The 72,089-nt window shown below is 39.8% G+C and overlaps 3 protein-coding genes across 5 annotated transcripts; 2 read left to right on the forward strand and 1 right to left on the reverse strand.

The window, feature by feature from the left end:
• Positions 1 to 6,016: 6,016 nt before the first annotated feature.
• Positions 6,017 to 11,339, forward strand: LOC141605488 (rhomboid-like protein 14, mitochondrial). Its single transcript, XM_074424281.1, has 3 exons — positions 6,017 to 6,161; positions 6,602 to 6,893; positions 10,391 to 11,339. Exons 2-3 carry the CDS (start codon positions 6,684 to 6,686, stop codon positions 11,153 to 11,155), a joined length of 975 nt encoding a protein of 324 aa, XP_074280382.1. The 5' UTR covers positions 6,017 to 6,161; positions 6,602 to 6,683; the 3' UTR covers positions 11,156 to 11,339.
• Positions 11,340 to 31,631: 20,292 nt separating this feature from the next.
• On the forward strand, positions 31,632 to 41,159 carry LOC141605489 (uncharacterized). 3 transcript variants are annotated; one of them, XR_012526365.1, is made up of 7 exons: positions 31,673 to 31,930; positions 32,323 to 35,112; positions 35,224 to 35,446; positions 37,051 to 37,133; positions 38,076 to 38,154; positions 40,413 to 40,585; positions 40,811 to 41,159. XR_012526365.1 is itself a non-coding variant. In XM_074424284.1 (7 exons), exons 2-6 carry the CDS (start codon positions 32,371 to 32,373, stop codon positions 38,148 to 38,150), a joined length of 2,814 nt encoding a protein of 937 aa, XP_074280385.1. In that variant the 5' UTR covers positions 31,673 to 31,930; positions 32,323 to 32,370; the 3' UTR covers positions 38,151 to 38,154; positions 40,811 to 41,159. The 3 variants fall into 3 exon arrangements, 2 of the variants coding, with proteins under 2 accessions (XP_074280383.1, XP_074280385.1); XM_074424284.1 differs by lacking the exon at positions 40,413 to 40,585 and having other exon boundaries at positions 32,323 to 34,254; positions 34,564 to 35,112; XM_074424282.1 differs by lacking the exon at positions 40,413 to 40,585 and having other exon boundaries at positions 31,632 to 31,930.
• Positions 41,160 to 41,478: 319 nt separating this feature from the next.
• Positions 41,479 to 45,602, reverse strand: LOC141605490 (putative 12-oxophytodienoate reductase 11). Its single transcript, XM_074424285.1, has 4 exons — positions 45,428 to 45,602; positions 44,638 to 44,909; positions 43,341 to 43,517; positions 41,479 to 42,269 (listed from the first exon to the last, which is right to left on the reverse strand). Exons 1-4 carry the CDS (start codon positions 45,487 to 45,489, stop codon positions 41,677 to 41,679), a joined length of 1,104 nt encoding a protein of 367 aa, XP_074280386.1. The 5' UTR covers positions 45,490 to 45,602; the 3' UTR covers positions 41,479 to 41,676.
• Positions 45,603 to 72,089: the final 26,487 nt, after the last annotated feature.

Genomic DNA, 72,089 nt, shown 5'->3' on the forward strand with positions numbered 1-72,089 from the left:
ACCCGGAAATAACCCGCTTTTTTCAACCTGAAACCCAAAATGACTCGACTTGATAATAACTCACACATTTTGGGTTAAGACCCACCCAACCCGCGACCTTAGCCCGAAAATAGGTAAATTTGTTAAAAATTTGTATTTAAAGTTTAAAAAACTAATAATGATAAAATAATCAAAAGTTAAATTTTTTGAAATAAAAGATATTTATATTTATTTTAAACGTAGTTTTACATAATTAATTATTGAACTGATTATCATATAAAAGTAGTCACTATTTGTCACGTATGTGTAATAATTGATCGATCTAATACTTCGTACAATGTTGCGATATTGAATATATTAAGCAAAAAAAGTCTACTCTTACTAATGTATATATCATTTATAAAACTAGATAACTATAACAATTAAGAAAAAATATATGTTTATAATTAAAATTAAAGAAACTAAACATTTTTTAAAAAGGTGTTAATCGGACCCATTTCAGACTGGAACTTGGTCCAAAACCAGTATAAACCCGTATTTTATGAACCCGAAATAGACTCGACCCATATTTTATCCAAATCCGAAATGACTAAACCCGTAACCCAACCACCAGACTCGTAAGACAAGTCTACCCGAGTGTGATGTTACTTAGTTTCGGTAATTAGCTGATTGAAGTTTTGCTTTCAGTTTTAAATCTTGTAGTTTGGATATTTCCTATCATGATGTGTTTGGTCATGGTATTTTGAACAATGGTTTCTTTGTACTTGATTTGAATGACATTTACACAAACTCATCTTATGCTTGTGTTTCTTATTTTAATATTGATTCTAAAATTGTTAAATGACATGCTAGACTTGATCACATAGGGCGAGGAAGAATGAATAAACTAGCTAAAAATGGTCTTTGGAGTTTGGACGGACTTACTAAGGTTAAGTTGTCCATATGTGAACGAAGAATCCTGTTAGTAAAATTTCGAAACTTGCCCTCCTCTAGAGCTAGTCCATTCTAACATTTGTGGGCTTTCAAATGTAAAGGCAAATATAACACACTAACACCCCCATGAGGATATGGGATTAAGTTATCCCACATTGGGAAAGTAAAAATCTTATGATGTGTTTATAAGAGATTTTATATACCACTAAGTTAGAAGAATGATACGAAAATTACTCAAAAGAATGAGATTCTTTAGTGTCGCAGCGGAATTAATAAAACTCGATAGAGCTTAGAACTGTCTGATTGTCGGACTTAAGATGATTTGAACAGTTTAGAGAACTGTCTGATTCAAAGCTTGAACTTTGAAATTTTTATGTGTTTTATATTATAAACGAAACAAAGAAAATCAAGGATATTTGCTTAAGCTAGACCTATAACTCAAACAATGGTGAATTATAAGCAAGACCTATTGATTATAACTCGTGTTAATATTCGAAAACGCGTCAAACAATAACTGAATTTGGAACGAACTCGTCGCGCCGATGCTTACACAATTGTAATCGAAAACTTGAAAGTTTATTGATAATTCTTGATGATAAATAAGGATATAATGACTCCCTATTTATACTAAGCTAAAACGACTCCTAAAAAGAATGAGGAAACAAGCTTCGTTAGACCGACTTTCCTTAACCTGGCCTATACGTGTGAAACACGTTTTCTATGACAATTTTATTGCCTTATTATGCACTCCTTATAATCTTAGGAATAATTAAGTAAACGAAATAAGAACACAATAATTAAACTAGATCAGATTTAGGAAACTAGGAAACACTCCTAAAACCGAATAAGCTACTAATTAGGAAAACTGAATTTAGAAAAGATATGACAACCAATATTGTGCTTGTCCATGCACTTCCTCAAGCTCTACGGACTTTCCTTCTCCAGCTCCATGCACTTTCCTTGGCGTCCAAGAAAATTACCAAACCTGACGCCCAAGTAACTGAATGAAACCATTGCTGAACCCACAACCGAGTCTGGCTTCTAACTGAACAGTCGTGGAGTCTGTTCATTTTGTTCATTTCGTTGTTGAGCCGTATCATTTTTGCATCATCCTCTCCCCCTTGGAAAAGAATTATCCTCAATTCATGTAGCCTCATATCTCCGGGATCAAGTATGAATAACATAAACAAGAGAGCGAAAAAGAAGATGAATACAAGCACCAAACTTGATTTGAAACTCACGCCTCCTTCAACACCTATCTTCTTCTTATTCCTTAACTTCAAAATCCCCTTTTGCCATGGTTATTTGTGCTTTCCTCCCCTCCACCCTCCGTGCAATAATATAGAGACATTATCACGAACGTCATTGTCGAACAAGCACTTTAAACAAGATGAATCCTCCGTAGTTGTAGTATCCTTTTGCACCTGAAAATCATACAAATAACCACAAGACTCGATTGCACTTGTTCTTGGTTTAGCAAACAATTCGAGCTCATAGCCAAAATCCGATGAAACACACGGCTCTTTGACCTATGTAACAACTACTTTCTCATCTCCATAATTATCAAAAATAGGTGGATGATTAAAATCAATTTAACGGTCAATGTAGCTGCTGCATAGTTCATCCCTGCCAAGATCCTTCTCGAGTTGGCTTTCCATTCCTAATATAGTGAGACTCGAATTTTTCTTACAACCAGATCGAACGCATATCAATTGTAGCTTCGAATGACATAGGTTTTAGAACAATATTCTTCTCTTCATCTATCAACTCGTACTCATTGCTTCTTCCTCTATGCATCACGTCTCTATCTTATTGTCAAGGACGACCCAAGAGAATGTGACAAGCATCCATAAGAACCACGTCGCATACAACCTCGTCTTTATAAGAACCCATGGCGAAACAAACACGGACCTGTTTTGAAACTTTCACCTTCTTGTCATCTCCTAACCAATGTAAAGCATACGGATTTAGATGAACCATGGTTGGTAAAGCTAACTTAGACACCATCTCGCTTGAAGCTGCGTTTGTACAACTCCCACCATCAATAATCACACTACACCACTTATCTTTCACTTGGCACTTCAAATGAAATAATTGATCATGTTGCTCTAAATCAACTGGAGCAGAAGTAGCTTGTAATGAACGAATTAACAAAGTGTCATAAATAGGGGCAACATAAGTCCCGGCCTGCTCCTTCTCCTCGTCGACTTTATCAAGATTAAATATACCACCTCTAGTTTCGTCCTCCTCATCAAACAACTCATCACGAACAGCTACTGCTGCCCTCAAAGCTATGCTACATTTATTAGGACAAGCATTCTGATAATGCCCAAAACCTTGACACTTAAAGCAACGAACATTCATCACACTTTGCTCTTTTGGAGGGGATATGGCTTTAGCAACTGTAGGGGCTGCCACGGGTTTGATCACGGGAGGAGCAGTCGTGTTTGTACTTGTACTGGCATCTCCTGAATCTAACAAGTCGTTTTGTGACCAAGCCAACGATTTATGCAAATTATTAGAACCATACCTCGACCTTCCTTGCGCTTCAACTTTCAAACATACGCTAGAATATAGTTGCAACTCCACGGCATGAGCTATGTTTCGATTTAAACCATGCAAAAACCTTGCCATCATCTGCTCTTCGTGCTCTTCAACTTCTCCTATCAAAGCCAATTTCTCAAATTTATCTATGTACTCACTAACACTCATCCTACCTTACATTAAATCAGAAATTTTACGATACAAAGCAAGCTTATATGTTGGTGGTACATACCGTTTCTTTAACTTCCGTTTCAAAGATACCCAAGATGAAATCTTTACTTTTCCAGCACGCGCCCTTTGTGCTTTCAAACTCTCAAACCAAAGTGATGCACCTCGACTCAATTTAAGGATACCATACTTACATCGTTTTTCATCATCAAGATCCTTGAAATCGAACATCCTATCAATCTTATGCTCCCAATCCAAGTAATCTTCAGGATCGGATCCTCCAACAAATTTAGGAAGCTCGGTGATTTTGAATTCATCCTGCCGTGGTGGCTCTACATGCCTTGGTTGCCAACGTGGGTTAGCTTCGGGAAGGGTCCTCAACGCCTCACACAAACTATTGAGAAAATCTGGATTTGTAAATTCCATTGTTGATGCCTTGGATCTTCAAACCTGTCTCTGATGCCAAATGATACGAAAATTACTCGAAAGAATAAGATTCGTTAGTATTGCAGTGGAATTAATAAAACTGGACAGTGCTTAGAGCTGCCTGATTGTCGGACTTAAGATGATTTGAATAGTTTAGAAAACTGTCTGATTCAGAACTTGAACTTGGTAATTTTTATGTAATTTTATATTATAAACGAAACAAAGAAAATAAAGGATATTTGATTGAGATAGATCTATAACTCAAACAATGGTGAATTATAATCAAGACCTATTGATTATAACTCGTGTTAATGTTCGAACACGCGTCAAACAATAACTGAATTTGGAACGAACTCGTCGCACCGATGCTTACACAATTGTAAACGAAAATTTGAAAGTTTATTGATAATTCTTGATGATAAATAAGGATACAATGACTCCCTATTTATACTAAGCTAAAACGACTCCTAAAAAAAATGAGGAAACAAGCTTCCTTAGACCGACTTTCCTTAACCTAGCCTATATGTGTGAAACACGTTTTCTATGACAATTCTATTGCCTTATTATGCACTCCTTATAATCTTAGGAATAATTAAATAAAAGAAATAAGAACACAATAATTAAACTAGATCAGATTTAGGAAACTTCGCTAAAACCGAATAAGCTACTAATTAGGAAAACTGAATTTAGGAAAGATATGACAACCAATATTGTGCTTGTCTATGCACTTCCTCAAGCTCTACGGACTTTCCTTCTCCAGCTCCACGCACTTTCCTTGGTGTCCAAGCAAAGTACCATACTTGATGCCCAAGTAACTGAATGACACCATTGCTGAACCCGTAGCTGAGTCTGGCTTCTGACTGAACAGTTGTGGAGTCCGTTCATTTTGTTCGTTTCGTTGCTGAGCTGCATCATTTTTGCATCAAAGTTTTTGTACGAAGTACTTTTTGAGCTTAAGTGAGGACAAAAAAAACCCAAAAGCAGATATCTCATTTTATGAGTGGTGTGTAGACCTGTCAAATCCTGACCCAACCCGAAAATTCGACCCGACCCATTTTTCTTGGTTCAAGACCTGCAAATTTTGACCAGGCGGCCTGTTCGACTTGAACCCGAAATAACCCGTTATTTTAGGGTCGAGACCTGACTCGAACAGTCGATCCGTTGGGTCAAAGGTAAATCAAGAATTATATTAAAATATTAATTTTTTTATATTATATTTGAAATAATAATTAAAAAATATTACCTTTAGTACTTTAAACTACAAATACAATTAAAAAATCAATTTTGCATAAATTTTATACTTGTAGTATTTAATAATAAAATAATTATCAAAAAAACTTTATTTCATAATTATATCCATATAACTAATGTAAACCTGGAATATGATTAAAATATTAATTTTAAGTAGGTTTTATTTTAAAAAAATATTACTCCCTCCTAGTCTCTATTTTCTTCCCCTTGTTTGTGGGCACAATATTTAAGGAAAGAAATAAAATAAGAGTAAAGGGTTGAGTGGAGTTTGGTGATAGGAGAGAGGGATGAATAATTATGAGTTAAATAAGGAATTGTGGGGCCAAAATATTAAGGAAGGTAATAAAATATGAGTAAAAGAGTTGAGTAGGGTTTGATGATATGAGAGAAGAATAAATAAAATAAGATTAAAAGTTTCCAAAATAAGAAAGAGGAAGAAAACCTGAATAATCTGTTTTAGGAAATAAAGAAGAAAATAGTGAATAGGAGGGAGTATTTTATTAAAAAATTGTAGAAATTATGCGTTAGAGACTATTTTCCGGCTTGTATTTCGACCCTAATCCGACCATGATCCGTATGACCCGGTTCGTATTCTAACCCGGCATGTATGACCCGATCCGTCCGACCAGTTTGACAAGTCTAATGGTGTGGGTGTGTTACGACGGTGATGAGTCGGATTTGCTATAGTTATTTTCCAGTCAGGCCGATCCAAACACAATTGAAAGGATTCAAGAGTTAAGATTGAAGATTCTAGAGAAGATTGAATTTCTTTACAAACAAGTTTGGCATTTCGCCTTAACTCATACTCATTCTTCACCCGTCTCTCTCTTCATTCCTGACATGCTCCATTTTCCTCGCAGGTATTCACTATACATTTCTACTCCCTTTTCTTCATCATTAATTGAGTTAATCATTAATTAGGTTACGCTTCGAAATATTTCGCTCTTAATTTTTCGTAAACTGCGATAATGTGTCCATTATAATTTCCATTTTTTATCAAATTTGGTTAGAATCTAGATTCCTTGTGTGTATTATCAATTTTACCTAGTCGAAATATCAGTTTCATTCAATGTTACGGCCGCTGTTGGTCGATTTTATCTGAATGTAATTATTGACTCCGCCTTCGATACTCCCTCCGTCTAAGTCAATTGTTTAACTTTGCTTTTATTTGTAATGAAATGACCGAGACGGAGGAAGTATCGGTCTGTTTGAATTGGTCGGTTTGATCGAAATTCATGTTATGTAAAGCATTTTCGTTTTGCAACAGATTCCCTCATTAGATGTTTGATCTGTCATGTAGGCAATAAACTGGTTGGTGGTAAGAAAGGAATTAAAGGAGTGTTTTCGGTTTTAAGTTTGTCGTGAATAGAGCGGATACAAACATGGACATTGGGGGAAGGAGGGTGTCTCGCGGAATGCTACCGTTGTTGGCGTTGCATACAGTGACTGAGTATTACAGACTCGAGAGGAAACCTCCCGTGACAGCAGCTCTGTTGGCTACCAATACTCTTATCTACCTGAGACCTGCTTTTCTCAAGTCTATCCTTCCAACCATCGATGAAGTCTGGTTCAACGCACATTTGATCCTTAAGGCATGTTCTTTAATGGCATCCCTTTTTCCTGTTTCAATTTCCATTTGCTTCATCTCTTGTGTTATGCCGACAGTTTTTATATATTCAGTTTGTGCCTTGTGGTATTCAAAATTTATCTTGGGATCCCTGTTAGTTTAGTAAAGCATTAGTTGGCCTTGCCTGGGCACAAGGCTCTCTCAAGCAGTAGTCAAAACGCCTTGGGATGCTTCCGTATGTTTTCTTCTACGTAGGACTTTTCTTTGTCCCATCATTGCTTGCTTTTATTCATTTACTTGTTTTCCCTCCACTAAATCCAGATTCCAGATATGAGTCTTAACTTAAACAAAAGCACCTAAGCTAAAGGCTCATTGAGGCACTAGTGACTAGCCAAAATGCCTTGGTGTACCTTTAGTCAGGTTTATATACAAGGCGTTACTGCAATTTATTTACATGAGGCGCGCCTTCGCCTTGCTGCTTCCGGTCTTTGTCCGCGCCTCTCATCTTAATGTACCTCAGACTTTGAACCTAATCACTTAATTTTTTGTTTACTTCATAGATTTGTTTTGTGCAAGAACTGAACTGGCTATCACAGTTGGGTTTAGGAAATGTTAAGATATAGAATGGGTTTATGAGAATTTTTGTCATTGTTACAATTTGGGTTTGAAGATGCTTAACAGACAGTCACATTGATATTGCTTAGGTGCTTTATTTTCTAAGTCAAATCACAAGTTTGTTAACTATGCTTTTGGGTTTTAGTGATCAGAAGTATGACTTGCTTTTTGTGGATTCTCAAGCTAACGTCCTGTTCTGAACATATCAACAGATACAAATTGGAGTTCGATTATATTTTTTTGATAATATTGGAGTTTGGGTTTTTAACTTTATTATGGATGGTATGTTTGTGGAGGAGAAGTGAGATTATATTGATTAGATTAAGGGCCCTTCAATAGCTTTGCATGGAAGAATTTATAACTTGACGATGGAGAGAATGACCTTTGTCTACGAAGAACGGACATCCTCATTTTCTAAAGGAAGCATCATGAAACACTGAATTCACCTTCTAGGTTTTTTTTGTTTTTTTATTTTTAATTTTTAATTTAGAAGCCTTTTTTCTACAAAGAACGGACATCATCCTCATTTTCTAAAGGAAGCATCCTGCTACCTCGTGGACTAAATGAAACACTGAATTCACCTTCTAGGACCTTTTTTTTAAAAAAAATAATAATTTAGAAGCCTTTTTTTATGAGTAGTTGAGAACATCGATTATGCCAAGGGGGTGGCTTTAATGTTCAGAAAGACACTAAGAGGACGACAGCCGTATTTGGTGGGAAAGGGAGGAAGGAGGGGGCAGGGGACAATTTGGAGGGAAAGGGGCAATTTCCTTTATCTGGTTGGCAAAATGCCCTGCCCCCCCCCCCCCCCCCCCCCCCCCCCCCCACCCACACACACACACACACAGAGGCACACACAGGGAAAGATTTGGAGGGAAGCTGACTTGCTCCATTCCCCCTCTAATTTTCTATTTCTACAGGGCCTACTTGCCGTTGTGAAAAGAATATGTTAGATCGAGGTTCTTAACACACGTCTTGAAGGAGTGACAATTCTAATTTTGTTTGGAGTCTATGTGTACGAATGTAGATGGCATGTTAGTTAGGTGTTCAACAATTATCTACTCAAGGGATTCGGTTAAGGTAGCTAAGCCAGCTTTTGTAGTTAGAGGCTCGGGTTGCAAAACTGTTTTATTAAATGGTCTCGTCATCAATTAATGAACTTGGCCTATTAAAATCTACAGAACAGGAATGAACTTTATAGCTTAAATTAATCACAATGTAAAATCAACTGTGCCGGCCCTTCATCACCACTGTGACCTAAGCACCAACCTCCACGTCAGGAGAATTTTTTTCTGAAGATTACCGGTGATGTTCTGTATATTGCATTTAAAATGGACTATACATGTACCTGTAAACTGGCATTGTTGGACAAGAGGCAATGGATGGAAATATTTCGTCAGCCAAGGAATAGGGTGTTGGCCAGTTCCGAAAGGACAGAAGGAAGGCCGGCATTTGTAAGGATAGGACAAAGGTCGGCGTTTGGAAGGATAAAATGAAGAGTCGTAGGCAAAGGTGAATAAGGGAGGCCGCACAATATTGGCAGCAACAAGGACAGTGCCAAGGAGGTTAGTGGAGGGAGTTGTTGAGGGAAGGGAGTGGATGGGGGTTGGTGTTTGGAGGTAAGGTTAGGAGTTTCTGCTTTTAGTTATGGTGGTTTAAGTTGGGTTTAGTTGGGCCATAAATGTAAATATGCAGAAGTTTATAAGGATGATCTAGTCATTTTTTTCCTAAAATGCTTGCCAAAATGGAAAGAAAGGAAACGGGAGGAACAAAAATAGATGTCTGAAAATGGAATGTGGGAGGAACGTTGTGGATTAGAGAGAGTATTGATTGAGTTCAGTAGTTTCATAAAATTTTGGCAGGTGGTGTAGGTCACGATTTGCACATTCTACAGAGGGCAAGTACTAAAATGCATGAAATGTTCTACCCTTGCCATCATGAATACCGGAAGTTTTAGCGTATCCTTTGAATCTGCCCTAATCCTAGTAAACTTGCCATATCATTTACTTGATCTACTTTTTGCTATTTAGCCCCATTTGAGTATTTTCTCCTAGAAAAAGGTAATTTGGAAGTAATTGATTGAATTAGATCGATTATTATTTTCTTGGCATGCGTTTCATGAGTGTTTTTTCTTATAATCTTGCACTGCTTATTTAAGCAGTAATTGCCTTCTGGTTCACACCACAACCATGTTTTGGCAGTAGCCAAGCCAAATCTACTTTGGCCAATGTCTTAAGACCCACTGAACTGTTGCCATCGCTAGTAATGGCGCAGCTGTTGTTTCATTTATACTGAATTCTGTCCACAGATGTGTCTTTATTTATGGATACATCTATTGTACTCATTTTGTGCTTGAGTAGTGTGTACTCACACCGGAAGCATTATTTATAAAAATCACTATTATGTTTATGATTGGATAGGCTTAATGGCTTAGCGCTCGTTTCTCCAACTTTTACATGCTGAAGCTGATTATACAGTTCCCTGTAGTGGTTTTCTGCTATGTTGGAGGAGCATTGTTATCCATGCTCGACGTGGTATACTATAAAACTCAACAATGTCAGTCACGGTATTATAAGTGTCAATAATTAATTCTTTAGTTTCTTGTTTTATGTCAAGATTTCTCGTGTAAACTATGTGTGCCACCTACATGCATACGTAAGCTGGAGAATGTAATTGAAATCTGTGGAGTAGCATAGGTCTTAGCATCCATCTAATACAAATCCTGAAACGAGATGGTCTCAAGTATTTTTTTTTTTTCTTGATAGACCATTTTATTTAACCTCTGGCTACCCATTGGTATATTAAATTCAACCCTTATTAACTGTATCTCTCACAATTTTTTTATGTGAGACCCTCTTAAGTGAGACTAACGCTTCCTTTGTAACCTTCTTTTCATGGGCTTAACAGCATAGAGATTTGAAGCGTTTCTTCTTGTCACCCTTCTACCACATGGACGAATCTCACTTGGTTTACAATATGCTATCCTTGCTATGGAAGGGGATACAATTGGAGACTTCAATGGGAAGCGTTGAATACGCAACCATGATTGCCACATTACTTGCCATGTCTCAGGGAATCACCATGTTATTGGCCAAATCCCTTGTCATTTTTTTCAATTACGAGAGAGCATTTTACTCGGAATATGCAGTCGGATTTTCTGGGGTCCTTTTTGCTATGAAAGTCGTGCTCAACTCTCGATCTGAGGACTACACATTTGTGCACGGTGTCCTTGTACCTTCACGATATGCTGCATGGGCTGAGTTGATTCTCATCCAGATGTTCGTTCCAGGTGTCTCCTTCCTCGGTCATCTAGGTGGTATTTTGGCCGGGATTCTCTATCTACATTTGAAGAGGTCAAATACCGGTCCAAACCCGTTGCGTTCAATTATCAGAAGTGTTTCTGGTGTGTTCAGCTGGCCTTTGAGGGTTGTGCAGGGATTATTTCGACGTCGGAGATATTCGGGCAGAGGAGTAGTTGGTGGGAGCCAGAGAGGACGCGTCGTGACTCAAGTATGGAGATGTCCGGCTTGTACTTTTGACAATTCGGGTTTGTTGTCCATATGTGAGATGTGTGGGACTGGCAGGGATGGGAGGGACTTAGCAGCAAATTTGCAACAAGATTTGTCGCCAGATGAGGTGCGACGCAGAAGAATTGAAAGATTTAGCAGATAACTGAAAAAAGTCTAGTGTATCAGTGTATAAGTGAATGGCATGTAATTGCGTACAACCTGAACTTGTGCGTAATATTGAGAAATGGAAATGCAAGAAACGTAAAAAACGTCCTGCTGCGCTTCTTGTCTCAAAATATTGTGACTAATCAATAATTTCTGAAAAAAAAAGAAGGGTAATTCGATAACTTATATCTTGAATAAGTCACTTTTTCAAATTTTATATCTAAGATAATTTTTTACAAAATTTTATATCTAAAATAACATTTTCTTTCAAAATTGATACAAAATCTGAAAAAAAAGCCTTGAATTAACTATTTTACTCTTATTAATCTAGCGTAACCCTTCTCCTTTCTCCAAGCTTGGGACTAACAGTGAGTGCCCGAAAACACTCATAGACGGAGTTACGCTTCTATTTCATTTATTCAATATTTTTATATTCGTTCTTTCAGCATAAAGATAGATTAAGGAGACAAGGAGAAATTAACTGACAACTTTTATTGTTGTAGGATTAGTTGATTAAATGCAATCGGATGAAGCATTGTACAACCGTATTATATCTAACTAAAGTTATGCGTTTTTTCTAAATCTTTAAAATTTATAAGTTTCATTTTATTTTTTTACACCAAAAATCAAATATAACTGAGTTTATGGGTAATGTTTTTGAGTTATATTGCCTTTTTCTAGGTTTAATTTCTAGGGTTATTTCATAACAATAATCCATCCTATTGGTGGTATGCAGTAATCACTCCATCCTATCAATAATCTCAATTAAATCCAACCTAAGTAACATACCTTCTAATAACGAACCAACTGATATTTTTTTTATGTTTATGTGTATCAAATAAACCAAGTACTTGATTCTTCACTTGAAAATATTACACATAAACATCACATATACCAGCTAGGTTGTCCAAAACTATCAAATATTCCAACATAAACTTTAAAAAATATCAGCTAGTTTGCTATTAGAAGGTATGGTGCTTATGTTGGATTTAATTAAGATTATTGATAGAATGGAGTGATTATTGCAGACCACTAATATGATGGATTATTGTTATGAAATAACCCTAATTTTGAAGTAAGCGAATTCAGAAACTTTACTGTCAAGCTCAGAATTTTTAATTCAAAACTCAAAACTGTATTATAAAACTCAAAAACTGCACCACCAGTTGTTTGTAATACATCTATTGGTATGGTTTATGAGATCATTAATAACATTTACAAAATATAAGGATAAATAAATGGATAAGACACTTTGAATAAGAACAAATCAAACATAATCCACATGCCTATATTTTACGCTATTGCTAAATCCCGCACGTTAGTTTGCTTAAATCCAACACATTTTACCCTAATTTTCCATAATTGCCCTTTTTATAAAAATAAATAAATTAAAAAGACCTCTAAAAAATTAAAAAGACTTATATCTCTCTAAATTAAACCAATACCTTCATTGTTCGACTATAATGGATTATAATTACTAATTCGCACATATCAAGCTTGACATAGATGAATTATAGTTCAATTTACTGTAAAAACAGACGAATAAGGATCCTTTATACTGTGTTGATCGTAATGATAACATTCAGGATGCGAAACTCTTTCCAGTACTATAGAAAACGAATTATACAATTTATGTTTTAATTTATTGTAAAAATAAAACAAAAGAAGTTGAACATTAAAACACAATTTACAGGTAAAAAAATAGGATCGAAAGGAAGAATGGAGACATAACAGTACAATTTGCAGTAAAACGGATCTTACAAAAAAGAGCTCGTAAATAAGAGTACATGACCAGACAAGTAGTGTCACATGTGTAGGGTAATATCCGTATAAAACCCCTTAAAATTAAGGACTATAACGTAATTTTATCATGTGATTAATTGTCATAAACGAAAAACAAGAGAAAACGATAAAAGAATAAGAATCAACCTTGGGTCCTATGCAAATCGGCCTAAGAACAGAAATCAATGTAGATTTCCTCCTAATTGTTGCACCCAAGATCGTCTGAGACTATGCCCCTTGTGCTAGAAATTACTCTCTAATTGCCTTGCAATATTGAGAGAGCCTTTTGTGAGATTTCTGATGTGAGATCTAGAATTTCAGAGAGAAATGCTCCAAAACCCTAATTTTTGTGCAAATGATGATGATTAGGTCAAAAGGAGAGAGGGACTCTCCTTTTGTTCGGCCAAACCGTGATCTCAAGGGGGGAGTGGGCTTTCCACTTTCTCCTTATTTAATTCGTGGTCCGACTCGTTTCGCTAAAATGTATATGACGGGTTTTAATTATAAATCATCATTCTATATCGGATATTAAAATATCGACTAGTAACACTAATCAGTCGACATATTAATACTTGTCCGACCATGACAATATTGTATAATTAATTCAATATACATTAATTTAAATATAACCGTTTATATTCAATTTACGAATTAACCGCTTAATTCACTTTAGCCAGTATTATTTAATCCGTATTAAATAATTATCTCAACATCGCGTTTGACTAATTATTAGTCAATAACTCTGACTAACCGCTTAGTCATATTAGGCATCAACGTGACTGTATTTTCATACCGTCACATCTCTCAAACGTATCCTATAGGTGTGACTTTTATAGACCAGTTGATCACCGCCATCTGTATGACAATAACGTCAAACTTATCTAGCAAGCCAACCGTTATTGATAAACGTGGACCAACTGATAATAATACAAAAGTATACCCTTTAATCCTTTTAGAGATTTATATGTCATTGCACTAACTGTGGAGGACACCAGCCCCAACAAGCTCCCACTTGTCCGTACAAGTGTACGTGCAATAACGTTATCCGCACTAACTGGAGGACACCGGCTCCAACAAACTCCCACTTGTCCGTACAAGTGTATGTGCGATAACCGATTCTCATATCCATTTAAAATTTCTCCCACTCAATGTAAAACAATTTGCAGATCCGTATCCGCAAAGGTCGTATTTTACAATCGATCTGTATCAAGAGTGGTTTCCCCGACTAGAGAGTAACTTAACTGATAAAACGAATCCGTATTCGAGCATGGCCATGCATTTCAGTTACAGCTTCTCGAGTGGTCCTGAGAAGTATCGAGTACCTGATAAAGGCTGAATATTTCCTTCAACTTGACTCCTGCCGATCTAAGCACAGCATGAAATGACCCAGAAACAATCTACTTGGCCCCCTGTTACGGATGACCGTGAGAAAGAAACCAAAGTCACCCAAAATCTGCCTTAGTCTCAAGAGACAGTCGATAGTCAAAAGAATCGACTCTTAGGATCACCATGGAGGTCCTATCCACGACCTGGCACCGAATGTTATAAAACATTTAGGACTCCACGTCGTTGTCACAATTGTGTCCTACGAGATATCCGTATAACTCGCCTCTGTGATTGGTCAGTCAACCGTTTGACTTATGGCTCGTTGAACCCACCATCAACCAACGTCACAAAATAATTGCCAGAGTTATCAGCTCAAGTGGGCAATTAAGGACCAAAAATATAATGTTTGTTCAGTTCACTTTGTGGTGTTCAAGATAGTCGTACAACTCCACATGAAAAACAAAATATATAAATATCAAAACGATGATGTCGTATAGAGTACACGAGAAAAAGAATCTAATCCATAAAAGAGTACTACAACTCAGGAACACGTTTAATTCCCATGGAAATAACATGCCCTTCATGCTTATCTTGTCGTAATGGTTTTGTGAGAGTGATACGTGCATTTTATATAGTCTTTTTAGTCTATTCTTGCACGCATCTTTATGCTATTTTAGTAGTTATTTGCTACGAATATGCCCCGAATTGCATACTTTGGAAGTTCTTGTATTAATTGCAGGAATGAGCTTAGAGATGCGGAATCAAGCCTAAAACATGTCCCTACGCATGCATTTAGGAGATGAGTTGAGTCGGAGCTTGGAAAGTGCTATTTTGAGATGCGCATTGAAGTAAGGAAGTTAGGCGAGCCAAGAGAGTGCTTCAATTTGCTAGTTCCTGCTTGTAAGAGCCATATCTCGAGTTCTACAACATATTTTAAGGTGATTCCAGTTGGAGGTGAAAGCTTATCCTCTTAGCTTTCCAACGCCACCAACCACGCCCTATTTGTCCAAGTAACGAAGGAATGGTAGCCGTCTGAAGTTCAGTGCGCGAAGCAGGAATAACGCGCTGAGAAGTGCTCGATCGAGAACTATTTATATTCGATCGAGAGCCCATTTGCTCGATCGAGAGCTACCTCTTCTCGATCGAGTGATTAAAGGGAAAGAAATCTTCGATCGAGAGGGATTGTTCTCGATCGAGAGGAATGCTAAGGAATATCACTCGATCGAGAGCCTTTTGTGCTCGATCGAGCAACAATCCTTGACGGGCTGGGCTTTTAAGCTTTATTTTCCGCAATTAGGTTAATAAATCCTATTTTCTTATAAATAGGAAAGTTAGGACGACATTTTCTCCTCTCTTCGCTTCTCCCCCTCTTCACCTCTCTAATTACCTTTTCTTCGGACTGCTACTGTTACTTTTGTTCTTTCATTTCGGGATCATTTATTTCAGTAATCCTTTCTTCCCTTTTCTCTCTTTAATTTAATTTAATGTTTATTATTTGTTCTTTCTTTATTTCTTGTTCTCCCTTAACTATGCATAGCTAATTCCCCTAGTATGTTAGGATTAGGGAAGCCGTGGTAGCGATGTTTTAATTGACTTATATAGATTAGTCTTGCGATAGGAATTGTATTAGGCAATTTAATTGTTATCCGGTCGAATGAATGCATGCAGGAGACCATAAATTTAGTTAACCCCGACCTAGATCGAAAGATTGGAAGGGAAGGCTTGCTTAATTACAATAGGGTATTGCGGTGAGGGCGAAAGTTAAGTCATTTTACGCTCTAGGGCGGTTTAAGGACCGAAAGGTGACGACCATAGCTCTTCTTATCAATAGTCTAATCGCCTTAGTATTCCCGATAGTATAAGATCTGATAGCTGCCACGGTAGACCGACTCCTAGCATACTTCCTTTCTCTTATTGTTAATTTCTTGCATTCCTTTACCTCTTGCCTTAGCCTCATTAGTCTAGTCATCAATCAAACCCCCATTTCTGTGACACCCTGACAGACCGAATTAGATAGATAGATAGCAACTTAGCCTCCCTGTGGAGATCGACCCTACTTGCTGCTAGCTTCTGTTAGTAGTAACTTAGGTATTTTATTTTTGGTACGAAACGACAGTATCAAATTTTGGCGCCGTTGCCGGGGAGGCGACGCTTTTTATCTGTTTTATTTTGTTTGTCCTTTCGCCTCAAGGGAAGACTAAGTACCTTGAGGCTGTTCTTATCTTTTTCTTTAGTCTTTGTTTTGATAGGCCTACGGGTTTATTAGACAAAGCTGCGAGGGAGATTATCGAAGGGAAGCTTGAGTACCTTCGATCCCTCTTGCCAAGATGACATCTGTCTCCCGACTAATTGCTCAGTTTGAAGCCCAAGCTGAGAAACCTGCTAGTTGGGAAAGGAAGAAATCTTGGGGATGTGGTGCTGCTGAGCACAATGCAGCTGTAGTTGTGCCGCCACATCCACCCCATCAATGGCCACCGCAACAAGATCCTCTTGATATACAAAAAAAAGAAATCGCGGAGCTGAAATCCTTAATTCTAGAATATGATAGATATATGGGTGCTCAAGTCACTGAGCTGCAGTCTGAAATTGCTCGGTTAACAGCTGGGTTGGATGATCGGCAACCAGAAGAGGTGTACTTGACCAAGAGCGGTTTCTCCCATGAAGAACCCGCGTTGCCCAATGCTGAAAATGATTTCTATATTTCGGATTACGAATTTCTATCGTATTTCCAGAGTTTATGCGAGGATATCAGCGCTGTACAGGAAGAAAGTCCTCGATCGAGTAATATCTCTTCTCGATCGAGTGACATGCAGGAGGATAGTTCTCGATCGAGTGAGATGCGGGAGGAAAGTTCTCGATCGAGTGATTATTCTGCTCGATCGACTGAATTGGCCATTGGGAGCTTTAATTCGTCACTTGGGTTCATTTTGGATGACGATTTTGACGATGATGACGGTTACGGTGAACCTCCCTTATTCACAAACAGTAAGTCGGATACACTTGAAGCTGCGATTTACGGGATGGATTCCACTGAGGAGGTTGATGAAGAAGCAGCTGAGACGGTAATTGCTCCTAGCACGGATGAGGTAATGCATTCCTTTGTCAGTGATTCCGTCGTTGAGAGCGACCAACCCGAGGTAGTAAGCGATAATTTCATTATTGTTTGTTTTAACAGTATATTGCCTCGTTTAATTTGTGCTCTTTCTTTTAATGCTACACCCTCTCATATGTGGACGCATAATTTAACAAATTTTCACCGTCCTCGTCATTTCAAAACTGTTAATCTGAATCGGGACCCTAATGTATTGACAGTTGCTCCCGCGCTCCTTTATTATGTGGATAAATTTAGGAGCTCACATAGGAAATTTGTTAGACTCAAACGGTTGTTTAATTTCATTTCCTATTTCTTGATTCCACTTTGGTGCTACTTATGCTGTTGTGTAGCACATGCGCAGCTATTTGATAGGTTGCTGCGCGCTTTGAGCTGTTTTGATTGTGATTAATTATAGAGGCTCGAAGAAAAAGAAGAAGGTCGGCTGACTGATTGAAGCTAGCGCTACCCGGGAGGCAACCCGGCGATTTTATTTTGCTTTTTATTCAATTTCAGTTGTAATAAATGGTTCTTATACCATAGACGGTCTCAGTTAAGCTTGTTTTTGTTAGTTTGCGGGCTGTTTTTATGGCGTTTTGCAGGAATTACACCGAGGACCACTCGATCGAGTAGTTTTTCTACTCGATCGAGCACTTTTGCTGATGAATTCACTCGATCGAGTGGCAATTGTACTCGATCGACCACCTGCAGATTAGAGAACCACTCGATCGACCACTATTCCAGTCGATCGAGCAGTTTCTGCATGCCCATTCACTCGTTTGACTTGGATTAGCTTCTTGAGATGGTTTTCCGGGCCCTTAGCAACCTCCCATGTTCATGGTCGGTTTGGGGAGGTCCCTTTATTCGCGCATTCTGTAAGCATTTCCGAATTTACTCTCTTTCTCTTTCAAGTTTGCGTTTCCTTTCCATGTTTTGGTACAATGAGGGCATTGTACAGTTTGGTTTGGGGAGGTTATGCATCCATATCTGTGTCTGCATATTGTTTTTAATGCATTTCTGTTATCACGTTTTATTTATGTATGCATGGTTGTTTATTTTCATAAAAATTTAAAATCCCATAAAAATTAGAAAAATTCAAAAAAAATCACGTTTATTTTTAGCATATAGGTTGAGTCGGAACGGTGGATTTCAATGATGAAATTGCACTGCATCTGTCTTTTTGCTTGAGCCTTGCATTAAACTGTTATCTTTTAGCTTTGTCCTATTGCATATCTACGAGTTAATGTTTAATTTAGCTGAATGAATAGACTTGACCTGAAATTTTGGCAACCTACTTATAATTTCTAAGATTTAGAGCCTTATAAACTGGTGTCATTTGTGACCAGTTTCATGTAGGATTGTGAGTAGTTACTCCTTACATAGCATGTACATTAATTTGCACGTATATGACATTCAATTGCTTTTTGCCGTCATACATTCGGGTTAGTGGTTGGTGTCACATGTAGGGAGGTGCTTACAAATTTCCCTTTCTTTCATTTTTACCCATTTAACTCCACATTAGCCAAATTTGCCAGTTGACCCTTAGCTACATCCAAATTTAGCCTGCCTTGTCAAGCTAGTTTAGTGTATGTTTTGCGGTATATATTTCATTGCATCAAATTTTGGCGCATATTCTGTTGATTCGGAGTTGGTAATTTATGAAGAAAGGGAGGATGAGAAAAAAAAGAAATGAAAAAGAAAAATAAGACGTGAAATTGAAAAAAGTTGAAAAAAGTATCGAAAAAAAATGAAAAACGTGAAGTTGTAGAAAAAGAAAAAGAAAAAGATGTTTAATTATGAGTCGGTTTCTGCTCCTATGTTCTATCTTATATCATTTGAGGAGTATGTTTGGTTCGGTTTGGTGAGTTTTATGCCAAATGAAGGGCATGTGCTTTATTCTATAATTGAGTTGGAAATGGATATGTCTCATATGGTTCTGTTTAGGTACTAGCTTGATCACCTATACCTCCACATTCCCATAAATGTTTTGCCTTTTCTTACCCATTGCCTCACTTTACCATATTTTTGTAAGCCCTCGGCTGTGACAGGACCTTGTTTGGTTGGAATGTATGTTTGGTAGTTAGAATTGTCTATCATATTAGTTGCATGCATGTTTATGTGGGTCGTAGTCTAGGTGAGCGAGTATTTTTCTTTCTCTCTTACATATATATGTTCACCCTTTGCTTCATGAGAGAAGAGTGACCCGTGAGAGTCCGATTTTAAAGGTCTTGCAAGGTCGACGGTTCAGCTTTATTATAGACATCTTACAACTCGTTTGCATTTGACTATTTGCTATAGGTGTTAGTTTGCTGCATTAAATTGGTTTAAGTAGACAAGTTAAGCTAGCTCTGAGTTATTTTCCCGTTCCATTAGCGTATAGTTTTGAGTTTACTCGAGGACGAGTAAAGGTTTGGTTTGGGGAGATTTGATACGTGCATTTTATATAGTCTCTTTAGTCTATTCTTGCACGCATCTTTATGCTATTTTAGTAGTTATTTGCTACGAATATGCCCCGAATTGCATACTTTGGAAGTTCTTGTATTAATTGCAGGAATGAGCTTAGAGATGCGGAATCAAGCCTAAAACATGTCCCTACGCATGCATTTAGGAGATGAGTTGAGTCGGAGCTTGGAAAATGCTATTTTGAGATGCGCATTGGAGTAAGGAAGTTAGGCGAGCCAAGAGAGTGCTTCAATTTGCTAGTTCCTGCTTGTAAGAGCCATATCTCGAGTTCTACAACATATTTTAAGGTGATTCTAGTTGGAGGTGAAAGCTTATCCTCTTAGCTTTCCAACGCCACCAACCACGCCCTATTTGTCCAAGTAACAAAGGAATGGTAGCCGTCTGAAGTTCAGTGCGCGAAGCAGGAATTACGCGCTGAGAAGTGCTCGATCGAGAACTATTTATATTCGATCGAGAGCCCATTTGCTCGATCGAGAGCTACCTCTTCTCGATCGAGTGATTAAAGGGAAAGAAATCTTCGATCGAGAGGGATTGTTCTCGATCGAGAGGAATGCTAAGGAATATCACTCGATCGAGAGCCTTTTGTGCTCGATCGAGCAACAATCCTTGACGGGCTGGGCTTTTAAGCTTTATTTTCCGCAATTAGGTTAATAAATCCTATTTTCTTATAAATAGGAAAGTTAGGACGACATTTTCTCCTCTCTTCGCTTCTCCCCCTCTTCACCTCTCTAATTACCTTTTCTTCGGACTGCTACTGTTACTTTTGTTCTTTCATTTCGGGATCATTTATTTCAGTAATCCTTTCTTCCCTTTTCTCTCTTTAATTTAATTTAATGTTTATTATTTGTTCTTTCTTTATTTCTTGTTCTCCCTTAACTATGCATAGCTAATTCCCCTAGTATGTTAGGATTAGGGAAGCCGTGGTAGCGATGTTTTAATTGACTTATATAGATTAGTCTTGCGATAGGAATTGTATTAGGCAATTTAATTGTTATCCGGTCGAATGAATGCATGCAGGAGACCATAAATTTAGTTAACCCCGACCTAGATCGAAAGATTGGAAGGGAAGGCTTGCTTAATTACAATAGGGTATTGCAGTGAGGGCGAAAGTTAAGCTGTTTACGCTCTAGGGCGGTTTAAGGACCGAAAGGTGACGACCATAGCTCTTCTTATCAATAGTCTAATCGCCTTAGTATTCCCGATAGTATAAGATCTGATAGCTGCCACGGTAGACCGACTCCTAGCATACTTCCTTTCTCTTATTGTTAATTTCTTGCATTCCTTTACCTCTTGCCTTAGCCTCATTAGTCTAGTCATCAATCAAACCCCCATTTTTGTGACACCCTGACAGACCGAATTAGACTGATAGATAGCAACTTAGCCTCTCTGTGGAGATCGACCCTACTTGCTGCTAGCTTCTGTTAGTAGTAACTTAGGTATTTTATTTTTGGTACGAAACGACAGTATCAGAGAGGATCTGCTATATTATCATCTGTAGCAATCTTTTCTATCACTACCTCCTTTTGCTCCACGTAATCTCGGATTAGATGAGCTTTCCGTTGTACATGTCTAGACTTGTTGCTAGACTTAGGCTCCTTGGCCTGGAAGATGGCACCTCTATTGTCGCAATAGATGGTGATCGGGTCATTCGAACTAGGCACTATAGATAGTCCTTGTAAGAATTGACGCATCCATATCGCTTCCTTTGCAGCTTCAGACGTGGCATAGTACTCGGACTCAGTCGTAGAATCTGCTGTAACACTTTGTTTGGAACTCTTCCAGCTGACTGCAGCGCCATTAAGAGTAAAAATGAATCCAGACTGAGATTTCGAGTCATCTCGATCCGTTTGGAAGCTAGCATCTGCGTAACCGGTTGCGCATAGCTTTTGATCGCCTCCATAAGTCAATGCCTAATCTTTAGTCCTCCGTAGGTACTTAAGAATGTTCTTGACAGCCATCCAATGTGATTCACCTGGATGCTGTTGGAATCGACTTGTCATACTCAATGCATATGCCACGTCCGGACGTGTGCATATCATGGCATACATGATTGATCCTATAGCCGAGGCATAAGGAATCCGTGTCATGCGCTCTTTCTCTTCCGGTGTCTCTGGTGCCTGAGACTTGCTCAAATGCACCCCTGGAGCCATAGGAAGAAACCCCTTTTTGGGGTTAGTCATGCTGAATCTCTCTAGAATCTTGTCTATATAAGATTCCTGACTGAGAGATAACATCCGACGTGATCTATCTCGATAGATACGGATGCCCAAAATTCTTTGTGCCTCACCCAGATCTTTCATCTGGAAATGGTTTTTCAACCATACCTTTACCGAAGTTAAGAGAGGTATGTCATTCTCAATCAGGAGTATGTCATCAACATACAATATTAAGAAGACAATCTTGCTCCCACTCGACTTGATATATAGACATGGTTCCTCGACCGATCGAGTAAATCCATTTTATTTTATCACTTGGTCGAAACGATGATTTCAACTCCGAGAAGCTTGCTTAAGTCCATAAATGGAACGCTTAAGCTTGCACACTTTCTTAGGATGTTCAGGATCGATGAAACCTTCGGGTTGTACCATATACAACTCTTCCTCCAAATAACCGTTTAAGAAGGCGGTTTTCATATCCATCTGCCAAATTTCATAGTCATGAAAAGCGGCAATCGCTAAGATAATCCGAATGGAACGCAACATGACTACGGGTGCAAAAATTTCATCGTAGTGCAAACCTGGCACTTGGGTGAAACCTTTAGCAACTAGTCGTGCTTTATAGATATCTTGTTGACCTTCCACAGAATGCTTTATCTTGTAAAGCCATTTGCATTGAAGGGGACGAACCTTAGCAGGCAAGTCAACAAGATCCCATACGTTGTTCTCATACATGGAATCCATCTCGGATTGCATGGCCTCAAGCCATAGCTTTGAGTCGGAACTAGTCATGGCACCTTTATAGGTTGCGGGTTCACTACTCGTTAAGAGCAGAATGTCATCTATGTCATGTTCCTCGACCATACCTATGTATCTGTCCGGAGGAATAGAGACTCTTCCCGACCTCCTAGGTTCCTCAAGAATACTAACCGCAGCCGGGATTGAAGGAACTGGTTCCTCCAATGGTTGCTCGGCATTTGGTTCTAGAATCTCCGACAGCTCGAAGGTTCTATTACTCTTCGCGTTCTCGAGAAACTCCTTCTCTAAGAATGTCGCACTAGCCGCAACAAATACACGTTGTTCGGTTGGCGAATAGAAGTAATGACCAAATGTTCCTTTAGGATAACCTATAAAGTATGTCTTAACCGATCGCGGGTCGAGCTTATCCTCGTGTCTCCACTTGACGTAAGCCTCGCAACCCCAAACCCGTATAAAGGACAAGTTAGGGACCGTTCCCTTCCATAGTTCATATGGAGTCTTGTCAACAGCTTTAGACGGACTTCGGTTAAGTATTAGAGCAGCTGACATAAGAGCATAACCCCACAATAAATCAGGCAATATGGTGTGACTCATCATGGATCGAACCATATCAAGTAGTGTTCGATTTCTCCGTTCGGACACACCATTCAACTGAGGTGTTCCAGGTGGAGTTAACTGTAAGGCAATCCCACAGTCCTTAAGGTGTTGATCAAACTCGTGTGAAAGATACTCGCCACCACGGTGCGATCGTAGTGTTTTAATCTTTCTACCCGTTGGTTACTCAGTACCCGATTCTCGGTATTCTTTGAATTTGTCAAAGGACTCACTTTTATGCTTCGTTAAGTAGACATAGCCATATCTACTTAAATCGTCCGTGAAAGTGATAAAATACCTATAGCCTTCTCGTGCGGTGATTGACATAGGTCCACACACATCCGTATGTATGAGTCCTAATAGGTCAGCAGCGCGCATTCCAACACCTTTGAAGGAAATTCGAGTCATCTTACCAATGAGACATGATTCACACGTGCCAAATGATTGAAAATCAAAGGCCGATATAGCTCCATTCTTTATGAGCTGTTTAACGCGTTTCTCATTAATGTGTCCCATACGGCAGTGCCATAGATAAGTTTGATCTTTGTCACCAACCTTTAACTTTTTATTCATTACGTGCAATATTTCAGTGGTCTGATCTAAAACATAAATTCCATTCATGGAGACTGCCTTGCCATAAATCATATCGTGTAATGAGAAAATGCAGTTATTATTCTCTATTACAAATGAAAAACCAAGTTTGTCAAGTGCGAAACCGAAATAATGTTTTTGGATAGACTGGGTACATAATAGCGATTATATAAAAATAACTCAAATCCGCTAGGAAGTCTGGATCACATATGTTCCCCTCGAGACAATGACCACTCGTGCTCCATTCCCGACACGCAGGTCCACCTCACCCTTTACGAGGGGTTCGATGTTTTGGAGCCCCTGCACATGATTGCACAGATGAGAACCACAACCAGTATCTAGTACCCAAGTTCCGTAACTTGCGTGGTTAATCTCAATCATATGAATAAAAGAAGAAGAAGTAGACATACCAACAGGAGTAACGCGACCTGATTTTATGTCCTCATGGTATACAGGACATGTACGCCTCCAATGCCCAGTCTTGTGGCAATGATGGCATTCCATGTTACCGGTCTTGCTCTTTGTCGCGCCTGGTGAGGTGCTCGACTCACCAGGCCCACTCTTACCTGATCCCGACTTCTTAAACTTCGGCTTGCCTCTCGCTAGGTCTGCCCGAGCTTTGCCCTTACCCTTGCCCTTGTTTGACACAACGAGAACATCCTGTTTCGGGCTCCCACTAAACTTCATGTCCTTCTCGGTGCATGTACGAGAAGGGAGTGTAGTGCATGAGAACTTTTCTTCAAATCATTCATATAGTAATTGGCTCTAAAGAGCGCAAAACCATCGTGGAGTGAATGAAGCATGCGGTCAATCACGATGTTCTCACTGATCTTACAATCAAGTGCCTCTAGTTTCTCGACATTCTCAATCATGCTGAGAATGTGTGGGCTAACCGGTTGGCCCTTCTGGAGTTTCGCCTCAAAGAAGCGACAGGTATGCTCATAGGTCACGATTCTCGGTGCTTTTGAGAATTTCTTAGTGAGCGTGGTGAAAATCTTGTTTGCACCTTGGGCTATGAAGCGTTTCTGCAAATTGGATTCCATTGCAAAAATGAGTACGTTCTTTATCGCACCCGCTTCCATGACGAAATCGTTATACGTGGCGATCTCGTTAGCTCCAGCCGTGGGGCCTGGGTTTGGCGGGATGGGCTCTATCAGATATTTGAGCTTCCCGTCAGCGATGGCAGCATTCCGTAATGCCGCCTCCCAGTCCGCGAAGTTTGATCCATCATTCTTCAGTCGAGTAGACTGATTCATCTGATTCATGAAGATCCGAAGCCAGGACTCACGGTCCAATGTGGCACTTGGCATTGGGTCGTTCATACGGCCAGCCATTTTGTTATTAGCAGTTTAAATGATCGTGTTCTACACTGAAAAAGAAAGAAAAACAAAACGAAATAAGCAACTCATCGAGGTGATTTAAGTCTAATTAAAATTCATTTTAACGTGTAGACTCATTGCACTTGTATAATCGATCTACCTCAAGAATTATACAAATGATCCCAAGACTCAATTTCTGTAAATTGATAAGCCAACTGTTTGGCTAGTTCTACCGTTAGAACTCTTGGTCAATAGATTTCCGTAAATCCTATCTTTTGTCCACCATAATCACAGGATCGTACAAGTGACCATAGTGTTGAGATAAAATAGGTCAATCAGTTCCAAATACCCGACGTAGAAGGGTTCATATTATGCCTACCGACGAAGAAGGGATTCATTGGAGTTTGACCTATAAAGACTATTCTCAATTTTTGGTTATACGAGGAAGATCCCATCAACTTAGTTTTAATTCATTTTAAGTGAACGAAAAACTAGCATTACGTGAATGAATTAATTTAGGTGATGGCTTCTAAAGTCCGTGTGACATCTGTATGTCATAGAAAACTAACGCGTAACCTCTATATGAGTCAGTTTTCATGCAAATATTAGGTGGTTTGGTTTTAGGCGGAATATGATGCAAACTATCGTTACGATGAAAAACATAAAAAAAATGCAAAACGTAAATAAAGGTCCTAGTGTGGCCTATCTTAGTAAAATAAAACATAATACAACTTTGGAATCCACCGTTGGACCCGAGAAGCTTGTCTTGATGTTCCATCTTGATCCATGCAGCGGGAGTGAGCATCCGATCTCCAACTTTGGTCTTCACAAAATTACAATTTAAAATTTACAAAATATAAACCTATTTACATTCTAAATTAAAACTGTAATTACAAAAAAAAAAAAAAAAAAAACGGAGATGCGAGATCTCAAAATACAACCAAGACCGTGTTCCATCATTACGGTAACACGTTCTACTAAGGCCACACTAAGTTACAACCGTTTGTAAAATTAAATACGTAAAAAAAAAACATTCATGGCATTCAAAAGTAACGATAAATAAAAATGCATCAACTAAAACAAAATTTATCCGTGACATAATTCTGTAATTATGTTAAATTTATCCAAACCACCTTTTAACGATTAAAATTATGTGACAAAACCGCTTCTATCAACTTAATTTTAATTCATGACAATCCGTTACTTTAAATCGCTTTAAAATAACTAAATGGTACGTGAGTGAACCGTTTCACTATCAAGCGAGTGTACAACATCCGTATAATGTACATATTATGGCCAAAACAAAATACCGAATTTTTTTTTTTTTATTTCGGCTGGACCGAGAGCAAGAAAGGGAAAAAAAATTCTGAAACATCAAAACCCTCGTGAAAAACGAATGAACAAAACAAAACCAATTGCAATTTTGATCTAATTCGTATAAAATTAAATCAACAATTGATAAAACCTTAACATATTGCTATAAAGACCGATTATAATAACAATATGCAAAAATTAATCGAAAACAAAACCAATCGATCGAGACACTACGGTCCTCGATCGATCAATGATTTTTGCCGATTGTTTATAACAATAAAGAAAAAAAAAACAAAACAGCCGTAAAAAAAAATTCGGCCGCACGGTTTTCAAGGCAAAAATTATCGATTCAAATCGTTTTATGAAAATCACGATGAAAAATATACGTGGCCTCGCTCTGATACCACTTGTAGGGTAATATCCGTATAAAACCCCTTAAAATTAAGGACTATAACGTAATTTTATCATGTGATTAATTGTCATAAACGAAAAACAAGAGAAAACAATAAAAGAATAAGAATCAACCTTGGGTCCTATGCAAATCGGCCTAAGAACAGAAATCAATGTAGATTTCCTCCTAATTGTTGCACCCAAGATCGTCTGAGACTATGCCCCTTGTGCTAGAAATTACTCTCTAATTGCCTTGCAATATTGAGAGAGCCTTTTGTGAGATTTCTGATGTGAGATCTAGAATTTCAGAGAGAAATGCTCCAAAACCCTAATTTTTGTGCAAATGATGATGATTAGGTCAAAAGGAGAGAGGAACTCTCCTTTTGTTCGGCCAAACCGTGAGTTCAAGGGGGGAGTGGGCTTTCCACTTTCTCCTTATTTAATTCGTGGTCCGACTCGTTTCGCTAAAATGTATATGACGGGTTTTAATTATAAATCATCATTCTATATCGGATATTAAAATATCGACTAGTAACACTAATCAGTCGACATATTAATACTTGTCCGACAATGACAATATTGTATAATTAATTCAATATACATTAATTTAAATATAACCGTTTATATTCAATTTACGAATTAACCGCTTAATTCACTTTAGCCAGTATTATTTAATCCGTATTAAATAATTATCTCAACATCGCGTTTGACTAATTATTAGTCAATAACTCTGACTAACCGCTTAGTCATATTAGGCATCAACATGACTGTATTTTCATACCGTCACATCTCTCAAACGTATCCTATAGGTGTGACTTTTAGGGACCAGTTGATCACCGCCATCTGTATGACAATAACGTCAAACTTATCTAGCAAGCCAATAGTTATTGATAAACGTGGACCAACTGATAATAATACAAAAGTATACCCTTTAATCCTTTTAGAGATTTATATGTCATTGCACTAACTGTGGAGGATACCAGCCCCAACAAGCTCCCACTTGTCCGTACAAGTGTACGTGCAATAACGTTATCCGCACTAACTGGAGGACACCGGCTCCAACAACATGCATACGGGTCGGCGCGGGGATGGGCGTGTGGAGGGGTTGTCGCCGGCGCTAGAGGGTGGGGGAGGATGCCGGAGCAGAGAGTGTGGTGGGAGATGCCAGTTCAATTGATTCTCAGATTTGGGGTTTTTTTTAGGAAAAATTATGAATTACCACCTAATATGTTCCATTTTTTTACAAATTACCACCTAATATATTAAGGGTGTTGATTTTCGCAGTACACATTTTACTCATCGCAGTACACTGTTGACAATTATACCCCTCTCATTTCCTCCTCCCATTTTCCCTCTCTAATTTCTCTCTGATCTGTTCTCTCGGATTTCACAAATAAATGTATTGTTTACTACATCGAAAAAAAAATTCAACACAATCAACGTATTCCGTACTACACAACTTCATGTTACCAACACCATCTTCTACCCATTTACCACCAACACCATCACTATCGGTGGCTACATGCACCGACTACCCACGCATAAAAACAATCAAGAAACCCTAGTATTTCTCAAGAAATCCTCAAGATTTGCGTTGCTTTTGGGCCATTTAACCTTCAACTAGAAGGCTTAAACGTACAGGAAACAAGAACAACTACCAATTTCATGCATTCTTTATGTGATAACCCAAGTACACTTCCTCCCTTGGCATTCCTTCTCTCAGACGAATTTAAGAGCCAATTTTCGTCATTTTGTGGATCCTTGAGAAAGCCACGACCGCGGTATACCATAATTTCCGGATAAAAAGATTAGTCATTTAATTAGTAATTAATGGATTAATGAGTTAAATATCTCCTCTAAACTTGAATTATCATTCATAACCGAAGAATTTTGGGTATTTTGAAGGAGATAAAGGGATAACAATAAAGAGAAGTTAGAGAGAAGTAGTTTTGATGTTTTTTAGTCAAGGGTAAACAAATGGAAAATCAGGTACAAAAAGTACTGTAATGAGTAAAAAATGTACTGCGAAAATAAATTGCGTATATTAAACTTTACAAATAACCACTAACTTTTCATATTTGTCCACACCATTTTCGCTTATTCTACATTCTTGTGACGGTTTCGCAAAATTATCAACTCGGTTTCATTTTAGCGCAGGGACGAAGCTAGGGTAAAATTTTGACCAGGGCCGATTTCTACTTCGTCCCATGTTTATGCTCATTTGTCATGGACGACATTTTGATATATTTATTTTTATGGAACATACAAAGTAATATTTATTTTTTCAACAGACTTACTCCATATTTGTTTATAGAACACTTTTTATCTATACTATGAAACAAATCCTAAGCATAAATGATATAAACCTATTTTAAGACGGTTCTATTATATAACTAAGGTAATAGGGAGTAGTGCTTTTTATCTATACTATGAAACAAATCCAAAACATAAATGATATAAACCTATTTTAAGACGGTTCTATTGTAAACTAAGGTAAGAGGGAGTGATGGTAATATTTTTTACTAATAAGGACCATTACCAATGATAAAAATGGTTACCTACTTTGCAATTACAAAATTATTTGTCGACATTAAAAATATAATAGGCCAAGTCATCCAACGACGGAATATAGTCAAAAGTAATTATGAAAATTGTAGAAGAAAAAAAAATGTTAAAAAGAGGCGTTCAGGTGAGTCGAACCCACGACTAAAAGCAAGTACTACTTATTATATGACGTTCTACATTGTTTCACATAAATCAAGACATGCATTTATTCTATTTTTTAATCTTTCTTTATTCACTTTGGTCATGTGTAATTGTGCAAACTTACCACTTGCCTATTCTTCCCTTGCGTTTCATTGGCTGAATAAGAGATTCCATGTACACAAGCATTGGGAATTGTAGATATTGTTATAACAAAAGCCTAAAACGACAACTATTTAGTAAAAAAACAAAAATGCTAGGAAGTCATCTAATAAATAATGGAGGGAGTACTTATTACCATTTGATTATTTATTAAGGGTTATGCTCATTCATGGACATGATTTACTCAATTATGGACATAAAAGACCATTTTACCCTTTTATTTTTGCACTTCAATTACTCAATCATCTAACTTTTCTCTGCACGTCCTTCCCTGAATCCCTGCACCACTCGCCTCTTCTAGATCCACCACCCTCCCCCGCCGCTCCTCCCCTAAACGTTCATCTAAGTAACCCAGAAAAAAGAGTACATGAAATTTGGGATGATCCAGAAAACACAAATTTGGGATAAATATGCTCAATATGATCTAGAATATTTGCAACTCTATTAATGTGTTAATAGACGTTCGTCAATCATCGACGGTAGTGGGATGATCCCAAATTACCAGAAAGATCTCCAAGTTTGCCGGCCATGCTCATATTCTGTCAATTTACGATGTGGATACAAATTCGGACTACCCTAATTTATTAACTTAAATTAATCAAATCTCCCTAATTTGATATTATTGATGCACAATTGATAAATCCGAATTATTACTTGTTGAATGTAAGAATTAGTGTTCATATGAGTAAATTCATTCGTGTTTGATAAATTTCGTGAGGAAGATAATTAGAGAGCATTTGTTCATTGTCTTTCAAGAGGAAAGGTAAGGTAAGGAAATTTAATGACAAAAAGTACATGAATGAGTAATTTCTATCCATGAAAGAGCAACCACGTTTATTAATTATCCTAAAAATGTCCACCCGGGCCATGGCCCATTCGGCCAAGACAAAGCTTCTTCATTGTTTTAGCGACTTCCGATTATTTAAATGACCAAACTACCCTTACTAATTATTATAGACACACTCACTATTTACACATACTCCCTCTCATTCCTCCAAATCAACACCCAATCCCCAAAAAACCCAGAAATGTTTGTGCAGTAACATACTCGGTGAAGCACTCTCTCCAAATTCTTAATCTTTGCCTCTAGTTGTAAGGTAGCAAAAAAGGATGAGAATAATTCATTAGACCTTTGATGAGTTCCAAGGTTGACCAAATTATTGAGTGCGAGCTTCGACTATGCCTCTAGTTATAATCTGCAGTTGAAACAAAAAAGGAAAATAATTTGATGGCAGAAGGACGTCATTTGGCAAGTCTTAACTGATAACAAACCAAAACCCCATATCAATAATTCATCATCTCTAACACAAGCAAAACCAAATAACAAATTAATGGTGTTGAAAACGGATAAATTGAAGGAATCACTAAATTGATTTCTAGGGTTACTGAATGAGGGTGTAATCGTAAAGTGAGAGGGGATGATAGAGTGTGGGTATAATAATTAATAAGGGTAGTTTGGTTATAAAAAATGATTGGAAGTCGTTAAAATGAAACCGAATCGATTTACGCAAAACCGTCACAATAAGGTAAAATAAGTAGATTGGTGTCGATAAACAAGAAAGTTAGGTGGTTATTTGTAAAGTTGAATATATTAGGTGATAATTTGTAAAAAAAATGGAACATATTAAGTGGTAATTCATAATTTTTTTTTTTTTTATTTCTCTCGTTTCCCTCACTTGTTTCAGTCTTGGTGGGGGTGAGAAATGAAAAGGGTACATTTGAAATAAGGGGAAAAGTGTGCGGGATTTAAGTAAAATAATGTGCGGGATTTAGTACGTCCCATATTTTATTCTATACAATGCAAATTATTGTAAAAATTCTTCCGAATAATGCCAACAAATGATGAAATGAAGCAAGTATAATTGAAGGCATTTCCTAGTGAGAACTGAGAAGTGAGTTAGTCCGTAGTCCGTAGTCCGTAGTTCGTAGTTCGTAGTCCGTAGTCAGAAATAAATAGAGCTGTGGTTGGAGATCTTGAACAACAGAAGAATCCTCCTTTGTCAGACCCGTTAAGTGTAGATTTCACCAAAATATAAAACATTTCATCCTCAAAATTTCACCATCTTAACACTAAATTATTTTCCCACAAAATCACTACATTTTTGCCAACATTGCAATTCCAGGTTTGTCATCTTCCATTCTTCTGTGTTTTTTTTTTTTTTGTATAATTGTAGTTTTGTACATGGCTAGCTCAGGATTCTTCACAGTATACCACACCAGGTTTAATTGCAAAATTCTCTTGGTTTTTAATTGCATAAAATCTCATTGTAAAAATACCTCTGACATCCACTTGCTCTTATTTTAATCGGTTGTGAAAGGTGTTTTTGAAAACACCGCCACAACCAAAATTTAATTGCTTCAAATGTCTGTGTTTCTTCCTTGCTCACTTGGTTTGGAAGATATTGTTTTAAAGGGAGTTTCGTCTTGCAAGAACAATCCACTAAAAGAATTGTTTTATTTATTATTTATTATTTAATTATTTAGGGTAATTGGTCATGCACTGCTTGTTGTTCAGGTTGATTGATAGTTGATACATACTTATATTCGTCAAAGTTGTGGAGCAATGGTCGGTAGGAAACCGAAAACATTTGCTAAAGATGCAAATTATGCTGTTGATTTCAATAGATTACGAGATAGGATGAATGGATGCGGGGGTGTGGATTGTCTTTTGGATATAGAGTTGAGTAAGTTACGTATGAAACAAAATTGCGGCGTGGGTAATACCAAAAATGATATGGGTATGGATGATGATGACCTATTTGATGAAAATTATCTTACATATTTGCTAGACTTAGAAAAGTCTTCTGTTAAACTGGACCCCGTGGAGGAAGATGAGGCTGATCCGGAGTATGTGATGTTCTTGGAAAACTTAAAAGAACATGGGAATTCATATAAGCTTGATGTGCCAGTTGAACATGGCGTGCCCATAGAGGAACACGTGGCTGATCCACAGTATTTGATGTTCTTGGATAACTTGAAGGAACATGGGAATTCATATATGGTTGTGGTGCCACTTGTACATGGTGTACCATTGCGTATCATGTATGAAGAGGAGAATGTTCATTCTGATGATGCGATGAAGTGGAAAGGTCTAAAAAATGGATGTCAATATAATATTCGTGAAGACAGGAATAATGCTAAGAAGACTCGTAGAAGACTTGCTGGGGTTCACACTACACAAATCAAGAGAAATCGCGGAGGGAGCACGAAAAGAAACTTTTTATGTCCTTCGAGCAATGAATACATCCAAGACCAGAGAAATATTGCTGAAAAGAATGATAGGAGAAATGCTAGTTCTTATGGGGTTAGAAATACACTCAAGAAGAGAACTCGTGGTGAGAGCAGGAGGAAAAATACGGAGGAGAGAACCCAAGCTGATATCACCAAGGGAAAAAACTCATGTTCCTCGAGTGATAGTTATGCCCAAGCAGAAATGTATATTGTTGGGAAGAATAATAGGAGAAATTTAAGATCTTATGGGGTTAGCAATACGCTGAAAAAGAAAACTCGTGGTGAGAGTATGGAGAGAAAAATTTCGCATTCTAGGAGTCCTCATGTTTATGTCCAAGAGAAGAGGAATATATCCCTGAAGAATAATAAGAGAAATGTCGGATCTTATGGGGTTAATAGTGCGCAAAAAGAAAGAACTTGTGGCAAGGGTACGAAGAGGAACAATTCATATTCTTCGACCAATGGTTGTGATGTCCTAGATGTGATGATTTCAGATTCCAGTGAAACTAACACTTCTAACCTAAAAGATTCAGATTTCTGTAACAGAATGGCAAAATCCCTTGACGAGGATGTTCAAGAGAAGAGGACTGTTGCTGAGGTGACAAAGAAGAGAAAGTTAATGTCTCATACTGGCAATCATATTCGAGAAGGGAGGAATTTGAAAGTCAGCCATGGTAAAAAATCTGGTGCAGAACGTTCTGGTTCCAGTAAATTAATAACAAAGCCACATAGTTCTGATCATTTCCAGGGTAAGCAGACGACGGAAAAGAATAATCCTATTTCTGCTAGTTTTGCTGATTTCCAAGATAAGAAAAGGACTGAGGAGAAAAATCCTTTCCCTCTTAATCCCGATGATTTTAAGGAGGATCAATGCGTAAATGTCCAAGAGAAGAGGACTGTTGCTGAGGTGTCAAAGAAGAGAAAGTTAATGTCTCATACTGGCAATCATATTCGAGAAGGGAGGAATTTGAAAGTCAGCCATGGTAAAAAATCTGGTGCAGAACGTTCTGGTTCCAGTAAATTAATAACAAAGCCACATAGTTCTGATCATTTCCAGGGTAAGCAGACGGCGGAAAAGAATAATCCTATTTCCGTTAGTTTTGCTGATTTCCAAGATAAGAAAAGGACTGAGGAGAAAAATCCCTTCCCTCTTAATCCCGATGATTTTAAGGAGGATCAATGCGTAAATGTCCAAGAGAAGAGGACTGTTGGTGAGGTGATAAAGAAGAGAAAGTTAATGTCTGATACTGGTAATCATATTCGAGAAGAGAGGAATTTGAATGTCAGCCATGGTAAAAAATCTGGTGTAGAAGGTTCTGGTTCCAGTAAGATAATAACAAAGCCACATAGTTCTGATCATTTCCAGGGCAAGCAGACGATGGAAAAGAAAAATCGTATTTCTGTTAGGTTTGCTGATTTCCAAGATAAGGAGAGGACTGAGGAGAAAAATCCAATCCCTCTTAATCCCGATGATTTTAAGGAGGATCAATGGGTAAATGTCCAAGAGAAGAGGACTGTTGGTGAGGTGATAAAGAAGAGAAAGTTAATGTCTGATACTGGTAATCATATTCGAGAAGAGAGAAATTTGAATGTCAGCCATGGTAAAAAATCTGGTGTAGCAGGTTCTGGTTCCAGTAAGATAATAAAAAAGCCACAGAATTCAAGTTTTAAGGAGGATCAATGCGTAAATGTCATTATCAATTCGAGATCAGCTCCAAAGAATTCAAGTTTTCAGAAAAGTGTGGTCAATGAGGTGTACGACTTGTTTCTGAAAAATCTGAAAGTCATTGGGGAGTCCGTTGTCTACAAATTTGGGGACAATGAGCGAGTTTTGTACGAATTATCCTGTAAACGGCATGTCACAGTTGTGGCTGACTCAGGTAATCCTCCCATTAAAAGTGATCAGCCCATAAAAAATAATCTGCGTACAAGTATTGCTGCTGAATCAAGTGATCAGTCAACGCGTAAAATTGTAGCTGGTCTCCCTTTGACAGTTCGAGTTGCCACTGAAAAGCAGCCAACTCGCCCATCAACATCATTTATTCCTGCATCAAGATCGACAATGCCTCTGTTTGTAAGCATCCAATAACATATTATAGAAAATGAAGTGCTCCTTTTGATTTTGTCCAATATGTCGTATTTATGTTAGTGACACTTATATGTCATGGTGTATGATATATCGCAGGACAAGCAACCTTATAACAGTTTGAAAGTCTCACATAGGGTGCCTAGTAATATGCGGAAGAAATTACTTGTAATTCTAAATCAGCCTTATAGCGAACAGGAGCATGAACAACTTTGGAAGGAAGTAAGCTTTCGATCAGCTGTCCTGACCCACAGGGATTCACGTAGTGGCGGGTCTCACAGGCCAGGACAGATGGGCCGCTCATTGCTTGACTGGAATCCTGGTGGGTGTCTTTTTCTTTGGAAGTTGATTTTTGCTTAGTTATGACAACTACAACATTACCACAATGCCTCAAGAACTCCCTCTATGGCGAGGTATTGGGTCTGGGGATTAAATGTACGCAGCCTTGTCCCTGGCTGTCCCATAATGAAAATTTCTTCAAGAATTACATCCTAGGTAGCACGGACACTCCTCCTAATCGGCCTTCCCGTGTCGGACACGACACTCGTCGGACACACATCAAAACGTGTTGGACACTTGTAAAGCCGTGTCTAACTTTCATCTTTTATTTGGGCACGTGTCCATGGTATTTTGAGCTGTGTCCATGGTATTTGGACACACCTTCAAACGGAATCAAGTTGAATTTAAGGTAAATGGCGTGAAATTGTTATATGGTTGAATTTGGTGGGGAAATAAGTTGAATTGGGGCAAATGATGTTTTTTAGACTAGTAATGAGATGTCGAAATAGATTGATTATAAGTTGGTTTTTGGTTTTGGAAATTAGAATGAGTTATATTTAACGTCAAGTTTTACTTTCACTTGTTTAAATTTAATATTCAATACTTTTTCAAAAATAAAATCACACATAAATAACTATAAAATATATATTTTATTAATTTTAAATGACGTGTCCCGTGTCCTAAATTTCATGGGATGCCGTGTCGCGTGGCCGTGTCGTGTCCGTATCCGTTTTGGTGCTACCTAGATTACATCCAGTGAATACTTCACAATAAATGGTAAACGTGTGGCCTGGGTAGTGAGGCACATGCTTGATTCCATTATAAGCTAGAAGTAAACAAGTCGTTTGCTGCATTGGATTATGAAAACATTAGTGTTTAATTAGAATTTTAAATACAACTTATTTATCTGTCACTCTGTCAGTCTTTTGATTTAAAAAAGAAAGATAATATTACTTGTTGAATATGCCGTCCGTGTTAGAACTGAACTAAAAGACAAAAGAAAGTGAGGGAAATGAATATGCACCTTTTTCATGTAGGAGCCCCCCTAACCATACGAGTATGTTAATTAAAACTTTTTGGTGTTAATAAGCACTAGAATGCATGTGCCAAGCTGGTTGCTGGCAATAAGGTTTATAAGAAGTTGAGCCCACCAGCATTGGTGGTATAAGGCTTCTTATGCTGATTTTGCGGACTTTTTTTTTTAATCTAAGATTGCCTTCAAATCCTATTGAAATTACTCTCCAAATCTCAGTTAACATTTTTGCCCCAAGGTTCAGTTTTGGCTTTGCTGTTGTGTCTAAGCCACTAAAAAAAGCTACATTAACTACCCAAGTGGCCCTTTTTAACTGTCTGTCTATCTGGTGTGTTTTTTATTTACCGATTATGTTGCTTATTCTCATGATATTGAACATTGGTTCTCCTCTCTGTCTTTGTGTACAACTGTAGGGTCTCTGGCAATACGGTTGTCAACAACAGACTTGTGAATTTGCTTGCTGGTGTAGACATGCCTTTTTAGTTTCTAGTGTATCTTTTAGTGTGTAGATTTGATTGCTTCCCTTTTATTCTATAACTTATACATTTTGTATTGAATTCTGCTTTTGAAAACATGGACTATCATTCCTGATTATCTGCTTTGATTTTTATCAGATTTGAGTAGTGAAATCGACAAAGTCAAATCTGATCCACCCAAGGTGTTGAATCTTTTACGAATGCTTTCCTTTTACATAAAGGTAACGAACTTATCCTTTTCTTTTTATTTTTCTATATTGAAGGTCAAAAACTTATCTATATTTGACAGTGAATTGGTTTCCTTTTATGTTTTCCTCCCTTGAAGATTATCTTTTATGCATTGAACAATATCCCTTGGGAATCATGATTACGAGTTCAGTAATTCGACATTTATGTTATATTGATAATCGAGTCGCCGGTTGCCATAGCACTTGCCATTTAGTTAGCTGTTATGTATAAAAATAGTTGCAAGAAGTGATGCAAGTGACCGGGATCGTGTGGTTAAGGTGCCCATTTGACAATGCAAATGTAATTATTAAGGTATTTGTCTTTATATCTTGTACATTGACTCATAATATGTTGATCCCAAACAAACCTAAAGACAGAATAGGATGATGAACACAACATTATAAATTTATAACCAAAAGAATACATTCTAGAAGAAATTGCTGCCAAACCAGCTCCCCAAATGTGTGGCGGATACTGCCTCAAAATGCAGTTGTCGTAATCTTAAAACTTCACAGCTCAGTTGCGTTTTGGTGTAGCGGGGACCATGATTCAATTCCACCCAACATGTGAAATCCGCCAAATTTAAGGTCTGTTGGGGAACTAATATGTATCACAACTGGGGCGGCTGGAAAGCATGGTATTAAATTAGCGCGATGCAACTGTCAATTGCCATTAAATTAGTCCTGACCTAAGTTCGCGAAATCTGTAGCCTACTTAGACCCCAGTTTGAGAAATAGCTTTCAACCGACCCATTTTGCTTAACACTTCGTTTTATACGATTATTTAAAAAACAAAAAAAAACAGATATGCTCCTTTTTCGTGCCTTTTTCTTGTCTTTTTTTGTATAGAATTGCGCATTTTTACTTTCTGTTAACCTTTGTGTTCGATGACATTCTTACAAATTACAATGAGATTTTTTGTTTCCATTGTTTCAGAAACTTCCATGTGGAAATATATGTAAGCCTTGGATGGATGACTCTTTAATGACTATGATACATGGATCTGCCTGATTATGTAAGTTTTTTATTACTACTGTCTCTTACATTACATTTCATTTTTGTTACAAGTCAGTTCGAATTGGGTTATTTTCTGATAGTGGGGAAAGACGGGTTAATCAGGTGTGATTTGGGTCAACATTATGATTTTTTTTCCAATGAGATAAGATTTGTCATTTCAGTTCGGGTCATTTTTAGATCACTTTTATGTCGGTTCAATTTCTAGGCCCGTAAAAGACTGTTTGGTCTAGTCGGGGCTGGGTCAATTCGGGTTCCGTGTAATATTTGAGTTGTGCGAATGGAGCCTATTTGAGGTGGAGGTTTTCTTCAAGAAAATGCCAAGAAATTAAAAAAATAAAATTTTCGTTTTTGTTCAGATTAAAACTTATTTGGTGTCCACATAGTATTGAGGAAACCACACATACATGGTAGTATCGTTTAACAATAGAAGACTTCAAACCGAAATATCAACCAGACATGTAGTTGTTTAAACTTGTCAAAGCTGACCCTAGACCCGAATACGACTGGATCCCGAATTGACCAAACCCTGTGATTGAGCTGATGTTGACCCGTCCCAAAACCACCTGACACGTAATTGACCTAGTTTTAAAATGATCCAAACTGACCCAAGCTAACCCAATACGATTAATTTCAAGTCATACCGAATAGAGTATTATTTTAACACTTCTTAGTGTAAAAGTAATTTTGCAAAAAGAACCTCTTTTATTAGTCAAGTTATTAATCAAAGTATTTTCAACCACTGAAGTGAAAACGACTACCTAATATAACCCATATCCGACAATGACCTGAGCCGAAGCGGCCGAACTGCAAATGACCCGACAACAACACATTCGAAATTGACCCAAACCCCGAAATGATCTGACTCGAAACGAAATGTGTAAAAGACAAATGACCCGACTCGATCTATCATTGTTAATGGCGTGTCTTCTTCAATAGACATCATCCGCACTAACGTGTTTATTAGTGGATGAAAAAAAAAATCCCTTTCCTTTTTTTTCTCCAGTTTGAGCTACATTCGACACGCCATTGGGAATAACATGTTTGTCCATTATCTCATATTTAGGTTTTCTTATTTCTACTTGAACATCACTTTAACAAACAAATTTTAATCAAGCCAAATCGTCATTTTTTTACTATCATTTCAGAAAAAAAATATATTTCAGGTTTAGGGCAGGTGCGGTCATTTTGCTAAGTCTAGTTATATTCATCTAGTTATTCTTTTCTTTTTTCCCTAGGAGAAATGCAATTTTTAGTTTGGATTGTTAAAAATTCTCTTGTAAAATCAAGTTTTGAACTTACCACCTTATAAAAACTTTTTCAGAGTCCATTTTTGAAATAATGGTCAAAAATAAAATATTTGTCGTTTTGGGTCGGTTTTGAAAATATTTGTCAAAATAGTGTCCACGTAGGCTCGGGATTTCTAGACCTGAAACACGCCACTACTAATGGCGTGTTTTGTGAAGGAAACACGCCATTAGCGATTAGTGTCTTTACAACAATTTTTTTCCTCAACCGATCGAACTTAAAAAAAAAAAAAAAAAAAAAAAAAAAAAAAAAAATTACATAAGACACGCCATAGGGGGTGGCGTGTTTCCCCTCCAAAATCCGCCATTCCCAATGGCGTGTTTGTTTCAGTCCATTTTTTAATGAAGTTTCTTTCCCTACTCATTATAAACACGCCATTGGTAGTGGCGTGTTTTAGGTCCAGAAATCCCGAGCCTACGTGGACACCATTTTGACAAATATTTTCAAAATCGACCCAAAACGACAAATATTTTATTTTTGACCATTATTTCAAAAATGGATTCACTTTTTCAACACTTACTACCACCAAAACAACTTATTTTCCAAAATTGGTAGCTTAAATAATTTCAGGCCAAAAAATAGTAAATGACCGTAATACCCCTTGTTAGATACCCAACCCTTCTCTAACATTCCCAAGACAACCGTCGTCAGTCCGTCACCACCATACTCATCCCACCTTCATCTGCCGCAACTAGCCTCACCAGTCACCAATGCCTTCTTTCACCAATCACCAGCCTCACTTTTCCCACACTCATCCACTAAGACACCCAGCATCATTGAACAACCCAGCGGCCAGCATCATCAACCACTGCTCAACAGTGTTCAACACCACAGTTGCCATCCATCACCATCGACATTCTTTAAGCACCTCCAAACACCGCCTCACCATCTACCACCACCAGCCATGACCCACTAACCCTCCTCATAACCAACGAGATCTGGTGGTTGTAGGGTTTGACGACGGGGATGGAGGCAGATTTTGGTAGTAGTGATGGCCACACAAGTCCTTGAAAGACAAGGAGGTGAGAGGAGCAGCATGTGGTGGATCAAGTTGGTGGCGGAAAAATTGAGGTGTTGAAGGGTATGTCCGAAGAGGCGCGGAGACGAGGGACATGGCTGGAGAGGTGCGATTTTTCTTTTTTTTTGCTGGAAACCGCTTACAATAATGTATGTTGGATCAGAAGTGGTTTAGATGGTGGTATGCTTTGAAAAAGTTTTTATAAGGTAGTAGCAAGTTTCGACAGGTTGATGATAAAAGATAGTAATCTGACAACTTTTCCATATAGTTACTCGTACTATATTTGATAATTTGGTGCAATTGATCATTTGGCAACTCATATTTTGTGTAGGCTTCTTAAATCTGTTAGACGAATTAGTGCTGGCACTCCTACGGTTTGAGGTCCTAATTCTTACAATTTTGGATCCTCTGGAAGCACATTGTTATTCTCGTCAACCTCAAGTCTCTCTCACACGCTGACAGTCGAAGTAGCCAGAAAAACATGAAGGCACTTGCCCCTGACCTCCACAGATATGTACTTGCTTCAACAGGATATGTACAGCCATCTGTCTGTGACACATCATCATTAACGTTGCAAGTTCAACCTGCGTCTTTGTATTTATTTTCAAAGATCCAGACATACAAAATTAATACATGTAAAACAAATGTGTCACAAGTTCGGCCCTTTTTTCGCCTGAGAATCAAGTGCCTGCGGTTAGATAGTAAGGACTCAAGGTTAGAAAGTAAAAACTGCTCTTGGACTGAGATGAAAAACCACAAAAGGAGTCGAAAAAAGGAACTACTGTAAATCCATCTCAATGTTAACGTAGGTGGAAATATGATTAAAAGAACCAAAATTATTTATTTTGAGATACTTGAACACACATACGCCTTACAGTTGCGGCAGAAATGCAAATAGACTCCAATCTTATGCATCTTCGTTTGTAATTCCATCATATAAACATGGAACAAAGTAGCATCATCCACTAGAATATACAACAAATTACTAAAATACGAGAGTAAACATAAAAATGATGGTATAAAAATAGGAGATGTTTACATATAAGACCAACCCATTAAAACTATGACTAACGGCAAATATATAAGAATATCGGGTATGTGAGATCATCTCATATAAGACTCGTTAAAATGACGTAGCCTTGTAATTACGCAATTCAGAAGTTTGCAAGAATTTCCAATCCAGACCATGTGTCTGGGCTATTCGGTGGTTTCAAGGAATGGGTAATCAGTATACCCGACAACTGGATCCAGAATGTAAAAGGTTTCTCTGTTGTACTTGTTAAGAGGAGCATCAAGCTCAAATCTTCTAGGCAGATCTGGGTTAGCCAAAAACAAGCGGCCATACGCCACAAGATCTGTATGTCCGTTAGAAACAGCTTGATTCCCATCTTTTCTGCCATAACCTCCAGCAACGATGAAAGTACCATTGAAGGCCTTTCTCATGGGCAAAAGACTATGAGGGCATTCCTTCTTCTCTCCTAAGGTTACCATCCTTGGTTCAACAGCATGACAATACAAAATTCCATAATTACTCAGGGATTTGGCCATATACAGGGCTAGAGCTTCAGGGTTTGAGTCGCTTGCTTCCGAATAATCAGAAAAGGGAGAGATGCGAAACCCGACTTTATCTGCACCAATCTCATTTACAACAGCTTCGACTACTTCCAGACCAAATCTACAGCGGTTCTCTAGAGACCCACCATACTGGTCTGTTCGATCATTGACTTTGTCTTTCATAAACTGGTCAATGAGGTAGCCGTGGGCGCCATGTATTTCAACACCGTCAAAACCTAGATAACAAACAACACAGAGTTAAAAATTTTATGGCGCTAGACAACCACGAGGTAAAACAACCTGAACCCCCCATAACTTAGAGCGGTAAACAACAAAAATCGTAATATTTCTTATTCTTGCCCTAACCACAGTACTGCACATTTCCACTAATCATACTAGGGCACATTTTCTGGTGAAATAGCATTTCAAAAGCACTTCCTAATACGGAGTACATTCAATACTGTAGAAAGAGCTGAACAGTACAAGAAATACGAGACATACGATCAAGCTTCCGTTAATGCAGACGGACAGTACGACCGATCATTTCAAATCCCATCCACCGAAAATGGTGGAAAAGAAGACAAACCCTTGGTGTCTGATAGAAAAGAAAAAGGATAGAAGTTTTCAATTCTTTGGTTTAGATAAATTTAAGTCTAGAAATGTAATATCTACTAATCACTGCTTCCTCTAGCAACTTCAAGGTAATATATGGGGGAAAAAAATCCATTTCCAATAGAGCCAAACACTCATTATTATTTGGCTCTAGATTATAATGGAGTAAAGCAAAATGACTCGCTAAACAAGTTGTGTTTTCTTGGATGAAATGAGTCCTTCAGTCCAATTCTCGATGTAATTTTTAATTCGAGTTATCTGGAGACAACCTTTGCGGCACTCAACTAATATCGTTGTTGTAAATGAAATAAAAAAAAGGAGGGGGGGGGGGCTACTCTCGTGTTCATTGTAGTCCAATTATATAGTAAGGGGGCTATAGAGCAACAATATTTGAGAAAGGTAGCAAGAGTTTGCCTCATTCCCTAATTATTTCATTTCCTTTACCAGCTAATTTCATCATATACAAGGGAAATCGACCATTAGCTTTACAACTATCTCCTTTACCATTTTAAATCCTTCAAATCAATCTGGCTTTAATATTCAAAGACCTTAACTAGGAAACAAGCTTAACCTGAAAAGAAACAATTTGTAATCTTTTCCCAAGACACACTACATAACCGCATTTAGTTCCTCCACCTATATAAAGAGAAACCGACCAAGTAATCTTAAATAAAGCCGAACAACATAAAACTCACCAGCTTCTATAGCATTCCTAGCAGCAAGTCTGAAATCATTGACAACTGAAGGTATCTCATCTGTTGCAAGCCGTCTTGGAGTGGAGAATTGTGCAACATCTACACCATTTGCCCGAACTTGAGGCGTTATAGGTTTGTCTGTGCAAGAGATTGGAGCTTGCCCATTTGGCTGAAAACCTTGTCCAGGGAAAAAAAAATCATGTCAGCAAAATGCAAAGGAATCTAACAGAAACCGTGGAAAAGGTATCCCCATTAAAAAAGTGTATATACAGAATGTATACGAAACAAAGGAAATTCCGGAAACACTACGGCTTCAGAACCACTCACTACTCTTACGTTGTACACTTTGATTAATTTACAAGATAACGAATTAATATAACACTCTTTCTTGGATCAACAAAGAACTGTTGTTGAGAACCCCCTTAGACCATCCCCAAGCAGAAGGTCGAGATAATCGGGTCACCAATATTTTTTCCTCTTAATCACACCTACCGGGTCACCAACAAGGTCACCAACTCAACTCAAGGTCACCAATTGACCCTGAGTTATTCAAGGTCACCAAATTACCACCTTAATATTCCTTAATTACCGTCATTAGCATGACCCAACAAGGTCACGACCCAGTTAGTGACCTTGCTTGGGCATGGTCTTACAGTAATAAAATAATATAAATTATAAACCAAGCAGTGAGAAATATAGAAAAAAACTCAGTTTAGAAAGACAAAGCAGTAGTCATCAGCAAATAACTCCTCTAAAACATACTCCGTAGGAGTAAGGTAATGTCATCCGAAGCCCTTAACCCGCCACAAACAGAAGTCACAAAGGCACAGGGTAATGTCTTTGTTGTACTCCAATGACAAATTGACAATCCATCTACCCATATAATATTGTTCCAACTAATATTAGCAATCTCTGGTCAATATGTTTAGCATAATAACCAGGGACAATAAATTAAGTAAAACAGTATACTCCATTAAGAAGCCAGGGTTAGAGGTGGAGTAGATTGTTCCAAATGACTGAGATTGTTTTCCTACCATTTTTAATCAGTTAGAAGTAAATGCTTCATTATTCACTCCCACTTCTTCATCCTTTCTTCTCCTTTCCGTTACATTAGTAATCCACAAAATGGTGCATCCATTACACACCACTCCGTCCTCAATAATAGTTAGAATTAAGACAAGAAGAAGATTCATTCGAATTGTCAGTCAAAGCTAGAGTTGGATTCATCCCAAAAAGTTGAATTACTAATTTTGATAAGCATTTAACATGAAATTAAGAAAATTGAAGTCATATATACCTTGATTTGAAACACGACCAACATGCCAGATTTGACAAAAAAAGATGCCACCTTTTGCATGGACGGCATTAACAATAGGTTTCCAAGCTTCAACCTGCTCGGTTGTCCAAATGCCAGGTGTTTCTGGATAGCCTTGAGCAGTATCAGAAACACCAGTTGCTTCAGCTATGAGAAGACCGCCATTAGTAGTACGTTGTGAGTAATATAATACTGCATGTGGTTGAGGTACATTTCCATACGATCGTTGCCTCGTCAATGGAGCCAAAACAACTCTGAATGAGAAGACAAGTTAGCATATGAAGCCAGACTGCCACAGTAAGGAGATACATACGCAGAACTTAAGCTAATGCTCTATGGAAAACTAATCTGATTAAAGGGGTCTATCTAAAATCAGCACAAGTTATTAAGGATATGGGTGAAGAAAGTCAAGGGACACTCAATACTTAAAGTTATCAGCTAGCAATCTGGTAACATACAGATGTTAGAATGGTAAGATACAGATACAGTCATATACCAGCTTCCTTGATACATGGAAATGATGCAATTATAGAAATGAGAAGAGTCCTACAACAATGAACAAGAGCAGCAGCATTGCAGCAACAACAACCCATTGCCCCAGTGGTACCCGTACTACCAATTTCGAAACCTCTTACCCAGTGGGCGGATGCATAAAAGTAAATTAGAAGAAAATTCAAAAATATAAAAACTTGTTTTATTACACAAAAACAGAAAAGGATAGACATGAATTGAACAAAATGAAAAATGGTAAAAAAGAAGAAAAGAGTAAGACCTGTGAGACAGATTGAAATTGCCCATTTGATGAGGGGTCATTAGAGGAATAGTTGCTGCCATTTTCGATGATGGAAATGGAAATGCAAATGGAAATGGATGAATGGGTGTAACTGAATCGTACAGGTACAATTACTTATAAAGGTTTCCCGGCAGCAAATAGTTGACCATTTTCCTTGACAAAAAGGTGTTTCACACTTTATATGCTACAATATGCTGACCTTTAGGCGCTGACCTCAGCACTGACCTCTTTTTTCTACAGTATGAATTCTGAATTTCCCTCACTTTTAGTTTCAGGTTCCCAACGACCACTACCAAACGGGATCTCAGGATGATTTGAATTCCTCCAATCTGTCTCATTGTAGTTAGATATTATTCGTCTAAAGTTGTAGATGAATAATGACCCTCCCACAAAATGCAAATGGAAGAGCACGTGGTGATATTCATCACACCCACTCACATCATTCACTCTCATTTTGTGAGAGGGAAACTAAAAGTTTACAGTTTTAAACGGATAGTGTCCGTCTAAAGTGAGAATTTGTGTAATTCCTATTGATATGAAAACTAGGGTGCTATTTAATTTTTTTTATCGAATAATTTACGCGATACCCCTGAAGTTGGTCACTTTGCACAAAATAATCAAATTTTTTATCCAAAAACATAAAGAGGTCATAACTCGTGTTTACAAACTCAGAAAGTGAAGATTTTTTTTTCTCAAATCGATCATCTTTCCGAGTACTACAATTTGAAAAAAAAGTTTGACAACTAGGAGATATGCTCACTCAAAGTTTGTTTGGTCGAAAAACCTTTGACGCAAAATAACTCCTAGTAGCGGAATTCAAATGCGACAATTTTTTTTCAAATTGTAGTTCTCGGAAAGATGAGTGATTTGGAAAAAAAAATTCGTCACTTTTGGAACTCGTAAACACGAGTTATAACCTCTTTAATATTTGCGGATCAAAAATTTGGGTATTTCGTGCAAAGTGGCAAATCTTAAGAGTATCGCGTGAATTATCCGTTTTTTGATTTTGCAATATACAACAGCCTTGATTCAATTTTTTACATAAACTAATTCGCTATTAGTTTGATGTTATAATATCTACGAAATATAATACTCCTCCTATACACTATAATTTCCCCTATTTTCTAAAATGGAGTATTCAGATTTTCTTCCTCTCACTATTTTTGAAAACTTATACTCTTATTTTATTTTTCTCTCTCTCCAATGACCAAACTCCACTCAACTCTTTGGGGTCGTTTGGTTACACACTAAACAATGCAAGAACTTAAATTCATGTGAATTGCAAAATGGGTATGTTGTTTGGTTACCCCAATTCACATGAATTGGAAGTTCCCATGAATTCCAATTCCTCCATAATGGAGGAAGTTGCTTACCTAGGCCCCCCTAGGTAAGTTAGAATGCCTACATGAATTGCACTTCCTCCATGGCAACCAAACATTTTTTTGCAATTCACATGAACTCCAAATTCACGTGTTTTATGACTTCCTAGGCAATACAAATTCCTATATGCAACCAAACGACCCCTTTTACTCTTATTTTATTCCTTCCCTTAGTTTGTGGCTCACAATTCCATATTTAACTCCTAATTATTCATCTCTCCCTCCTATCATCAAACCACACACAACTCTTTTACTCATATTTTATTGATAGCCTTAATACTCGTGCCACAAACAAATGGAAGATTATAGTGAATAGAATGGAGTAGTAGTATGGGGGTAGAAAAATAAAATTTACTGCAATCCAAAGTTACTTTATGTTAAAATGTATTTGTCTTCACCTATTATTACTATTACATACAATGCTACTCCGCATATTTTACATGCACAACTAATTTAAACTAATTAAGTTAGATATAAAATGTAAATCAAATGCATATTGACCTTATAACGAAAACCTACCGGTAAAAACAATATACAACACATTTAAAAGAACGATTTACGAATTATGAAAATAATATTTTTACTTTTTTATTTCTTAAAAAAGTGTCACAAATATTTTAAGGAATATAAAACATTTCACAAATGTAACGGGTATTTTTAAAAACTAATCTGATTCAGAAAAATTATGGAAACGATTGCATAATAGTTAGTGATTATTTTCTTATAAAAGAGGTAACATATAAATATAATATAAATTTAAATATGATTTTAATCAATTTCACTCTTCTAACTCTAAACTAGTTTTTTACCCGTAAAAATCACGGGTGCATTTGGTCTAGTGATAGGCGGGACACTGGATATGGTGTTTTGGTTGGTGGTAATTCCGCATAAGTGTAGTAGATTTATGGTAGGTTGTAATGGGGTGGTCGAGTTAGTGGTAGAGATGTAGAAAAGAAGGGAAAACTATGTGGAGTAATATGTCTATGTTTTTTGTCAGAAACTACCTTTTATTTAGGGCCATTTGTGAACAACTACCTTTCATTTTATTTTTGGCTTTCAACTACCTTTTATTTCTTCATTTTGCGAAACACTACCAAAAATTCCACTTTCGGCGAACAAAAGTCAACTTTCTGGCGTTGACTTGCTCTTTTCTTCCTTTTTCACACATATAACCCATATTTCTCCCTTTGTTCACCCAACAAAATCCGAAAAAGCTCCTCTCCATGCCCAACACCTTATCAAAAGTTTGTTCAAAGCAATATCAACGCATCAACCATCTCAATCTCCATTTCCATCTCCGTCGTCACCTTTACTATCACTTTCACCTTTACCCTTACATTTCAACAACCTTACAGACTAATCATGATTCATCAACCTACTGTCCATCTAAGTCATATTAAAGTGCCTTCTTTCTCTCTTCATGGTAAGATAGTGGGTATACGAAAACTAATGAGATAGTCGCACACAAGTGATCCTACGAGTGAATCCATGATTATTTTCGAATAGTTAACACAAGGAGTTAATTTTGCCAACAAAGCCATAATAGATCATTATTGTTGAAGAATTATTGACCATGTTAAGATTAATATCAATGATGATTTTGTTTCGGTGATTAGGACTTTGATTCGGGTAAGAGATAGACAAATTAAGGTGATTAATGTCGGGTTTAATCAATCTTTATCATCGATTATTAAGGTTATGAAGTAAAGAGTTAGATTCAACATGAAATGGTAAGTCAATGCCGGATAGTTGACTTTTTTTCGCGGAAGTGGATTTTTGGTAGTTTTTCGCAAAATGAAGAAATAAAAGGTAGTTGAAAGCCAAAAATAAAATGAAAGGTAGTTGTTCACAAATGACCCTAAATAAAAGGTAGTTTCCGACAAGAAACCCTAATTTTTAAGAGTGTCCATGGTAAGTTAGTATGTTTTTGTTTGCTTTTTACTTTTTATTTTGTTTTTCTACGATTTCTCTAGGGAGAATATTAGGTATTTGTTTTCTATTTTTTTTGTTTCCTTTCTTCACACTTTATTTTTATTTGATATTATGTATTTAACTTCATACCAGTGATTAATAGTCCATGCATTTAACACCACACTATCTATTATTTTATTTGTTTAAGAGGTTTTAAAGAGTGCACTTAACTATACATCACTCAAAACAAATTATGGACATCGTGTAGACGGTATATGAATGATTTTATAATAAACTATTTAAACGTTGATTAAAGGCAATGTTATCCTTTATTCCTTAAATCATGATAGGTGTTCAAAATTTTTTCAAAAGAGCATTTTCGTAAACGTAAATCCACTTTACTTAAATAAATTTAGTCCATTAAGACATACTTAAATTTGATTGAATATCTATGTGGTGAGCAATAGAACAAATGTTATTTGAACGAAACGTTTAGAGCAAATATAAGTACTTAATGATAGCTTAAGAATATGTCGATGATTTTTACGTCAACCTTAATATTTAAATTCATAATATATACATTTGATAACACGTTTGCGATGAAACACTCAATAGAATCAACAATCTATACCAAAAGCACCAAGTAATTTCAAATGACGATGAATGACCGAAACTTCAATGTATGTCAAAAGTCGCACCTTTCTGCACCATAATACCATCAAATAGTCAAAACCTTTCATTTATTAGAACAACAAATATAAAAATTACATTGAGACGTTAGAGCAAACGGCTACAATTTCTAAAACGCAAATTCTTGTTTACAACGGTTGTAAACACGACAATAGTGAAACGGACTCGGATACTGGTTATTTAAACCCAAATAACAAGTGAAACGGGTTGACTTAATTAGGCATATGTTAAAAAAATATAATTTCCACAAAAATAGCAACTAAATAATACACATACCTTATTTACAATATTCTCTTTTGACTTTGTATTATCCCACGTTCCATTTAACAGCTTCATCTTCTACCTTTCTTGTCATCCATTTTTTTTTTCCTGTGAAAGATGACCAACAATGACAATGATGATACAATACCCGCACTCCATAACGACGATATTGTAGATGAAGATGCTAATCCTGGTTCAATTATTTTGAAGGACGGATCAATTGTTTCTCTAAAAGAAGGTAATGCACGATTTTTGCAGTCCTAATTTCGTCCCATTTCATTGACAATTGACCAATTAGTCTCCTGAATGACTCTTGTATTAACGCTTTTTATATGCACCCTTATCTTTGAATGAACGTTTTTTGTTCAATTTATCAATTCCATCCTTGCGTTTCATCCATGTTTTTTGTGATGTGTGAAATTGGTTTGCTCATCGATGTATTCTGCACGCATCTTAAGCCTGGTTCAATTTATCATCCAAAAATTGGTTTGCTCATCAATTATTTGATGCGTGAAATTGGTTTGCTCACATATTTGATGCGTGAAATTGGTTTGCTCATCAATTATTTATGCGGTTGGTATGGACCCTGGTTCAATTTATCATCCAAAATTCATGTATGATCAATGTTCTTTCGTCTAATTTCAATCGTTCATCATTTTCTTTTGTCTGCAATTTATCAGATTTTGATACCTCTGGTTCTCTCGTCGGATTGAAGGCTACAAAGTGGGAATACTTACTCACTCTGTACAATAGACATGCCGCAGCAACTGGTTTTGGTACCAGAAAAGGCACTCATCGTATCGAAAAAAATGTCGAGTATGAGAGATATTTTGTCTGTAACTGTCAGGGTGAGCACGGTAATGGCCGCTATACAAAGCTTAAAATCGGTCACATTTTATTCCCATCCAAAAAATGGCCACTAGTTGAATCAGAATGGTCACAACCTTCTCTTAATACGGTACAAATAGAAATCCAAACAAATGGCCAAAAATTTAATAATAATGGTCACAAGCAATCCAAACAACTACTTTTATACAAATGTTAAACTATATAAAACTTAAATTTGGTCACTAAGTAGAATTGAATGGTCACTAAGTAGACAAATAGGTAATTAAACTACTCAAAATAAGAGAACCCTTTGGTAATTAATCAAGATCTACACATATCGTAAAATTTGGCAGATTCTTTTTGCATCAAAAAAATGGCCACTTCTTTAATCAGGATGGTTACAACCAACAAAAAACTACTCTTCAACAAATGTTCCTAAATAGTAGATACATGGCTACAAATGTTCCTAAATCTGGTCACAATTTGTTTCATGATATGTTGCTAGTAATAAGCTATAAATAGCAGATACATGGCTACCAATAGTAGATATACGGCCACAAAATAAAATAACTTATTCATTTAAAAAATACAAATAGTTTGAAATTGGTCACTAAGTATAAAAGAATGTTCACAAACATTTAAAAACTACTCTTCAACAAATGTTCCTAAATCTGGTCACAATTTAATCTTAATAAGCTACATAAACAGAAAAATGTAGACAGCGGTCACTAATAGCCACTAATTTCAAAAGAATGATCCCACAAAAAAAAAAGTCACGACCTGATCTATAGAGGTTACAAATTAGTGTCAAGATTTGTTGTTAGTAACAACATACAAATAGTAGATATATGGCTACAAATAGCAGATATATAGCCACAAAAGTAAATGACTAATTAAATAACAATGCGACGATGGAAACAGTAAAGAGAAAATGTGTTCAATTCACTTGAAATAGATTACCAAAATAAGATGTGTTCAATTCATAGATGTTTGCAATTTAAACGAAAATTTCAACTAGAAAGCAACAACAGTTTTTAATCATCTACCAAATCCAAATTAAAATAACAATGTTTTTCCAACAACTTCACCAATCTGCTACTTATCCTTTACACAATCATCCTCTACGACGGCCCCCTCAGCTCCTTTCTTCGTTGCCAACCTTGTGCATCTTCTTACATACACGTTTTTGTTTGAATCTCGTGGTCGCTTAGGACAATGCACGCTCTTATTTTGTGAAGGTCCTGGGCAGTTGGTATCATTAGTACCAATTGAATCATTGATACCAATTGAATCGATCCCAAGGTCAAAGGAGGGCGCCTCAACCAACTTCATTTCCGCTATGTCATCAATCCTTTTACCCATATCTAGAAATTGTGCCAAGAAGTTTGGATCCTTCAACGCTTGTGTAAACTCTCCTTCAATCTCCTCACGAACCTCCTCTTCATCAATCGGGGTGACATTAGCTTGCTTTTCCACTTCTTTAGTTCTAATCTCATGTAACCTTGACACAAGTTCCAAATCCCGCTTTGTCATCATCCAATTAACCAAACGGGGCTATAAAAGAGAATAACATGAACAAACAATTACTATACTTTATAAAAATGAGTTAGTATTCTAAAAACGACTAAGTTCAGAAGAACGGTCACAATCAAAAAATAAATGGTCACGGTAAAATTTAAAGAGGTTACAAACAATATTTTTAATATGTTAGTATGCCAACAGGGGATATCAATTACAATGGTCAAATATAAAAAGAAATAATATTCTTAATCCAAAGAGGTTACAAACATATTAAATGGTCAAATATCAATTACAATGGGAAATTGTTGGTCACATTTTAATCTCAATCAACAACCTTTTTAGATCGAAGACCTATTTAATATTTATACAAGATTAGTTGAACAAGTAAAAACTATAACACAATCACATGTTAAACTATGTATAATAAAAACTGGCCACCAATTTACCTATAATGGTCACAACAACAGAATATAACACAATTCTATGGTAATTAATCAAGAGCTACAAATAGTTCAAAACTGGTCACATTATAATCTTAATATGATACAAAATACCACTTATAATTCAGCTATACTAGTAGATAAAATACACAACCAATAAATACCTACAAACTCAACCAGAATGGTCACAAACAACTCAAAATAATACAACATATTGGTAATTAATCAAAAATTATACAAAGCTTAAAATCGGTCACATTTTATTCCCATCCAAAAAATGGCCACTAGTTGAATCAGAATGGTCACAACCTTCTCTTAATACGGTACAAATAGAAATCCAAACAAATGGCCAAAAATTTAATAATAATGGCCACAAACAATCCAAACAATTACTTTTATACATATGTTAAACTATACAAAACTTAAATTTGGTCACTAAGTAGAATTGAATGGTCACAAACAGGTAATGTTTATACAAGATTAGTTGAACAACCATTCCATTAGTTAAACAAATGGTCACAACCATTCCATTAGATTAAATACACAACCAATAAATACCTACAAACTCAACCAGAATGGTCACAAACAACTCAAAATAATACAACATATTGGTAATTAATCAAAAACTATAGAAAGCTTAAAATCGGTCACATTTTATTCCCATCCAAAAAATGGCCACTAGTTGAATCAGAATGGTCACAACCTTCTCTTAATACGGTACAAATAGAAATCCAAACAAATGGCCAAAAATTTAATAATAATGGTCACAAACAATCCAAACAACTACTTTTATACAAATGTTAAACTATATAAAATTTAAATTTGGTCACTAAGTAGAATTGAATGGTCACAAACAGGTAATTAAACTACTCAAAATAAGAAAACCCTTTGGTAATTAATCAAGATCTACACATATTGTAAAATTTGGCAGATTCTTTTTGCATAAAAAAAATGGCCACTTCTTTAATCAGGATGATTACAACCAACAAAAAATAACACAAATTTTAAGTAATTGCCAAATTCTACATACGGTCTAAAATTGGTTATATCCTGATCTTAATACGGCACAAACAAGTATAAATAAAATCCAAACATATGGTCACGACTTTAATCAGAATGGTAAAAAACAATGTAAAATAACTACTCCTAATCAAATGTTAGGCTATATAAAACATCAATTTGGTCACTAAGTCAAAAAGAAAGGGTCACTAATATCGACTAAGTTCAGAAGAATGGTCCAAACAAAAAACAAATGGTCACAATATAATCTAAAGAGGTTACAAAACCAGTTGCATTACTCAACCCCACAAGGCCACTAAATTGATCAAAATGAAGGGAGAAAAAACACAAAATTAAACACAATAAACGCAGTAAGTAGTCAACTTATTTGATCAGAGCTCCATTCGTAGATACAACCATCTTACCATCTCGTCTCCAATTCACCGGAGCTTGTCTAACTTTTCGAGCAGGAACCCCATCTTCAGTTGTCGTAACAACCGCGTCTTTTTCCACTGGTACCCTATCTTCTTCTACGGCTCCCCCGTCTTCGACTATCCCGGCTTCTACCGCCTCGACTTCAGTGTCTAAGGTTTTTCCTTTCTTCGAAATAGGACTTCCAAGATTACCTTATTGGGTTAACAAACAATGACATGCATTTCTACAAATTATCCAAAAAGAAATCGAATTGACAAAATTGAACAACAAACATACCAGACCGTGGTTGTTCCACGGCTACATCCACTTCAATAGATCTGCATGTAGTCTTTCTCTTATTGTTATTTGTAGCTACTTTCGTTGGAATTTCGTCTCCTTAAAACAAAAACAAAAACACGACCAACAATGTTAACGATTATGAAACTACATACAAATCAATTAGCACAATTAAATTACTAAATCATACCTTCAACATCACTAGAAACTGCTTCACCCGCGCCCTTTCTTGCTACCCTTTTCACGCGCTTCATCTCTGGAAAGTAGCTCCAATTTTTCGGATCTGCAACAAAATTTTGGGGAAGACAAAAACTAGGGTTTATGGGACTAGAGAGAGACGGGAGAAAAGTGAGGAGAGGAGAGATACGGTCGTGGGATTTTGGGGGAAAAAGTAACACGATTTTAGGAAACAATATAGAAAAGAATATTTGTTAATTTGTTACCCTTTTTAAAATTATTTAATTTCTCAAAATTATCCCCAACCAAATACTTTCTAAATGATATCAACTTGACCCGTTTCACTATAATAACGGATACATCTGTTATATAGGAGACTAATTGTTTCTAAAAACTATTTATATCACAAATTAAAATAATAAAATGGACAACGAATTCATACCTAGCTAGAACTTTAAGTGAGAGATAATTTTACGGGTTTGCATTTATCACATTACTCCTACATGTGTGCCTATGAACATTAAGATAAGAAATTTAGTAGTTGAGTAAATGATAAATTACAATATGTATAATAAGTGGCGACAAAAAAAAACAAAATCAAAAACTTTATATATCAATGAGATAGAAATGAAACGATGCTATGAGTTTTTTTTAGGGGAATGCTATAAGTATTAGTACCAAGAATACGAGCGCTTTGAAAGATTAAAAGTTGGTTGCTCAAAGGTCAAGTAGAAGAGGAAGGGAAAAAGGTGAGCAATAAACGGAGGTCCATTGATTGCACAAGTTATGTGGAGTAATGGAGTATCATTAATTCTCGAGCATCAAAAGCGCAATTAATCAATTATTTTTTTAGATAATAAATGGATTTACAAACACAAGTTTTCTCTATGAAATTGCACAAAACGTCCTCTTAAAGCTACTAGGGAGTGCCACAAAGGTATGCACTCAACATACCTTTTTATATTATTGTATAAATTAGACGTGTAAAGTCCAAAATAGTGGGCTATTTGTAGCTATTATTTTGACAGATTTGATAAAAAAAGGGTAGGCTAATACCTACTTATGGTGACAACATCTAAAAAAATAGCCCGACTGAGAATGGTGCTTTTTAGGCGGGAAAACTAAGAGATTTTTTTTTCTCTTAGTAGTAAGAGAGAAGAGAGATGGTATATACTTCCTCCATTCAAATCCAAGTTTTCCTTTTACTTTTTGCACAAGTTTTACGAGTAGAATACAATAACAGTATTGTAACTACATGTCGGTGGAACAAAGCCGTAGTTAGTATATTAACTTATGTGGCATGAGAACAAACCTCTTAGAGGTTCATCTATTACTAGTGTCCTTAGCAATAGAGGTTCATCAAGGAGTTTGTAGGATGACATGTCCTTCATTTTAGAGGTTTGTCTACAAACCTTCTATTGTTGGTGATGAGTGTTGAGGTTCATGGATGAGGGGGATTACAAATTAGTATTCAGGTTTGTGGAGAGAGAATGTGAGAGGAGAAAGAGTTTAGTGCGCCATGATATAAATCTTGAAAGGTTTTTTTTGTTGTTGGTAGGAGGTTTGTAGGTAAATGAGTTTGTATATTAGCTTATGTGGTATGAGAACAAACCTCTTAGAAGTTCATCTATTACTAATGCGGAGAAAAACAAGGAAAAATAATGACAAAAAGTGCATAAAAGAGTAAACAACGTACTTAAAAATAATGACAAAAAGTGAACGAGTAAACATCCTACTTAAAAAAGCAATAATGTTCTTTTTTTCCCCAGGAAAAATGCATTTTTTAGTTTGGATTGTTAAAAATTCTATTATAAAATCAAAATTGAACTTACTGCGTTATAAATAAAAACTTTGTAAACACTTACTACCACCTGGAAAATAGGTTAATCGGGTCGGGTTCGGGTCGGGTCAGTTCGGGTCTGACAAGATTATTTTCAGTCGTTGGCCTATCAAAATAAATCCTAAATTACTAGTAACGGGTAGCTAGTGGCAAGAAAGGATCAAATCCACATGGAGACGAGTTAATTGTTCTATTTGCTAATATTTAAGTTCGTCTTAAAGGTAACCAATTTCTTGAAGGATGATTGTCTGGTTACTAAAACTAATTGTGATGTAAATAAAAGACAAATTCAATAATATTAAAGAGTCTAGGGATCAAGTTCACTAGGTGATCATCCGGGGGTTAGATTTAATTCATTAACAGAGCTAATTACGTTGTTTAAGGTTATATGATCGTTTGATTCAATATTCTCTTAGATCTAATTTAACATGCAGTCGCTATCATTAAATTATCTCTATTCAGTTATCGCAGCCTATATTGATTCTAACCCGGTCGGTGAAAGTCTCAATTCGCTATACTAGTCAATTAACCCTGGCCAGTAATTAACTAACTAGATGAAGAACAACAAACTAAACAACAACGAATAAGCAATTTAACTATCAATTCATTAATTAATCCCCATTCTAATAACCTAGATCGCCATTCACCCTAGATTATGAAATTAGCTACGCAAGATAGAAGGAATAACAACAAGAATAATAATGGAAGACATAATTAAAAGCATAAAAAATGAATAATAAATTAATGATTAATAATAGAGGGAAGATTAACAATAATACTGTAATAGAGAGTGCTTAGATCCGGTAATAGCAATAAACTAAACTAAGAGTTTTTAGAGAGTTTCTGAGGTAAATTCTCCGTAGCTAAGTAAAATAAAGCGTAAAAATAACATAGGGTATGTGATAGTGGGTGATGTCGTCACTCATCCAATCAAACACATTTATAATACTCAACATACAACTAGTTAGCGGTAAGTCGAGGTCGATCCATGGGACGGTGTGCTTTGGGTTCTAAGTCTATCTATCTCAATTTATGCTAGTGTCACAATTTGTTTGGGTTTGTAGTTGTGTCTAGACTAATGCAAACATTAAAGTAAAACAATCAATGAAAGGAAGGATGTAAACAATTGATTAAAAGTGCTAGGATATTATGGGGTCATTGGGGATTCATGGTGTTGATCATACAAACATGTTTATAAAGTTGCAAGCAATTAATGTTGTGGAGGAACCGAGTTGGTTTATGTCTTACGGTTCATAGGAAGAGTTGGGTCCCGGAGCCGAATCGATTAGATTGTACAACACCTACAAGTCGACTTACTTTCCTCCTATTCAACTTCTATGCATGGTCTAACAAGACTCGAGTTGGTTTATATCTTACAAGTCAAGTTGAGTAGATAAGAGATGGTAAAAATGCAAGGATTCATAGGCTTAGCATTTCATCAAACATAACATGTGCATAAAGTTGACATCACAACAAGCAAGCAATTTAATTATGAAAACATATTAAATTAAGCATGAATCAATCCCATGTTGGTTTCCCCTAATTACCCATTAATCCTAGCTAAAGAAACTACTCACTCATTGTCATGGAAAACATGTCATTAATGGTGTCAATCATCACAACAAGTATAAACATGATAATAGAATGAAGAAATGAACAATAAAGATTAAAGAGTAAAGGAATTATACCAAACTTGAGATGATCCAAATAATAAAGCAAAAAATAATAGAAGAAACTTGATTGATTGATGAAGGGTTGTCAATCCTCCAATAATAACCCAATAATCTTCAATTACCCAATAATAAACTTGAACAATAATTGAGGAAAGATTAATGTGTAATTTGTGGAAAGATTAAAGAGCAATCTATTCTAATCTACTCCTAATCTAATCTAAGAAAGCTTGATTTAATCTAAGGAAACTTGATACTCTAAAACTTGATGGTTTGATTATTACAAATGGGGTTGATGGGGTATATTCTGCACCCGCTGACCAAGTCAACATATTGACCAAGGTCAAAGCTAAAAGACAACAAGTCAAAAGAAAAACGGCCTAACCGACAAAGCCTGTCGGCCTGTCACTTGGGTCTCGGCTCGGCAACTAGCCGGCCGAGAGGCATATCCGTATACTCGCATCCAGTCCCCTCGGCATGGAGTCAACCAGGCCTGCCGGCCTGTCATGGGTCCCTCGGTCGAGGGTAAGACAGTCTTTCCACCTTCTACGCCACTTGGCCACTACGTGACAAAAGGTGAAAGTCTATAAATACTCCACATCTCTCATTGAGAAAAACACTGGAAAATCTGGTATAAAACTCCCTTATCTCTCTACAATATACTTTGATAAGTTAAACATACAACTTATCTCTCTAAGTTTACTGACTTGAGCGTCGGAGTGAGTACGCTCGGCCCCAAGCCGAGCCCTCAGTTTGTTCATCTTTACAGGAAAGAGTGAAAGGAAGAGACGAGCAACGACATCATTCTACAAGCTCAAGTGGTCACAATCCTGCTCCGGAATTACACCCGGAACAATTGGCGCCGTCTGTGGGGACACGTACTAAAAGCTAGGCACCTACATTACCAAAAAAAAAAAAAAAAAAAAAAAAAAACCATTCAGCGAGCTAAGAAGATGTCAAAGCAACAAGAAACTGTGAGTTAAGGAACTGCATTCTTCCAGGATGACACGTTCCGTAATTCTGAGATCGGGCAGTCCCCCACCGGCCGAGCCACTGACACGACGCCCGGGATGCCGAAAGAGCCAGAAACACCGCTGCCTACCGACCAAGTCACTGTCATGGGACATGTGGTCGATGCGGCCAAATTAAAGCTACTCCCCGGACCTGATGAGTAGTACGCGGTTACCCCCATCACGACGACGGGGACGGCAGCGCATCCACAGGTGACCAGGGCCCATAGAGTGACCCCGAACAACTTGTCCGGAGCGATACAAGGAGTCTGGGCATGCTAGCACGCCAAAGAGAGCCCGTGTGCCGGTGGGACACCCGAGTCCTTCCCCCACTCGCGAGAGGACAGCGTCGCCGCGGCAACAACGAGGCCAGCCCCGAAGGAATGAAAGAAGTCCGACTCACCAAAGTCGGACAAGAAGCTCTTCCCGCCAGAGGGAGATAAGCCGGACTAAGGTTGCGAGGAGCGATCGCCGCGTGTCATTCGACACGTGGTCGACACCCCTCGCACCTATGTCCTCGAGATCCCCGTGCCGACTAAGTGAAGCCGCCGCCCTTATCATACAAAGGGGATAGCGACCCGACCGACCATGCCGAGGCTTTCGAGTCGTACATGTCGGTATGGGAGCATCCTGATGAGGTGTGGTGCCGAGTCTTCCCAACGACCCTGCATGGGATGGCTCGGAGTTGGTACAAGGGGCTACCTAATGGCTCGGTATCTTGTTATGCCGACCGAGAGACAATTTCATAGCCCAGTATGCTTGCAACAAGAGAAGGGCCGTGGAAACATCGGATCTCCTAACTATCCGACCGGGGGAGGACGAGTCCCTCCGAAGCTACGTGAAAAGATTCGACGCTAAGGTTCGGCAGATCCGTGAGTGAACACCGAACCGGCGGCCTTCGCGCGATGAAAGGCCTCCCGAAAGGTGAGTTCAAAAACGAGCCGATCAAGTGCGAAGACCTCAAATTAGACTCACTTGAAAGATGGCCGACCGAGCCGTAAAGGTGGAAGACTATCACAAAACCAGGGTAGGCCACAGTGAAGTGGGCACCCGAGAGAGGAAGACCCGCCGGGACAACATAGATGAAGGTCGCCGTGACGGGAATAGGTCACGGCCGAGAGATCTAATAGGAAATGCTTGACACTCGGCGGGCGCCGGAGGAGTTCGGGACCATACTACCGAAGCGGTGCAGTAGTCTCACCCCCCGGTCGCATCTCCGGCCGAGGTCTTTACCCTAAGCAAGAATGTTGGACGAGAGTGGGCAAGGCCCCTCAAGGCGAGGGGGACGGTGACACAAGCCGATTCTGCGAGTACCACGGCCACGCCGGCCATAAACCGACAACCGTCGACATCTAAGGAACGCCATCGAAGAGCTAATCCGAAAGGGGGCCTCGGCAAGTATGTAGCGGAGGCCCGGCCAGAACAAGCGCCGACGGGGCGAATAGAAAATCAGTTTTCCAACGGATGGGAGTAATCCAGGTTGTCATCGAGGGAAACGAGAACGGTGGGTCAGCTAATGGGCACAAACGGCACCTAAATGAGTTATACCAAGCCATCAACTTTGTGCCTAAAACAACGATCCCCGCTTCCACCATCCCCGATATAACCATTGGAAAGAAGGACTACGAGGGAGTCGTCGCCCCGCACAAATGACCCGCTTGTAGTCCACCTGGATATAGCCAACCACTTGGTCAAAAGGTGCCTGATGGACACAGGCGCCTACACGAACATCATGTTCGGGGAGTGCTTTCTTAATCTCGGTCAAGATTGGAGACCGAGCCCCGCATTAACCCGCTATCTGACTTCCCTGGGCCGGCTTGGTACCCCAGGGTCAATCGATCACGGTGATGTTCGGCCAAGGGGATGCGGCTAAAAATGTTTTATCCGAGTTCGTGGTTATCGATGGTTCGTCTGCCTACAATGTTCTCATAGGCCGGGTCACTTTGAGCGAGGCCGATGCGGTGATGTCCATCCGGGCCCGACATTGATGTACGTCTCGGACCGGGGAAGCCAAAAGCTCGTCTCAAAGGACGAGAAAGATGAAATAGTCAATATCCAAGTGTCTGCCAGGGGGTGCAACATGCAATCCCTCAAAGTGGCGAAGAAATCGGAGAAAGGGAAGAGCCCATCCTTGCAGCAGGAGGGCGAACCGATGAATACTAATGTCGGCATGGTCGAAGGAGCCGAGACCGAGGAAGTGGAAATTGACCCAGGGCGCACCGTAACTGTCGGTGTCAACCTGAAGCCAAAATTCAGGGCTGATCTCCTAGACCTTATGAGGAAGAACAAAGATGTCTTCGCATACTCAGCTACCGAGATGCCAGGCGTGAGCCGGGAGGTGATCGTTCACAAGCTGAACGTACTCTCCACCGCTCGGCCGGTCAAGCAGAAGATGAGGAACTCCTCGCCCGAGAAGGATGAGGCCATCAAAGCCGAAATAGACAAATTATAAGCGGCGGGCTTTATCATGCCTTGTACTTACCCTGAGTGGCTAGCAAATGTTGTAATGGTGAGGAAATCGTCAGTGGCGTGGAGGATGTGTGTTGATTTTACCAATCTTAATAAAGCGTGCCCTAAAGATTGCTATCCCTTGCCTCGAATAGATGGTTTAATTGACGCCACGGCAGGCTACACTATGCTAAGCCTGCTAGACGCCTTCTCAGGGTATCATCAGGTATTTATGGCCGAGGAAGATATGCCTAAATGCGCATTCATCACCAGTCACGGCACATTCATGTATAAAATGATGCCGTTCGGTTTGAAGAACGCTGGCGCAACTTACACTAGGTTGGTGGACAAAGTGTTCCAAAATCAAAAAGGGCGAAACATCGAGGCTTACATCGACGATGCTATTGTAAAAAGCAAGTCTGACAGCGAGCACTTAGCCGATTTAGGCGAGACATTTTGTTCACTAAGGAAATATAAAATGAAGCTTAACCCAAAGAAATGTAACTTCGGTGTCCGGGCCGGCAAGTTCCTCGGCGTGCTTGTCAGCGCCAGGGGAATTGATGCCAATCCGGAGAAAGTCAAAGCAATACTAGACCTACCGGAGCCGAGAAATCGAAAAGAGGTTATGACGCTGACCGGAAGGATGGCGGCCCTCGCCCGCTTCATCTCTCGGTCGGCCGACAAGAGCACTCCGTTCTTTAAAGTCTTTGAAAGGGAATAAAAACTTTAGGCGGGGAGGAACGAGCACGGCTTTCAGCAACCGAAAGCCCACCTTCCGACACTACCGACCCCGTCCAGCCGACGCCCATGGGGAGACGCTATATCTATACTTAGCAGTTACCTCGGCCACGGTCAGTGCCGTAATCGTCAGGGAAGAAAATAAGCAGCAATACCCAATTTACTTTATCAGCCATACACTGCTGGCCGCCGAAAGAAATTACCCACTAATCGAAAAGGCAGCCCTCGCCGTCGTCGTTGCCGCAAGGAAGCTGAAACCCTACTTCGACGCACATCCCGTGACGGTCTTAACCGACCAGCCATTGGAGAAAGCATTTGAAAAATTCGAAAAATCCGGCAGACTTATCAAATGGGCAGAGGAGCTCTCCGGCTTTGGCATTCAGTACAAGGCGAGGCCTTCGATAAAGGGGCAAGCGCTTGCAGACTTCCTGGCCGAGTGCACGTATCAAGAAGAATCACATCCCGGCGTGTGGGAAGTGTATACCGACGGGTCCTCCACGGCGAACAGCTCAGGAGCCGGCATCCTTATCATCAGCCCTAACGGAAACGAGTTTGAGTACGCCTTGAAGTTTACCTTCTCGGCCTCAAATAACAAATCCTAATATGAGGCGGTGATAACTGGAGTCGAGTTAGCTAGAGCTGCCGGGGCGGAGCATATTGTGTTGAAAACAGACTCGCTCTTAGTGACTAATCAAATCCGAGGAGAGTATGAGACTCGAGACGATGGGATGGTAAGGTACCGGAGAGGGTAAAAGCGACACCTCAAAATTGAAATCTTTCCAAATACGGTGCATCCCCACTCGAAACAACCGAGCCGACGCTCTCTCAAAACTTGCCGGTTCAAGCATCGAAAATGTCGGTCGAACCGTCTTTGGTGGATATCGAAATGCTAAAAGCATCACTGAGACCGTCGGCATGGTGGGCGACAACGAAGCCGAGATGACGTGGATGACTCCGATAATGAAATACAAGCTGACAAAAGAGTTGCCGGAGGACCGCACCTGTCTCGAGAAGATAAGAAGGATCGCTGCAAGGTACTTAGTGTTCGAAGGAGAATTGTACAGAAGGTCCGTAATAAGACCACTCTTGAAATGTGTCCGCCCAGCCGACGCGGAGCTTATACTGACAGAGATTCACGAAGGCATCTGCGGACATCACATGGGGGCGAGAAAGCTAGCCCACAAAGCTCTCCGAGCCGGCTACTTCTGGCCTACCATGCTGAAAGATTCCAGGGCAAAAACCAAGAAGTGCAAGAATTGTCAGATGCATGCTCCGGTAATACATGCACCTTCCCGAGACCTGCAACCAGTACTTAATCCCCTACCATTTGCACAGTGGGGGATGGATTTATTAGGACCATTTCCGACGGCCTCCGGAGGAAGGAAGTACTTGATTGTCTCCGTTGACTACTTCACCAAATGGGTCGAGGCTGTCGCGGTACCTGCCAAGACCACGGCGGCCGTAAGAAAGGTGATTTGGGAGAACATCATAACTCGTTTTGGGTTACCCCAAGTCATTGTATTTGACCACGACCGAGAGTTTTGGAGCGACATGGTGATGAATTGGTTGAAAGAGCTCGGTATCAAATTTGCATACTCCTCCGTATGCCACCGTCAGAGCAACGGGCAGGCGGAGGCAGCTAATAAAACAATACTGAACGGGTTGAAGAACAAGGTTGAAGATCTAAAGGGAAGATGGGTGATGAACTACCGGCGTCTGTGGTCTCTTCGAACCACGGAGAAAGAAGCAACAGGGTACATCCATTCCACCTAGTCTATGGGTCCGAGGCCGTCCCGCAATTCAAGCGGCGGTGCCGACATTCGAGAATGCAAACCTTTAACCCAGTCGAAAATGAAGAAGGCCTGAGAGCCTCCCTAGACCTGGTCGAAGAAAGTCGAGATACGGCACGGCTCAACTTGGCAATATATCAAAACCGAATGAGAAGAGCCTACAACCGTAGGGTCCACAAAAGGGACTTGAGAGTAGGAGATCTAGTCCTGAGAAAGTCGGCCGCAACCAACAAAGGAAACATCCATGGTAAGATGACGACCAACTGGGAGGGACCCTACAGGGTGGTTGAAGAAATGGGGCGGGGACATACCTAGGTGACAGACATGGAGGGTGTGCCTCTAATGAGCCATTGGAACACAGACAACCTTAGGAAATATTTCGTATAGCGGCGAAGGTGTCCGAGACTGTCGTGGGCACCCCAACGCGTGATTATATCTTATGAAGAGTGATCCAAGTTTTCCATCGAAATGCTTGTCCCCTCCGTAGTCGTACCAAAGTAGACGCCACGCCTAAAGCCGGGCAGTCACTACAAATGCAGTTGATACTCGCGAAAGCGACCAACATGCTTAAGAACGTATAAGTACAGTTGAGAAACACAAATCGATCGCCTCGGCCAATCCGGGAGTGGCAGAGGAAGCGATCAATATGTCTATAGATACGAATGCAGTCGAGCCGTAACCTCGATTGCCTCGGCCAAAGCCGGGAGTGACGGGGGAAAACGACCGATATGCTAACATGTTTACAACAGCAGTTGGGAAGCGCAAATCTGACCGCCTCGGCCAGACCGAGAGCGGAGGAGGAAGCGACCGACATGCCAACATGTTCTTGAGCAAAATTGGGAAACGTGAATCTTGCTACCTCGGCCTGTTCGGGTGCGCGAGGGCACGACCAATATGCTAAAAACGTTTAAGTACAGTTGAGATACGCAATCTAATTGCCTCGGCCAAGCCGAAGGTAAAACGAAAAAAGCGCTCAATATGTTTAAAAACGTAAGAAGACAACTGAATGGAGGATGAGATCAAAGCCTCGGCCAAGCCGAAGGCAAATAAACAAACTTCATTGAAAATGTTTACAAGTGAGACAAAATAAAGTCGACGGCCGTCCCCATAGGGATAGCCTAAACTCAACCTACCAAAGTTTAACAAAAAAGAAGGAACAACAAAAACTACAACATTAAGACATGAAGCGCCAAAATGATGGCAGGGAGGAAAGGCTCAAAAGTTGGCCCCGAACAGTGAAGGCGTCCGAAGGGCCAGTGAGTCTGTGACGACCGCCCGTCTCCCTATGCTTGTTGCCGCTCGCCACCGGTAGCAGCAGCAGCATCACCGTCGGTGGACGGCCCAGAGGACGACTTGGCAGCTTTACGTGCCTTTGCCTTCTCAGCCTCCTCTCTAGCCTCCTTTACCTTAGCATCATGGGCCGCCTTGGCCACAGCTTGCTGAGCAGCCTTCGCCGCCTTCACCTCGGCCGCGGCCTTGGCCTCCTCAGCAGCCGCCTTCTCATCTAGAAGTTTGTCAAAATCTTGCAACGGAAAAGTGCCTTCAGGAAGGAGCTCCTTAATCGCATCCCTTGTAGCATCTTCAGCTTGGTCCCGGTACCGGGCACACATTTCAGGGATGATGACGGTTTTCAGCAGCTCAATATCCTTCTCCCTCTGAGCAAGGATAATCTTTGTGCCCTTATATTCCTTCGCCTCGGCCAAATGCAGGGTCTTCCATTTTTCCCTCTGCTCAACCATGGCCTTATAACCGCCCTCAAGTTTGTTTCTCTCCTCCCGCAACTTAGCGGCATCAGCCAACGCGGACTCAACCTTAGCTCTTTTGGCCAAGACCTTAGCTCTCTCGGCCAGGACCACCTTCTCAGCGTCCTCCTTAAGCTTTCGCTCAGCGAGGAAGTCCTGCTTCGCCTTCTCGGCCTCCTCCCTAGTTTGAGCCGCGAGCTTTTCTTGCTCGATAAGATGAGTGCCGGCAACGTCAGCCCACTTCACCAGACTTTTGGCCAACCTCATGCCGTCCTCCCTGAGCTGAACGATGGAAGCCTTCTTGGACGAGGTGTCGGCGACGACATTTTTGTCGCCCATCTGCACAGGCTGCTTTTCCAACTGCCGTTCAGTGAAAACAACAGCTGGCGACGGCTGATCTAGAAAAAACCCAGACAAAGCGTCCATGTCAACATTCATCGACATATCAGAAAGCCTGTCATCAGGAATGCATAAGGAACCTGCTAAATCCGAGCCATGGGTTAGATCCGTACCAGTCCTAGCCTTCTTGGATTGAGGGCCGGCTGACCCCTTCTCTTTCCCTGCCTCGGTAATAGCAGCAGCAGGCGTTGTTTCTTTCCTCTTATGTGAAGGAGGAGGACCCTCCAGAACGGTGAGGTCCTCGTCAACATTGACGACCTCCTTATCTTTTTGGACTATGGGGATTGGAGATCGAGTTGGAGTTGACGTCGTAGCCGGCGAAGACGTTGCTTTTGGTCTCCGGCGCGGCACGTTACCGCCAATCTCTGCTTGAGTCGCCCCCACGTCCATTGCTTTCAACGCCTGCTCCATGAGTTCGTGCGGGGCCTGCTTGCGATCAAGCGACGCGGCCTTAGGGTGCAGTTCAACAACTCTCCTGTCCTGGTCAAGTCCCAACTTGCTTAGGATGGAGACAGAGAGATCCCGGCCAAATCGATCTGCAAAAAAACAAAGCAGGAGTTAAGCGAAAGAAGTAAACCGAGGCTCAAATATCGAAGCATAAAAGCAAAAAGGGGCCTCATACCGACCCCACTCACCCTGGCTGAGGGCCGGTATGAGGCTGACGTGACAAAGCGGCTCGTCTTGAAGGACGATCTGCGTCGGAGGCATCCACCCCTTCGGCGTGCCATCCTTCTCAGCCTCGAACATGCTCATTGCCCGCACTTCGTCGTCATTAAGATAAACCTTCTTGGCGTCCATCTTAATCTTGTTACGGAGACATATCTTTCATGCTCCCCGACTCTCACAAACGCAAATTGACGTGGCGCCGGAAGGACCGGGCGGTGGGTAGTCCTCCGGAACCTCGACATATACCTACCGCCCCTTCCAGTCTTTGCAGGATGTCAGCTTGGAGATGGTCACGTAACCCGGCTCGGTCTGCACGCTGTACCACCCCATGACGCCTTGGGTAGACAGCCGAAGATGGCGGAGCCGGCGGAAAAGGTTCACCGTTGGGGCCTCCCCCTTAAAGAGACAAAACCATACGAAGCCAATAATCGTCCTAATGGCCAACGGGTGCAGTTGTGCCACGGCGACATTCATGGCTTTGATTATGGCCGAGACGTGTTTATTAAGAGGAAAACGGAACCCATACTCCAGATGTCTAATATACACGCCTATACAACCTTCGGGAGGGCAACAGACTGCCTGATCACCCACAGGGACAATAATTCTATACCCCCTGCCGAAGTTGTAGTGGTCTTCGAAAAGTTCAGGCCCGGAGGCACGAGCGAACTTGTTCGTCCAAACGGAATCAGGTTTAATCGAGCAGGCTTCGCCGTGCCACAAGTAATGCGGCCTCTCTGAATCAGATTGGGTCTCTTCCTCCTCCTCATCATCAAAATCCTCGAGATATTTCTCGTCGATTTCAGGAGAAGACGACTTGCGACCCCCGAACCCTACCGGGGAGACAACCAGTGGCTCCTGTTCAGCGGGACACGGCGGTTCATCCCCCGGGGTTGAGGTACTAGGCGGAGCGTCAGCAGCAGACATGGTGGCAACGAATACTTAACAAATAAAAGTTGAGGAAGAATTTGTTTTTACCTTGAAAGAAAGTGTTACGCCGAGTAACGCTTCGAAAATTAGAGAGAGAAACCTCTTCGAAAACTAGAGAGAGGAAATTTTTTTTGAAAAAGAAGTTTGCGCAGCAAAATGAGGGGCATACTGCTCTATTTATAGAGCATAGCCCATTCAGTGGACCAATCAGAGCAAAGCCCATGAAGCGTCCACCAATCAACACCAGGCCACGTGTCAAGCATGCAGCCGTAGAATGTCAATCGACATACAGTGACCCATCTTCTTCGACACGCTCCTTGGTATCTACTTGCCAACGGCCAGCTGATCAACCAAGCTTGGCAGCACCGGCCAGGGGCAATCAAAAGCACACGGCACTCCCAACCTTGGTCTCGGCAAGCGCCATTTCCTTTTTCCACATTCGATGTCCATTACACAACAATGTGGAGGGGGGATATGGTACGGCCTGAACAGGACCAAGCCGAGGAAGAAGTTCGACATGCGCAGAATACGCTCAACACGCATCGAAGGTCCATACCACGACATAGACTACGCTGGGGGCAAATTGATGGGGCATATTCTGCACCCGCTGACCAAGTCAACATATTGACCAAGGTCAAAGCTAAAAGACAACAAGTCAAAAGAAAAACAGCCTAACCGACAAAGCCTTTGTCGGCTGTCACTGGGTCTCGGCTCGGCAACTAGCCGGCCGAGAGGCATATCCGTATACTCGCATCCAGTCCCCTCGGCATGGAGTCAACCAGGCCTGCCGGCCTGTCATGGGTCCCTCGGCCGAGGGTAAGACAGTCTTTCCACCTTCTACGCCACTTGGCCACTACGTGACAAAAGGTGAAAGTCTATAAATACTCCACATCTCTCATTGAGAAAAACACTGGAAAATCTGGTATAAAACTCCCTTATCTCTCTACAATATACTTTGATAAGTTAAACATACAACTTATCTCTCTAAGTTTACTGACTTGAGCGTCGGAGTGAGTACGCTCGGCCCCAAGCCGAGCCCTCAGTTTGTTCATCTTTACAGGAAAGAGTGAAAGGAAGAGACGAGCAACGACATCATTCTACAAGCTCAAGTGGTCACAATCCTGCTCCGGAATTACACCCGGAACAATTGGCGCCGTCTGTGGGGACACGTACTAAAAGCTAGGCACCTACATTACCAAAAAAAAAAAAAAAAAAAAACCATTCAGCGAGCTAAGAAGATGTCAAAGCAACAAGAAACTGTGAGTGAAGGAACTGCATTCTTCCAGGATGACACGTTCCGTAATTCTGAGATCGGGCAGTCCCCCACCGGCCAAGCCACTGACACGACGCCCGGGATGCCGAAAGAGCCAGAAACACCGCTGCCTACCGACCAAGTCACTGTCATGGGACATGTGGTCGATGCGGCCAAATTAAAGCTATTCCTGGACCTGATGAGTAGTACGCCGGTTACCCCTGTCACGACGACGGGGACGGCAGCGCATCCACAGGTGACCAGGGCCCATAGAGTGACCCCGAACAACTTGTCCGGAGCGATACAAGGAGCTGGGCATGCTAGCACGCCAGCAGAGCCCGTGGTGCCAGTGGCAGACCTGAGTCCTTCCCCCACTCGCGAGAGGACAGCGTCGCCGCGGCAACAACGAGGCCAGCCCCGAAGGAATGAAAGAAGTCCGACTCACCAAAGTCGGACAAGAAGCCCTTCCCGCCAGAGGGAGATAAGCCGGACTAAGGTTGCGAGGAGCCGATCGCCGCGTGTCATTCGACACGTGGTCGACACCCCTCGCACCTATGTCCTCGAGATCCCCGTGCCGACTAAGCCGAAGCCGCCGCCCTTATCATACAAAGGGGTTAGCGACCCGACCGACCATGCCGAGGCTTTCGAGTCGTACATGTCGGTATGGGAGCACCTGATGAGGTGTGGTGCCGAGTCTTCCCAACGACCCCGCATGGGATGGCTCGAGTTGGTACAAGGGGCTACCTAATGGCTCGGTATCTTGTTATGCCGACACGAGAGACAATTTCATAGCCCAAGATGCTTGCAACAAGAGAAGGGCCGTGGAAACATCGATCTCCTAACTATCCGACGGGGGGAGGACGAGTCCCTCCGAAGCTACGTGAAAAGATTCGACGCTAAGGTTCGGCGGATCCGTGAGCCGAACACCGAACCGGCGGCCTTCGCGGCGATGAAAGGCCTCCCGAAAGGCGAGTTCAAAAACGAGCTGATCAAGTGCGAAGACCTCAACTTAGACTCCGCCTGAAAGATGGCCGACCGAGCCGTAAAGGTGGAAGACTATCACAAAACCTGGGTAGGCCACGTGAAGTGGGCACCCGAGAGAGGAAGAGCCGCCGGGACAACATAGATGAAGGTCGCCGTGACGGGAATAGGTCACGGCCGAGAGATCTAATAGGAAATTGACACTCGGCGGGCGCGGGGAGTTCGGGACCATACTACCGAAGCGGTGCAGTAGTCTCACCCCCCCCGGTCGCCTCTCCGGCCGTGGTCTTTACCCTAAGCAAGAATGTTGGACGAAGTGGGCAAGGCCCCCCAGGCGAGGGGGACGGTGACACAAGCCGATTCTGCGAGTACCACGGCCACGCCGCCATAAACCGACAACTGTCGACATCTAAGGAACGCCATCGAAGAGCTAATCCGAAAGGGGGCCTCGGCAAGTATGTAGCTGGAGGCCCGGAACAAGCGCCGACGGGCGAATAGAAAATCAGTTTTCCAACGGATGGGAGTAATCCAGGTTGTCATCGGGGGAAACGAGAACGGTGGGTCAGCTAATGGGCACAAACGGCACCTAAATGAGTTATACCAAGCCATCAACTTTGTGCCTAAAACAGCGATCCCCGCTTCCACCATCCCCGATATAACCATTGGAAAGAAGGACTACGAGGGAGTCGTCGCCCCGCACAGCGACCCGCTTGTAGTCCACCTGGATATAGCCAACCACTTGGTCAAAAGGTGCCTGATTGACACAGGCGCCTACACGAACATCATGTTCAGGGAGTGCTTTCTTAATCTCGGTCCTCAAGATTGGAGACCGAGCCCCTCGCATTAACCCGCTATACTGACTTCCCCAGGGCCTGTACCCCAGGGTCAATCGGGATCCGGTGATGTTCGGCCAAGGGGATGCGGCTAAAAATGTTTTATCTGAGTTCGTGGTTATCGATGGTTCGTCTGCCTACAATGTTCTCATAGGCCGGGTCACTTTGAGCGAGGCCGATGCAGTGATGTCCATCCGGGCCCTGACATTGATGTACGTCTCGGACCGGGGGGAAGCACAAAAGCTCGTCTCAAAGGACGAGAAAGATGAAATAGTCAATATCCAAGTGTCTGCCAGGGGGTGCAACATGCAATCCCTCAAAGTGGCGAAGAAATCGGAGAAAGGGAAGAGCCCATCCTTGCAGCAGGAGGGCGAACCGATGAATACTAATGTCGGCATGGTCGAAGGAGCCGAGACCGAGGAAGTGGAAATTGACCCAGGGCGCACCGTAACTGTCGGTGTCAACCTGGAGCCAAAATTCAGGGCTGATCTCCTAGACCTTATGAGGAAGAACAAAGATATCTTCTCATACTCAGCTGCCGAGATGCCAGGCGTGAGCCGGGAGGTGATCGTTCACAAGCTGAACGTACTCTCCACCGCTCGGCCGGTCAAGCAGAAGATGAGGAACTCCTCGCCCGAGAAGGATGAGGCCATCAAAGCCGAAATAGACAAATTATAAGCGGCGGGCTTTATCATGCCTTGTACTTACCCTGAGTGGCTAGCAAATGTTGTAATGGTGAGGAAATCGTCAGGGGCGTGGAGGATGTGTGTTGATTTTACCAATCTTAATAAAGCGTGCCCTAAAGATTGCTATCCCTTGCCTCGAATAGATGGTTTAATTGACGCCACGGCAGGCTACACTATGCTAAGCCTGCTAGACGCCTTCTCAGGGTATCATCAGGTATTTATGGCCGAGGAAGATATGCCTAAATGCGCATTCATCACCAGTCACGGCACATTCATGTATAAAATGATGCCGTTCGGTTTGAAGAACGCTGGCGCAACTTACACTAGGTTGGTGGACAAAGTGTTCCAAAATCAAAAAGGGCGAAACATCGAGGCTTACATCGACGATGCTATTGTAAAAAGCAAGTCGACAAATGAGCACTTAGCCGATTTAGGCGAGACATTTTGTTCACTAAGGAAATATAAAATGAAGCTTAACCCAAAGAAATGTAACTTCGGTGTCCGGGCCGGCAAGTTCCTCGGCGTGCTTGTCAGCGCCAGGGGAATTGATGCCAATCCGGAGAAAGTCAAAGCAATACTAGACCTACCGGAGCCGAGAAATCGAAAAGAGGTTATGACGCTGACCGGAAGGATGGCGGCCCTCGCCCGCTTCATCTCTCGGTCGGCCGACAAGAGCACTCCGTTCTTTAAAGTGTCTTTGAAAGGGAATAAAAACTTTAGGCGGGGAGAGAACAGTACGGCT

Source organism: Silene latifolia, chromosome 10 (genome assembly GCF_048544455.1).
Source record: "Silene latifolia isolate original U9 population chromosome 10, ASM4854445v1, whole genome shotgun sequence".
NCBI lineage: Eukaryota > Viridiplantae > Streptophyta > Magnoliopsida > Caryophyllales > Caryophyllaceae > Silene > Silene latifolia.

Excerpts from the sequence above, each read along its gene's own strand:
- LOC141605488 (XM_074424281.1), top strand. The coding sequence starts at position 6,684 with ATGGACATTGGGGGAAGGAGGGTGTCTCGCGGAATGCTACCGTTGTTG. Across the intron at positions 6,894-10,390 it reads ACGCACATTTGATCCTTAAG|CATAGAGATTTGAAGCGTTT; the intron begins GCATGTTCTTTA and ends TGGGCTTAACAG.
- LOC141605489 (XM_074424282.1), top strand. The coding sequence starts at position 32,371 with ATGGTCGGTAGGAAACCGAAAACATTTGCTAAAGATGCAAATTATGCT. Across the intron at positions 35,113-35,223 it reads GATCGACAATGCCTCTGTTT|GACAAGCAACCTTATAACAG; the intron begins GTAAGCATCCAA and ends GATATATCGCAG. Across the intron at positions 35,447-37,050 it reads ATTGCTTGACTGGAATCCTG|ATTTGAGTAGTGAAATCGAC; the intron begins GTGGGTGTCTTT and ends GATTTTTATCAG.
- LOC141605490 (XM_074424285.1), bottom strand. The coding sequence starts at position 45,489 with ATGGCAGCAACTATTCCTCTAATGACCCCTCATCAAATGGGCAATTTC. Across the intron at positions 44,910-45,427 it reads AATTTCAATCTGTCTCACAG|AGTTGTTTTGGCTCCATTGA; the intron begins GTCTTACTCTTT and ends CTTCTCATTCAG. Across the intron at positions 43,518-44,637 it reads TGGTCGTGTTTCAAATCAAG|GTTTTCAGCCAAATGGGCAA; the intron begins GTATATATGACT and ends TCCCTGGACAAG.